The sequence below is a fragment of the Sorex araneus genome, chromosome 2 (genome assembly GCF_027595985.1).
Source record: "Sorex araneus isolate mSorAra2 chromosome 2, mSorAra2.pri, whole genome shotgun sequence".
Taxonomy (NCBI): Eukaryota; Metazoa; Chordata; class Mammalia; order Eulipotyphla; family Soricidae; genus Sorex; species Sorex araneus.
Window position 1 is genome coordinate 300708375 of NC_073303.1, and position 72089 is coordinate 300780463.

The following is a 72089-nucleotide window of genomic DNA, read 5'->3' on the forward strand; positions in this document are numbered from 1 at the left end:
CTTAACTTTCTCTCACTTCTGTCAGGCTTGTCCCCTGCATCCTTATATCATTCCAGGAAAGCTCGCATTACATTGCTGAGTCTAGTGTTCAAACCAGCCTATTTTCTCTCTTCTTTTCTCCACTATGAGAATAATAAATAACTCGGAGATAATAAGCATGATTTTATAATTCATCATTTTATTTCTCAGAACTTGTACAGTTCCCGGTACATTATAATTGGTAAATATTTTGGCAGTGAATTCATACATTCAAACAAAGAAGTGAAAATTAAAACTTCCTGTTAATTATCTACAAATAACTAAAAATTAGATGCCATCCTAGTGTTAGAAAAATCTATAGAAATCTTAAATCACACCATATTATTTTTATAAAGGTTAGGTTGCCATAAAAATCAGTTAGTACTCATAGTTATTCTCAAGTCCATTGATATCTGTGCACTTTAATAAATTAGCTTATTAAAAAAATAAACAAATCCACCTACCTCGTGGTATATAAAATGATATTCAAAAAGCAATTTTATGTATTGCTTTCTTAGAGCACTCAAACTAATTTCAGATTTGCAATCATACCTCTTGCATTTAAAAGAGAAAACTTAAATCACCATCCTTTGACTACCAGTACCGGATTGGAACCCACAGTCTTTCTTGTTAATCTTCAAAGCAAGCTATCTGAGGCATCTCAAGTATGCATTCTTTCTGCTCCAAAAATGTCCCGTATAAATTACTTCATATCACAGTAACATTTTTGTATATATAAGAGAGTTAAACATCTATTCTTATAATATTACAGAATTTTCTGAGGAGAACACATAACAAAGCCATTTTTTCTGCAAGTATTTATATCCCCTGTCTTTTTCTGTATGTGCATAAAGGATTGTATTTGGATCCTAGCCCAAATAAACCTTAATTGATTTTTTAAGGTGTTTCCTACTGCCATGACAACCATAATCAAATATCTTTTCATGAATAGCCTTGTCAATTGCAATATAATATTCTCAGTGAATATGATTTCCAGCTCTTTTTCTGCCAAGCTCTCTGGAGCTTTTTCTTTCTTGACCTAACATTTCTAATGATTTCTAGGTCCCTTGGAAATAATATATTTAAATAGCATGCATGATTTTTAAAAATGAGAACCTTCTATGAGTTCCATCAGTAATGACACACACACACAGACACACGAAAAGATAAAAATAGATCATGCTTTCAAGGGTAATAGATATTTTATTACTGACATTATTTGTCAAATATCTATAATCCCTCTCAAATCACCTTTGACGGTGTTGTTTTATTTTTTCTCTCCCAAGAAAAATCATTATTCATCTTAAGAGAGAACATCTTGTCAAGTGTTGCAGTTCAACAAAATAAGGAAAACATCTCTGCCAAAATGCAGCAAATGTGATTACACAAGGCCAAGGAAAAGCCCATAATTAGATCATTACCATGGAAACAACCTAATTACATGTGTAAAGCAGTAAGGGCTGAGCTGCAGATCTGAATATGTTAATGTCATTGTCTATGTATAATATTTCTGCTACTTAGTCTTCTCCAAATATAACATTATAAACCATATAGATGAATCTAAACTCATTTTAAATGAATGAAAAAAAATTACTGTGCAGTAATGTGAATGGAGCTCAGGGATATGCATTCTCTTTATTGTAAACATATGCCTATACTGTTAAATGGAAAAATATCGCATTGCACATTTAAAATAAATGTGCATTAGCATGTACCAAAAAGCCAAATAGCCTAAGTGTGAAATCTGGAATTGCACAGTGCACACACACACAGGCACACACACACAAATAAATAAATAAAAATTAAAGAAAAGAAAACAAAACACAGATTATGTATAACAGAATTTTTGAAATGCAATTAATGTGGGGGTGTGGTTACACTTAGTATTTTGGGGTTACTCCAGGCTCTACACGATGGAGTTGCTCTCTGGTGATTATACTTAGGGGCTCATTGTATAAGTGCTGGGGACTGAACCAGGTACCTCCACCAGTCATGAGCTCTAGCCCTTTGACCTATTTCTCCTATTTCAGCATTTTTATCCCACCTGTCTTTCAGAGGCGTGTGGGTATTTTAGGGGATTTTTGGTTTTTGGGTTTTTTTTGTTTGGTTGGTTGGTTTTTTTGCCTTTTGGGTCATACCCAACGATGCTCACAGGTTACTCCTGGATCAGCACTCAGGAATTACTCATGACAGTGCCCAGGGAACTCTATGGGATGCCCAAGACCTAAGCCTGGTCAGCAGTGTGCAAGGCAAATGCCTTCCCACTGTTTTATTGCTCTGACCCCTACCATGTATTTTTTTTAATTTATTATAGAAAACAATGTTTTTGGTCTAGTTTTGGTTACTTGGAGACCAATTTTTCTTATGATCTCTCAAAAACTTGATCCCTGAAGACTAAAATGTATCTGTGTATTTCAAATCTAAATGCTTGTTCCTATAGGACTTTAACACTATGTACAAATATTCTTGTGTTTGAGTTCTTAAACATACCCCATTTTCTGTCCTGATTTTTCCTAAATGACTTCTAGTCATTTTGGAAATTGGTTGTGACTTGAACACTGGTTATATATTTTCCCTGTCCTTCTGTAGTTTGAGTAGGTCTTAAAGAAAGCATCATCCCAGTAGTCCCAGATATTACCCCTGACCCCCCCCACCTCTCCTAGAAACAGCATGGCTTTCAGAAGTAAGCAGGGCAAGAATGGAGATACTACACACACATACACGCACGTACACACATTCACACACTCATGCACATATACATATGTGACTGCATGCCAGAGGAGCAGGACCAAAGGATTAAGCTGGGAGTAAGAACATGAGGGATGTTTTTATTTTCAAGGAAATATGCATTTCTCATACCATCTGTGCCTCTGACATTAACAATGCCCCTTTCCTTCTGTCATTACCCACATTTCCACATTTCCCTAAAATCACAAAGAACTATTTCATGCAGGGAAGGATAAAGATATGGAGGAAGATATCATTCTTAGGGTTTGGACATGCACACTTCTCTTGTCTTATGTATATTGTCTTCTGCTTTCTTTTCTCTCTGTATTATATATATAATACACATACATAAACCCCACATCTACCACACTGCACATATGATTCCACACATCTACACTCTCTCTCTCTCTCTCTCTCTCTCTCTCTCTCTCTCTCTCTCTCTCTCTCACACACACACACACACACACACACACACGCACTTAGCAACTCTGTACTCATGGTCTCTTGGTATATAGTCTCGGTCCCACTTCACAAGTCTAGCCATGTTTTTAAGAGATCCAAAGTCTTCAATTAAATCCTGAGTCCCAACATCACTTTATTATTTATGAATCTGATATATGGAAGGTTTTCCAAATTTTTTTTGAATTTGCAACACGCTCTCTTTCTCTCACTATGTAAATATCCTAGTTTTAGGCCTTACCCCATCTGGGAAGAAACTTGCTCTCATCCTTCTAAATTACATACACATGCCTTCCTCTAATCCACAGAATTTATGTAGTAACACATTATTTAGAACTTGTAGCCACGATCTCTTAATAAGAACTAAATGGATGTGGATATTGAATCTTCTCATTATAAGTAAACATTTTGAAGACTAATAGCAAGTCTTCTATTTATTTGTAATTACCATACCACCTAACTACATAGAGAATCTTTGAGAGTTACCTAGGAAACTACAAATGGATAGATGGGAAAGGGTTCTGCACACAGGTCTTCTACCAAGAATGAGTCTTATTTCTATGATGCAATCCCCAGTTGGCAAATTGCTCAGATTTCAAGAACTGAAAGGTCAGATGAATGTGACCATTTTACTGCACTATTAGATTTTCCCCCTTATTTGTGTTTATTAACAATTGCCATGCTTCTATCCTTATTTTTTAATACTTGCCAAATATTTTGTTAGTTCTTGCCAAATAAGCAATGAGTGCTTTTTTTCTTTCAAAAAAAAATAGAGCAAAAGTTTAATTTTGTTTTAACCCTATGCTCAATACAACCTTCATAGTATAATACATGTCTAATAATGTTGATGTTCGGGATAAAACCAGGATCAGCAGCAAGCAAAGCAAACACCTAACCCACTGTACTCTCCTCAGTCCAAGAAAGAACTTTCGATTGTTTGAGATGAAGAGTTTGACTCAAAATTTATAAGTCTTCTAAACAAAGGTACAAGCTCCCGGCAATGGGACTTGTGGGAGATCTCGGGATGGGGGGCGTTACAGGCGTCACTCTCCATCCAGATTTGACCTGAGCGGCTGAACACGTGCGACCTCTCTGTTAATGAACACCCATGATCCTGGAGGCCCACTACTTTCGGCACCAGCAGCTTCTTGCAGAAATGCCTCTAGACTGTGAACTAAGCTACAATACCATGCCACCACAAGAGGGGAAAGGCTTTTCTCGACTTTTTCTTTCCCTGGAGGCAGCATGGCAACCACCAGCTTATAAGGCCCACTGAACAAAGGTACGAGCTTGCAATGATGCAATTTCTGGCAGAAATTTCTCTGGACTTAGTTACTTAAATACCAGAAATCCAAACCTCATATGCTCTTCATACTCAGTAATGGAAAACTAATTATCAAATGCTGCCTTTTTGACAGGTCTGATTGTTGGGGGAAAATTCCAAATAATAATTTTGAGTTTCCTGTTAAAATATCAAATGTAATCAAAGCAAAGAGAAAATAAAGTGAAAATCATCAGCCACATGGGGAGGGTGGTTGGGGGGGACGGTGGGATGGGAGGTATACTGGGATTGTTGGTGGTGGACATGTGCACTGGTGAAAGGGATGGGTGTTCGATCACTGTATGACTGAGACTTAAGCTTGAAAGCTTTGTAACTTTTCACATGGCGATTCAATAAAAATTTTTTAAAAATAAAAAAATAATGATAAAGCGAAAAAAAAATTTATAAGTCTGTTAGAAAAACTCTGTTACATAAAGGATTAGAAAGGAGAATTATTCAAAGTTTTCTAGTATTGTGCCAAATCTTCTCTGTAATTAACTCTAATAGTTCTGAGTTGTCTTGCATTGATACTGTACTCTTTGGCTCCTGAAATTCATATTCAAGAATCATTAAACATTTAAAAGATGCATATTTTAATAAGCAATTGGTATTAGAGTTAAGAGATTACAAAGTATAAAGTACTTGTTATCATATTTTCTCCTAGGTTGATCCATAGATTTCCGTGACACTTAAGTTGTTTCTTTCAACACTTTTATCATTACTATTTACTTTGAATTTAGGATATATTTTGCAAAATATAACAATTTCAGACATCTCTCTGTTCTCTGTAAAACCTAACATCACTGTCTGTTATTGTCATCCCGTTGCTCATCGATTTGTTCGAGCGGACACCAGTAACGTCTCTCATTGAGAGACTTATTGTTACTGTTTTTGGCATATCCAATATGCACGGGTAGCTTGCCAGGCTCTGCCACTCTGGCTTGATACTCTCGGTAGCTTGCCGGGCTCTCCAAGAGGGGCGGAGGAATCGAACTCGGGTTGGCCGCGTGAAAGGCGAAAGCCCAACCGCTGTGCTATTGCTCCAGCCCAAAACCTAACATAATCATTATTATCCAGGAAAGGGTCAAGAAAATTGTTACTAGGCTCTCCGCTGAGATGCAACCTGGGTGGCCACATGTTTGTGTGTCCACTCGGCGGCTGATGGACCATGATCGGGAGGCAAGCTAGACTACTTTTGGTACCAGCAGCTGCTTGCAGAGATGTCTCTAAACTGTGAACTAAGCCATAGCCCCATGCTGCCCCAGGAAGGGAAATGATACAATTTCTAACATAAATCTCCCTGGACTTAGTTACTAAAATACTAAAATACAGAAATCCCAACCTGTGCAGCCGCTATTGCTGCCGTGCAACTTCATACTTCTTCATACTCAGCAGTGGAAAACTAATTATCAAATGCTTCCTTTTCAGCAGGGCTTTGTTTTTTGGGGGGAACTCCAATACAATAGTGAGTTTTGTGTTGAAATATGGAATGTAATCAAGGTAAAGAGAAAGTGAAGTGAAATTTATCAGCTATGCAGGCAGGGGTGGGGGGCGAGGGGGTGGGAAGTATACTGGGGTTTTTGGTAGTGGAATATGTGCATTGGTGAAGGGATGGGTGTTTGAGCATTGTATAGTTGAGACATAAGCCTGAAAGCTTTGTAACTTTTCACAGGGTGATTCAATAAAATAAATAAATTTAAAAAAAAAGAAAAAAAGGAAATTGTTACTGGATGAATCTTCTAATGACCATAGTTTTTGATAAATATTAAAATAAGAAACATGGGGAAAATTACCCTCATCCCAGAATCAATAATTATTGTCCTTTACATAATCATCTTAGTAAAATGCATTTTCATTTCTTCTTTTAAAACAATGAATTACACTTAATCTGAGGAATCAAATTTGGGATCATTGCATACAAGGCTAAAATTTTACCCACTATACTGTGGCATAGACACCTTTAAAGATGATAATTTTGTTCCAGAAAAATAACACAATAGGTAGGGAGCTTTCTTGCCTTGCATATAGCTGTCCCTGATTCAAACTTTAGCACTGCATATGGATATGGTCCCCTAAGCCCACCAGGAGCGACCCTGAAAACAGAGCCAGACATCAGCCTGAGCATTGCCAGGTCTCATCCAAAAGCCCAAAATAAATAAAACTGTTTTTCCTTTACCATGTATCTACTTTCAATAAATACCTACTATAAATTTTTTAAAAACAATGGATTACATTTTCATTTTTATTTCTTTTTTTGAAACAGTCTTCTAAATTGCTGGAGTAGTAGTACAGTAGATAGGGTTCGATCCTTGACAGCACATATGGTATCCTGAGCCTACCAGGAATGATCCCTAACCGCATAGCCAAAAATAAGCCCTGAACACAGCAGGGTGTGGCCCGCAAATAAAAACAAAACAAAAAAAAAAGGTGGGGGGGGTCACTAATGACATCTTAAGAACATCTCAGCAAATCATTTATACCAACACATTTGACACAAGGAAGAATTTTACATAGAATCTGTTTCCTTCTTTACCTACTTTTATATTTTTTTAAATTTTCCCACTCATTTTAACTCAATGGTGACTTTTAATATGCATGCTTAAGTATATTAAATTATTTTAGTCAGTTAGGTATTCCTGAACATAAAACATGTAAAATAAATAATAAAAAATTAATACTATAAAATCAGAGATTTATGTTCATTATAATTATCAAATACATACAATTTCCAGCTTTGCAATTGATAAATTCTCTTAACTCATTACTAAATTATAACTTTAATTATTCTATAGATTATTCATTGTTCTCATCATGCTTAAGATATGCTTTTTTTCAATCTGACATGATTATTATATACTACAACTCAGCTAGTGACATGAAAGGAAAAGAGTGGAAAGGCAAATAATAATTGTTCTTAGGACTATTTTTGTTCTCTGAGATCTGGGATGCAATAATAGCTTATCATTATCTGACTTACCTTGGGCTACAATTTTGCATAAGAACTTTATATCATTTAATAATCACAACACCTTTAAGAGATGCTACAACTATTTTTATTCTATATTTGTCATGAGGATATTGAGGGTCAGAGGTTTTTGCCCAACATCACACCTTGAGTGCATAACAGAATTTGGATTAAAACCCAGACACAGGTTGGAGAGATAGTACAGTGAATCTAGTGCTTGCTTTTCATGTGGTCAACCCAGGTTTAATCCCCAGGACCCCCATCATAGGGCCTAACCACTGGTAGGAATCATCCCTGAGTGTAGAGCTAAGAGTGAGCTCTAGGCACAAGTAGGCATGTATTCAAGACAAACAAAAAAGGCAAAAAAAAAAAAAATTAACCCAGACCAACCAGTCTCTAAGTGTTTACCTCCACTACCTCAACTACCTGTACCTACCAAGCCTTAAATTGTCAGTATAAAACGATTAAAATGTCAATTTCTGGAAACTGACACCCAAAAAATGTTACATATAATAAAAGAAATGACTGATTATGTTACAGCAAGTAAAAGATAATCATTCCTTAAAACTCGGTTGGTTTTCCAAGATAATATCCACAAACCTTAGTCCCCTGTCAGCCACACAAGTATTATTGGATTATAGTTTAACACAAAATGTTTGGATCCCTATCACTATCATCCCATTGACCATCGATTTGCTCAAGCAGACCCAGTAATGTCTCCATTTGTCCTAGCCCTGAGATTTTAGCAGCCTCTCTTTACTCATCCTTCCTAACGGTGCTGCAGTAGAGGTTCTTTCAGGGTCAGGAGAATTAGACCCATCATTGTTACTGTATTTGGCATGTGAATACATCACAGGGAGCTTGCTAGGCTCTTCCGTGAAGGTAGGAAGCTCTCGGTAGCTTGCCAAGTTCTCTGAGAGGAAAAACTGGGCTATAAAATGTCACACGGCTGCAAATGCAGCCATGTGCTTCTAGAGCATTGTTTTATAATCTCTGGATTTTAGCTGTTGATGGGATTACATGGAACCAGGGGCAGTTTGTGGGTGTGACTGCCTAGCTACTGGAAAATGGGGCTAACTCAAATTAAAATTTAATTGATATTTAATTAAATAATACATTTAAATTCTATGTAAATTTCAAGAGTATACCTCCATATCTGTATGAGTCTCATTGTACACGCCACTCAAATTCTAGTGCCATCTCATTATCATATTGACACTCTTAGCCTTTTGTCACAACCTCTTACCTGGAAACTAGCATAATTTTCACAGAATGTAAGTGTTATTGCTGTTTTTAGTTGATTTTCTTTGAGTATTCCACATATGAGAGACAGCATTTGGCATCTATCTTTCATTTACTGGCTCATTTTTCTTAGTATAACCAGCTCAAGTTCTATTCATGTTCTTACAAAAGTCAAGGTTTAATATTTTTACTTCCTGATTAGTATTCTATTAAATACATAAACCACAATTTTTTCATTCTGTCACCATGCCTTGGCAATTTTGAATACTGTTGTTATAAAGGGAGAAACAAATATATTTTCAAATAACTGTTTTCAAGTCCTTCAAATGAAAATTTAAGAGTGGTGATTCTTGGTTGTAGAGTTCTTCTATTTTTAGGATCTTAAGGAATTTTCATCCTTTTTTCCATGTAGGACTGGAGCAATAGCACAGTGGGTAGGGCATTTGCCTTGCATGTGGCTGACCTGGGTTCGATTCCTCCATCCCTCTCGGAGAGCCCGGCAAGCTAGCAAGAGTATCTTGCCCACATGGCAGATCCTGGCAAGCTACCCATGGTGTATTTGATTTGCCAAAAACAGTAACAACAAGTCTTACAATGGAAACATTACTGGTGCCCACTCAAGCAAATCGATGAGCAACAGAATGACAGTGACAGTGACAGTTTCCATGTAGGCTGCATCAGAGTTCCCTTATTTTGCACCTTTAACAATACCTGTTTCTTCTAGTATTTGGATTTGTTGTTGTTGTTGTCACTTTGTATGATAAATTAGTTAATTTAATTTCTAGACTACACTCAGAATTGCTCAGGATCTACTCCATGTACAGTATGTTTAAGTTGCTCCCAGCAGTGCTCAGGTGGTTATCCAGGCTGGGAATCAGTACCCACCCTCCCTCATACAGAGCCTTGACTCAACCCATTGAACTATCTCTCTCATCCCATTTATTTTTTTTTCTTTTTGGGTCACACCCAGCAATGCTCAGGGGTTACTCCTGGCTTTGCACTCAGGAATTACTCCTGGCGGTGCTTGGGGGACCATATGGGATGCCCGGGATCGAACCCGGGTTGGCCGCGTGCAAGGCAAACGCCCTACCCGCTGTGCTATCGCTCCGGCCCCACCCCCCATTTATTCTTTTTGAAACAGGATATATCCCCAAGTGCAAGGCTATATCTCATTATTTTAGTTCGCAATTTCCTAATAACAAGTTGAGCATTTTTTCAAGTACCTGTTGGTTATCAGTATACCTTCTTTGGGGAAATGCCTACTTCAATTTGCTACCCATCGTTTTTTTTTTTATCTTATTGAATATTATGTGTTATTACATAATTTGAAAATAATCCCTTATCTGTTAGTGATGTGTAAACAATTTATCCCAGTCAAGAAGTTGGGAGTTTATTTTTCCTTTTCTTTCTGTGGTGGTGTCTTTTGCTACACAAAAGATTTTTTAATTTGAAGTAGCTCCATTTATTTTTGCTTCTGTTTTATTTGCTCTTGTTTACACAAAGGCATCTCTATGGTCTATGTTCATAAATATATTGCTTACATTTTCTTCACGTATTTTATAGTTTGGGTTCTTATATCTAATAATTTATTAATTTTAAGTTTAATTAATTTGGTGCATATCGTTGAAATTTCATTTTCAAGAAACATGTGTTCCCAACACTATTTTGTGAATTTTTTTGAAATTTTAAGAAATTCAATGGCTTGTAAGTGGAAGGGATTGAGAGATGAGTGAATTTTCTCTCACTCTTGGTAACAAAATTATTCATTGCCTTCTGCTATTATAAGTCATTTGTGGCAGTCAATACTGCCAGAGGCAGGCCTGGGCTTTATTTGCCATCTCTGGGACGGAGCCCTGAAATGAGGTTATCGATTTATGATCAGTGTAACTCCTAGCTGACGCCTAGATGTTATGATAGTCTAATATAGGGTCTCTAGAAAAGCACCTGCTGCCCCTCCAGGAAAGATCTTGTCCATATTCATATCTTTCTAGTAGCTGGCACATATAAACACTCAATAAGTATATGTTTTCAGAATTACCAACTAATTATCTTTGAGTATAGAATCTAAGTGTCTAATAGATAAAGACTATTTGCCACCTTGTATAAAGTGAAAATTGAATAATATAAAAATAAGCAAATTGCTGTTTTTAAGTAGAAGGTAAGAATGTGTTGCTTAAGTTATATGCTAGGAGACACAGAAGAACAAAATCTTTGGCAGTATCAAAGTTATTTTAAAATCTATGTAATTCCTACATATAGAGTCAATTTCTTCATAATTAATTAACTGGAGGTTTGACTTTTTAACTTTTCTATAAACTTAGAATAGGAAGGAAGGAAGGAAGGAAGGAAGGAAGGAAGGAAGGAAGGAAGGAAGGAAGGAAGGAAGGAAGGAAGGAAGGAAGAAGGGAAAAAGGAAGGGAGGAAGGGAGGGAGGGAGAGAAAGAAAAGAAAATTGTCTTCTGTAGAGACAGACGTGGGGTGGGGAAGTGGAAGGACGGAAACTTGGGACATCGGTGTTGGGAAATGTAGACATGATGAAGGAAACCCATGATTGGTTTGTAACTGTTTATCTTATGGTGATTTAATAAAAATATTTTTAAAACATTTTATCAAACCACAATCCCCATGAGGGACCAGATACATACAAAGATACTTAGAAGAGAGAGGCAGGAGCAAGTTTGAGGGGAGGGAGAATAAAGAACAGTTCAGTGCCGGAAGGACTTTGCAGAATCTCGCTACAGAAAAGTTCAGAGAGGAATGTGACAAGCAGGACAAGTTTTGTCATGGGATTGAGGTTGGGAGGGCATGTAGGTACAAAGGCTGTACTAGTGTCACTACCACAGCTCTGTCTCTGGAAACTAGCTTTTTAAACCGTGCCTCTCCTGTACCACAAAGAGACCGTTTGATAGGATATTAACACAAATAAACAAATAAATGGAAAGCAGCTACCACGTCACTTTCCAGATGGCAGAAACCTTATAGAACATGAGCACTGAGGGCTTTGGGGGCTGGTTACTTGACCTGCAAAGTGGACAGATGTCATAGGAAAAATAACAGATATGTGGGAAGCCCTGGGGTTTATCTGTGAGGGACTCAGTGTTACCAATTGTAACACGTAAATACCTGGAATGAACGTGCATGGAGTTACAAGCATGGACTTACACGCTTGTTTAGTGATTGGAATTTAGGACAAGCAAAATAGATCATTCTCTAATAAAAATGTCAAGATTCACTATAAGTGTAAACTTACCTGTACTCACCAGTATCATATCAATATCCTAGTCTCTTTTCAGCCTTACAACAACTCTTTGAGGAAAAGGGCTAGGGGCATTATCTTCAGATGACAGATGAGGTAACTCAGATTCTGTGGCTGTATAGTTCTGTGAATTAGGATTCTTTGTGTGTTATTCATTCACTGAACCAAATGCATTGCATCACTTGTTCTAGAAGGACAAGAGCGCCGATAAACTGCAATATTAATGTTGGGACCTAGGTGAAAGGAAGCATAATTGCCATTCCATCAGGTACCTTGCCAAAATTTATCAGCCCAGTGCACATCAGTCTCCCAGTGTATTTTGTGAATGTGAGTGGGCATGTCTTGTCTTCTTTCTCTTCTTTCTCCTCCTCTTTTTTCCAGACTGTAGCAGCTGAAGCAAGAATCGCAGTGTTAGAGAAAGAAGGAGAATTAGGACAGGGGTCACGCAGTAGGGGAGGATTTGAGAAAAAGTGGAGAACGTAGTGATGCTGGCAGAAGCACCTAACTGGACGCTCTTTAAAAACATCCCGAGAGTTGCTTCCCTTTAAAATCTCTTAGACATGGACTAGAATGACAGTATAATGGGTAGAGCAGACAGCCAACCTGGGTTGATCCATGGCATCTCATATGGACCCCTGAATACACCAGGAGTAATTCCTGAGCACAGAGCCAGGAATAATGCCCGACTATCACCAGGTGTGGCCCAAAACAACAAAACCAACCAACCAAGAAACAAAATAAATAAAATCTCTAAGCCACAGTGTGTAAATACAATGAACCAAACCAGAAATGTACTTACTGAACAAAGAATGCTGTTATGCTGTTGTCACATTTTTTTTCCCTTTAATCAGAAAATAGCATAACCCATCTGCACGGCCATGAAAACACAGGCCAAAGGGTATGAGATCTCATAAAATTTTCAGTATTACATGGACTTTATTTTTATTTCATTCTTTCTCATTTTTATAGTCATTTGCTCTTTCCCAAACCTCTATATTCCTAGGAAAATCAGTCCTCTAGAACAATACAAGCTTGCAGGCAGGAAGTGGGGTAGACTCCAGAGGGGCCCATAGACCCCGGGAAATTACTCAGTCCCTGCTGCCCTTGGTCGTCTCCTCAGGACTGGAAGACACTTCAGAGAAAAGCTGCCTTCCTTCCAATTCATTTATTTTTGTCTTAGAAAGAAACACGGGAAAATGAAGGTTGCCAGGGTAGCTGTATTGACCCAGACAGCCTGGCTCCTAAATACTGACTGGCAAGGTTTACCCTGAGGTCAGCCGGAGTGCTTCTTAATTTCTAAACAAAAGAAAAAGTATCCATCCTGATTCTTCCTGACCTGGTGGAGGCCCCCTATCTCTGCCTCCACAGAGCAGGCAAATGCACCCATCTGGCAACGAAGGTCAGAGGTACTGGTTGCATAAGGCTGATAAAAGAGTCTAGGCGAGCACATGAGCTTTGAGGAGTGAATCAGAGTGAGCCCGCGCTGCAGCGATTTGACAAATCCCATTCCTCAGAGATTTATGGAGTACCTGCTACATGCAAGGCACTGTACCATGAATTAAAATTTTAAAGGAATTCTCACAACCTCTATTACCTTTGATGGATAACCCCTGGGCAGGTAGAGTTCCTCTTGTTATCAAATGATGAGCTGAGGCCCAAAGAGGTTCTGTGACAGTGATGAGGGAAAGAAGTCACTGGGGCTGACTGCCAGCAACCCCCTGTATGAGCTGGGCAAGTCTTTCAACCACTTAGGCCTCAATTCTTTAGCTGTGAAGAGGGGGGTTGACCAGTTGGTCTCTATCAAACACTCCTCATAATTTGTTTTTTATCCTTTGTAGCTAAGTGAATATTGAGTAATGGTTCTTAGAAGAGAGTAGCCATTTTATATACAAAGTTATTTCTAATATGCTATAATTTAAGGTACCATATTCATTTAGCAATCCTGTAAATATTTTTAAAATCCTGTAGATTTTGTATTTAATTATATTTGCATTTAACTTTCATGTATTAATAATGATATTTGTGCGAATGTTCTTTCCTATCATCTGCAGTGTTCCGTTAGGTCCACATTATGTCTGGTGTCATTGCTGTGGGATTGAGTCAGAACATCAAGGTTTACAGAGTAAGTTTTTATTGCTGATATTTTTTGGTTGTAATTCAAAAAAATAGCTACATGGGAAAAACACTTTTTAGTTTATTCTTGCATGCCTCAGAAAGTTACGCAAGCTTTCCACAAGTAGAGACTGAAATTTCACCCTTTTACAAATCCACTGTGAATAATGTTATTATATTTGTATACACACAACACAAACACACACATATACACATTACACACACACATATATATATTTTTTCTGAGCTGTGACTCTAGCTGTTGCCGTTTTCCATTTGTACAAGATTTTATAATTATTTAACTGACTCTTGTGATAACCTTCTAAATTAAAACTCAGCTTCAGTAATGGATGTTTTGACTCCACTTGCCAAGTCCACTAGCAGGAAATGAGCGAAGCCCTCTGATTGGGAAAGAACCTTTCTTCGTGTTTCTAGCAAGTAAACTGTCGTCACATTTAATTGAGATTTGAGAAATGGGGTAGCAAAATAACAGTGAATGATGATACTTGCAAATTACTTGAAGACAAGTGAATTTTTGCCTGAAGTCTTTGGAATGAAAAATAAATATAAGAAGAAACCAATGTTAGTGAAGAGAATCTTTCTTGTTGCTCTGCTGATTTTCTATGAATGATGATGTGCATATTTGATTCAGGTTGGAAGACCCTGTCTTATTTTTTAACCCTTTAGGGGAATCAGAAAAATTTGAAACAACATATTCATGCAAGATAAAATGAAGTAAAAATAACCTTTGAATTGTAAGGATAAAATTGATGGCTCCTCTTGTATCGTTCCATACTGAGTCTTCCACAGCGTAGTAGATTTCATTCCCAGGAAACTATATCAAATATTTTCAATGATAATAGGAGAGTTTTCAATTTTCCTCACTTTCAGCTGTGTTATGGGTCACTGTCACTGTCATCCCGTCATCCCATTGCTTATTAATTTGCTCAAGCTGGCACCAGTAATGTCTCTCATTGTGAGACTTATTGCTATTGTTTTTGGCATATCGAATACGCCACGGGTAGCTTGCCAAGCTCTGCCGTGTGGGCGCAATATTCTCGGTAGCTTGCTGGGCTCTCCAAGAGGGGCGGAAGAATCGAGCATGGGTCGGCCACGTGTAAGGCAAATGCCCTACCGATGTGCTATCTCTCCAGCCCATGTTATGGGTAAAATCATCAATAACTATTTCTGCCGGCAATTGACAGTTACAGTTAACAGTGACCCGATCCAGAGCTCTGGTGTTGGTGCTCTTTACAAAATGTAAGATGAGTGTTAAGATTACAAGCTTTGAAAGAATATTAGAAAGCAAAGGCTTTATTTTGAACATAATGATCAATAATAGATATGTCTAGCAACCTGTTATAGAACACTTCTTTTCTCTTCCTCATGTGTAATATATGTTTAGTTTAAGATTTTAAGAGAAATTGCCACACATTTATCATCAGTCTCTCTCTCTCCTCTCTCTCTCTCTCTCTCTCTCTCTCTCTCTCTCTCTCTCTCTCTCTCTCTCTCTTTTAGAAATAGAAAGGCTTATTGGAAATTAAAGGAGAAAGGGAATGAAACCCCCCAACCAGGGAGGAACTTGGTATTAGACTGAGTTTTATCATCAATCTCTTTTTTAGAAAATATTCCATATTTTCCAGTTCATGCAATATAGGTACAATATAGGTTTAGTATTTACTTATAATTGATTGCAAACTCTACTTTTATGTGGCAATATGATTAAAACCTTTGCCTCCAAAGATAATTAAAAACTTTGCCTCCAGGATATTTATGAAGATATAATAAAATTCCTTTGATTTTACATTTGCATATGTGTAAAGAATATGTAAATAAACATCACACTTTGGTAAAGGTTAATTTTTTTTGATCATTGTATAAAGTTTTTGAGTCATTCTCTATCTCAGTAAGTTTTAGTTAATATTAAGCCATAATAGATAATATATATATATTTTTCCTGTACCTGATTTGTTCTTTACTCCAGTGGTAAATAAGGTATAAAAGAGAAAGCAATCCTTCTCATAAATAAAACTCATGTAATGTTTTCCTTCCTTCATTTCTTCTTTCCCTTTTTTCCTCTTCCCTTCCTTCCCTATTTCCTTTCTTCTCTCCTTGTTCTTTATTTCCTTCTTTTCATTTCTTTCAAAAATATGAGATCATCATGAGAAAACATTATATGGACAGCTTTAAGATAAAAACTTTTACAAGGAATTCAATATTTTTCTCACCTTCCCCAAAGGGTACATACCTTTATAAAATAAAATTATGTTATTATTCAAAAGTAGGTGTTTTTTTCCAATGCTTATTTGAAATGTTTTAAAAATTGTCAATGTACCAGAGAGATAGAGGCGATCAAGATGCTTGTCTGTAGGTGACATATCATGGTTTGATCCCCAGCACCACAAATGGTCCCCTGATCACCTCCAAGATTGAACTCAGCACAGAGCCTGGAGTAAGGCTTGAGCACAGTTCAGTGTGGCCACAAAACAAAACCAAAAAAATTTCAGTGCTATTTTCAGCAACAGAGCTTCAAAAAGTGCTCCTAAGTGTGTGTCCCATATCCAGTATGTGAACAAATCATTTTCCTGAACTTTCATAAAAGTAGAGTAAAAAAAAAAAGAGAGAGAGAGGGGGTGGATTTCAGAAAGAAAATGAATCAGAAATCTCATTTTTGAATGTAAAAAGTAATTTTTAGCTCCTGAAAATGCTTTGCAAATGGTCTAACTTTAAATTGTCATAATTCAAATCTGCCACATATAAGAAAAGGGACACATAAGAGAAATGAATCATAAAAATCTTTATGTAGTATATTCTTATTCTAAGTATTACCTCAATTGTCTCCAGTTTGTGCATGACTTCCCAGCACTTCTGCATTACTTTTATCCTTATTCTTCTCTAATATATTTCACATTGATTTTTTTTCTCTTCTCTGCTGACTGCAAAGTCTAAAAATGCTTTGACCTTAAAGTCAAGGTCAAGTTCACTTCCTGAAGTAAACAAGAAAGAAAGATAGAAAAGAGAAGGACCTAAAACAAAACCATCTAACAAAGAGGAATGAAAATATCTCTTCAAAATAATTAATAAAATATCTGCCTAGTGGGATTTCTCTTTCTAAATTTGATATCCAAGGTGAAAATGTTAATATAAGCTGCCTGTGAAAGGAGTGAAATTTTCCACACATATTTGTATAAAAACTAGTCTGGCATTAAATATTCTTATCACTATGTAGAATAATAGATCAGAAAGAATGACATTTCCAACCATACTGTTTTGCTCGGTACTGTGCTGGAAAAATGAAAACTACACATTATGGCTCTAAGAAAAGCTTAAATAAATTAGTGTTGAGAAAATATGCTAAAAAAGCCATAAGTTTGAATAATCTTACAGAATTGTTAAGGTTTTATAAAGATTGCTTCTCTGTCTCAGGGGTTAACTACAGTAATTTGACAGTTAATCACTTAAAAAAGATAGCATTTCTTGAAATATTCATAACTTCCCATTTTTAACAAAAACGGAAAAAACAACCTCACTCATAAAACTTATTCTCCTTTTCCATAGTATTCTGAAGCAAAGTTTCCACACAAGTAAAAGGAAGCATTTTAATACTTCAATATAATGCATCTACTGTGGACATGGTTGTCCAATGCAGTTAACTCAAATAGTTCTCTGGGCTATCTGCATTTTTCATAGAAGGACCCATCGCTGAAACATTGTCTTCTTATAGAGTTCTTTTCATTGAAAAGTAAGTCTATATAAAACATAAGTCCTTCCCATGATGTGGTAACATCCCGACAACAGTATCAGCAATTGGTTTGCTTCAACATGGACGGCCTCGTCTGGCATTATATAGTGGTATGTATCTCTATCCTTTCAACTGTCTTCTCTTTAAAAAAAAAAAATCTAGTTGCTGAGATTCCAACCAGGATGGTGTCAGAGCAGCCCTGTGGAAGGCAAACACCTTACCCCGTACTACAGCTCCCGTCCAAGTGTCTTTACTTCTGAGACCACTGAGTGATCCCACTACAGCTGTCTCCAAGCTTTGCAGTAGTGCCACACAACGGAAAGCTCTTGGGAGCCACGATCATTTTTGTCTAGGCATCACAAATCACATTTAAAATAAGATAGTAAAAAGAGGAAGGTGAGAGTAATAGCAACTACACTTGTTTTTGCTTTTCTTTTCTTTTTTTGCTTTTTTGGGTCACACCTGGCAATGCTCAGGGGTTACTCCTGGCTTTGCACTCAGGAATTACTCCTGGTAGTGCTCGGGGGACCATATGGAATGCTGGGAATCGAACTGGGTCAGACTCAGAGCAAGGCAAATGCACTACCCCCTGAGCTATCACTCCAGCCCAAACAACAATAGTTGTTATTCAAACCAAATACACCCAGACCACTAGATTAAATGGACATAAAATTAGTAGTGTCCCATTTTCTATCCATCTGTGAAACCTTGCTCTGAAGGACACATTTCAAACCGCCCAAGAAGCTTCTTGCACTTTGCACGACAGCATCTTCCCTGTTAGCAAGTATCTCCTCAGGATATTTTCTTAAGAGATGTTACCTGAAGCACGCTCCTCTGCCTACTCTGAGGACACGTAACCATTACTTTCACACTGCACAGTTTGAATGTAGCACAGCTGGTACTAGAATTTGGGTTTTTTGCAATTTTCTGGGTTAGGGAAAAAATTTTTGTGTTTTTTTTTCTCTTGTTGAAACACTTTCAATTTTCCCATGCTGCTTAAAGTCATTGTAGCAAACAATCACACTTTGAAAACTTTAGTTGGAAAAATATATTTTTATTATCTGTCTGAAATAGTGTACCCTTGCTTCTTCTAAAGTTTAAGTAAAATTTTGCAGACAAATCTAACACATTCTATTAGGATTCAGATACACTTAATTTCATTCATATTACAACTTCCTAATCAATAGCAATTTTCAACTTTCCATTGGTCAATTTAACCTGCTATTATTTTTTGTGTATGTCGGGGCCACCTCTCTCTCTCTATCTATCTATCTATCTATCTATCTATCTATCTATCTATCTATCTATCTATCTATCTAACTATCTCTCATTCTCTCTTCCTCTCATTCCCTCTCTCATTCTCTCATTCTCTCTCTCCCTCTGTCTCTTTCTCTTTATCTCTCTCTCTTTCTCTCTTCTCACTCCCTCTCTCCCTTCTTGTTTTTGGTTTACAGTGCCCAGTGCTTACCCCTCCTTCTGTGCTCAGCCCGACTCACCCTTGGCCAGACTCTGAGAACTCTTTACAGTGTGGAAGATCTCACTGTATAGACTGCATGCAAAGCAAATGCTTTACCCACTGTGCTATCACCCCAGACCAATTTGATTTCTCTTTGGTCTACAGCAGTTCACCATTTAAAGAACCTATGTGGCCCAGAGGGATAGTACAGTAGGCAGGATCTTTGTCTTGCACACAGTTGACCTGGGTTCGATCTCCAGCACCCTACATATTCCTCCTAACTTGTCAGGAGTGATCCCTGAGCAAAGAACCAGGAATAAGCCCAGAGCACTGCTGGGTGTAGCCCCAAACAAAAAACAAAATATATATATATAGTTTATTTTATGAGACAAAGACTGTTTAATTAGTCACTTCAAACTTTCCCACTTCAATCAAATAAAATTGTTATATGTAAAACTGATTTAAAGAAAATGTACAAGTTTTTGTATTAATTTTAATATCCATGATCTTAATATTTAGCAGAAAACATATTTTTTTAAAAAAATCTGCAAATCCCACCATTTTCTAATGCCTTTTTAAGATTTTTGTTGTGGTACTTTGAATAAATTTCTAACTATTAGCAGTTCAAGTCAATCTTAAAAGATGCAGTGATAGTTATTGAGAGAGACAGGTTTCTGACTATTACAAGGACCAACAACAGGACTTTTAAAGGTTCCATAGGTCCTGAAAGTGGCTCAAGGTCCTACATGATAGCTGCCAATTTGTTTATCTTTGGGTTTCATTATACAACAATTTCCATAGATCTTTAATATCAAACTTTGTGGGTTCAAGGCTATGTATGAAAATCAGAGAGAATGATAACTTGGTGAAACAAATAATAATAAAAGATAGAAGTGGGTATATTTTCTAGTTCCATTCATAGATTGAGTTGCCTTATCTATTACTGATTTTCAAGACCCTTTACCATTTTCTAGAGCAACTTTGTACATTTACAAATAGAAATATTATTCTTGGTTTACAGGTAGAAAAAAAAAGAAGCAGAGAGAGATAGCCATAGTAAGTGGCTGAGATAGAAGGAAGGACCACGTGTTTTAGCAGCGAATTCTTTTCTATTCTCCTTTGTTATGACAGGGAGTCTATGTTCATAAAATTCCTTGCCAACTTGAAAAAAACCATCAATGAAAATGAATACTATAAACTAACACTAACCTACTACACACATTTTATAAATTTGTCAAAATTATGTCAAATTTTCTACACAAATTATGGCATTAATAATTATTATAAACAATGCATTAAGTACCAGAAAATGTTTTATAATATTTTTGTCTTTCTACTGTAAGCAATTTACAAATTTCCTTTCAAGAAACACTGTTCATTTGACAAACATTGATATGTGTTGAGATGAGTCATTGTACAGTGAATAGGGCATTTGCCTTGAACGCAGCCAAGCAAGGCTTGATCCCTGGCACTCAATATGGTCCCCTGAGCCCACCGGGAGTAAGCTCTGAGCACTTCCAGGTGTGGTCCCCTGTATAATCTCCGGGTGGCCAGGGAGAGCCCAGGCGGCTCTCCCTCTTGCCACCTGGATTCAGTGGACTCAGGCTGCCTCCTCAGCCAGCGAAGCCCAGGTCATAGCCAGACAAAGGAGGAAATGAGGGCCAAGTGGGTTGATGATAAATTGCTGCTTATTCCATTCTCCCCATGCGCCTATCCCAGTCTTACTAAGCCCCCCATTCTAGTCTCACACTGCCCCTCATTCCCGTCTCCTCCTGTCTCTCCTGCTCATCTCTCTGCGTTCCATCCCGCATCCTGGGCTCTCTCTCTCCATGTGTCTGCTCCTGCATTCTTCCCCTACATCCTTCTCTCTCTCTCCGCCTTGCTAGTCTCTTCATGCTCCATCTTGCTGCCTGCTCTCTCTCTTTCATCTCTCTCTGACTCTCTCATCTCTCCCAACTCCCCAATAATGGGGATAGACACTACAACCAGTCTGATACAAAATCAACAGAAGAAAGCCCTTCCGAGAAGTGGCCAGGCTTTCTGATGAGCAACGCGGCCCGGAAAATGCTCCGGACCCGAATTGGGGCCAACAACACTGGGGAGCCGGAAGGAGGAGGTGCAGCCTGCACACCTTCTCCAGATGGAGCCCTGGCGACACTGAGCAGCAACTAACAAGGCTCCGGGATTCGGGACTGGGACACATCCGAGCAGCGCGGCTGCTAATGTGGCCGCGCGACCTTTTCTAAAACCTGAAAACATACAATCTTTTAATGGAAAACTAATTATCAAATGCTTCCTTAATAGGGTTATCTTGTTTGGGGGCATAACTCCCACAACAATAGTGAATTTTGTGTTGAAATATGGAACGTAATCAAGGGGAAGAGAAAATGAAGTGAAATTCATCAGTTATACAGTTGGGGTGGGGGGCGGGGGATATACCGGGGATTTTGGTGGTGGAATATGGGCACTGGTGAAGGGATGGTGTTTGAATATGGTATAACTGAGACAAACCTGAGAACTTTGTAACTTTCCACATGGTGATAAAATAAAATTTAAAACAAAAAAAAAGAAAGCCCTTCCTGACCTCCCATCAGGCTCAAGGGCAGAAACACCACCTAGGGGTGGTCCTCTTCTCCTTAGTTCAATAACTTAACTAACATCTTAATTAACATCTTCATTCTACTTCTTAATATTAGTTATTTTTATGGACACAGTAAGAGATACATTGAGCTTATAGGGTGGCTCTCCTGGGAACATCTCCTGAAAGACTCAGACTACAGTGCTCAGGCTGGATTAATCTTTCCTAACCCTAGCAGGGTCTGAATCTAGTTATTACATTTTGGATCATGACAGAATTTGTCCATGACCATGCTCTTACCTTATAGTTAAGTATTATGACACTTTGACCAGGCCCATTTTGATACCAGGGTAGCACATAGCTCACAGCTTGCCCTGAGCCCATCCAGTCCCTCATCAGTACCCTGCTTCTAAGGTGCTAGGAAATAAGGGCAGCTGAGGCTTAAGTTGAGAGAACAGATGTTCAGGAGGAAAATATTATTCAGAGTCAATTAACTCCCAAGTTACAAAAGCATAGCATTAACTGTCTTCTTGTGTCCATACAAAAAGGACATTGCTCTGAATTAACTATGCAAAGGACTTAAGGCGAAGAGAAAAATAGTATTTACAAGTCAACAAAGCATGAAGAAAGAAGTTACAAATAAACACAGAGGAATGGGAGCACTGTGATGAGAGTAACCCAATAAACCTAAGCTTTCTGTGACAAGGCAGAAAGGACAAACCAATGTTATCCTACAGTCCCCTAAAACAAAACAAAACAACAACATTGATATATGATGTCTTTTATTCACATCTACTTCAAATGATTTTTTAAATTTCCTTTGCATGTACCTCATTAGTTCACAAGCGACCTGAAAGGGTGTGTTCAACTTCTAAATATGTGAAAGTTTTCTTCATTACACTTAGGTCTGATTTATGATTTCTTTATGCTCATCAGTGAGGATATTCTCTAAGACTTTAGTCATTTTATTTATTTTGGTGGGGGTGGGGGAGTTAGACCTGGCATACTCAGAGCCTACTACCAGCTCAATACTCTGGGTTGCTCCCAGCAGTACTCAGGGACCATTCAGTGCTGGGGACTGCTCTCAGGGTGCAGAGCATACACTCCAGCTCATTGAGCTATCACCCCAGTCCAGTTTTAGTCATTTTAAATTGTGGGGGATTATACTAAGGAAACCAGGTGACCTAGATGAGTATAATCTGAGCTGTGAAAGGAATGTGCTTTCTGTAATTACTGAATGGACTGTTGTATAAATGATAATTAAGTTCAGGTTCTTAATGTTGCTGTTCAGATCTGCCATACCTATATTCTTACAAAATTTCTGACAGCTTGTTCTATCAATAACTGACAGAGATGTGGAAAATACCTACCTGGAATGATATGTTTGTCTATTTTCTCCTATAGCTCTCTCAAGTTTTTCCTGCACATATTTTTAAGTTCTCTGCTTAGGTGCCAATATGTTGAAGATTTTTATTTTTTTACTGATGAATTGGTCCCTTTGTCATTCTAAAATACCCTTCTTCCCTCTGGCAATGCTCCTGATCTGAAAGCCCACTTTGTCAGGTATTACTGTAACCACATGGGCTTTCTTAATGCTTATTTCTGGCATGAATTATCTTTTTCTGTCCTTTAATTTTTTAATCATGTCATTATACTGAAAGAGCATCTAATGATTTTCAGATTCCACAGAAGACGTTGTATACGTCCTAACTATAGCAATATAATCAGCTTCAGGGTCATATTTATTCCTTCCAATGTTGTTTATTCATTAGTATAGATGCAGTATGGTTTACATTTATCTGGAAGATATTCTTTTACCATTTCTTGTGCTTCCTTCAGTTAGTGACAAATTATCATACCTTCTTCTTTATGAATATATCTTTTGATGCAGGTCTGCTCAAGACTAGTTCTATACAACTTTGGCTATATAAAAGTGTGTTTCTTTCACTTTGATTTCTGATGAATGCTGTGTGATATTTGAAGAGCATTATATTGTTGTTGCAAGCAACAATTTACCATAAATTTAATGATTTAAAATAACAAAAATAGGGGCTGAAGGGCTGGAGGAATAGCACAGCGGGTAGGGTGTTTGCCTTGCACGCAGCCAACCCGGGTTTGATTCCAGCATTCCATATGATCCCCTGAACACTGCAGGGGTGATTCCTGAGTGCAGAGCCAGGAGTAACTCCTGTGCATCTCCAGGTGTGACCCAAAAAGCTAAATAAATAAATAAATAAATAAATAAGGGCTGAAGAAATAGTAGAGTTGATAGGGTGTTTGCTTTGCAAATGTCTGACCTGGGTTCAATCCTGGGCACCCCATATGGTCGACAGAGTCTGCCAGGTGTGATCCTTTAGAACAAAGCCAGGAGTAGGTCTTGACGCATAGCTGGGCATGGCACAAAATAAATACATGGATTTCTCCACACTCAAGTCAAAATCAGAGTTGTCTTTCCACTGGAAACTCCAGAATATGGTAACTTCTTTTTCCTTCTTAGTTTCTAAAGATTCCCTGCATTTCTTAATTCACAAAGCAAAGACAGGAAAAGGTCTCTCACTTCAAAGATTCTGTTTATATTATATATGATTATATTTGGTCCACTCAGATATTTTATGACAGCCCCCTCCCCTCACAGACTTGTAACCTCCACCACCAGGTAAAAATCCTTCTGGAAAAGTCAGCTAATATCATTCACATATTCTGAGGATTAGGGTGTGGGCATCTTGAGGAAAAGAATTATTATCCAATTATTATTTTTATATTATTCTGCCCATTAAAATTTTAAAAATAATTATAGAATTACAGAATCAGAAAATTTCCCTCTGTTAATATTTTTAAACATTATTTCATTATCCTCTATACATTCCTATTCTAATAAAAATATATCATTTGCACCATTGCTACCAGTATTAATATTTTTTCTTTAAATTTTTTTTCAACTGCTTAAATATGTTACATACAGATATAGAGTCATGTTTAGAACCATTATATTAGAATTACTTAACCCTCAACAACATAGGGGTGGTAGGAATTTTCTTCAAGAGAGTAATGGCCATCTATAACAAACAAATATACTATTAGAAGTCTTAGCAATGGCAACCAGGCAAGATTAAAATTTAAAGAGATACAAATTTGAAAGGAGGAAATAAAAATATCACAATTTTCAGGTTACTTAATGTTCATAAAAGACCATAAAAGGCCATCAAATGATGCCTAGAAACAGTAAACCAATACAGTAATGTAGTCAGCAACAAAATCAACAGACAAAAATATGTCACACTACTATATTCAAATAATAAATTGGAAGGGAGTGAGATCAAAACATTTACTCCATTCAAAATAGTTTTCGAAAACATTAAGTACTTGGGAATCAACATGACACAAGGTGTTAGTGATCTATTTCTTGAAAACTATAAATTACATAGAAAAGTTATAAATGATCTTAGATAGTGAAAGAATATTCCAAGGTCATGAATTAGAAGAATTGATATAGTCAAAATAAAGTGTGTATGAAATCATAAAACGGCTTAAATAATCAAAGCATGGCTGGAGAGATAGTACAGCAGATAGTACAGCCTTGCATGCTGCCAACCCCAGTTTGATCCAAAGCATCCTATATGGTTCCCTGAGTACCGAAGGAGTAGTTCCTAAGCTCATAACCAGAAGTAAGCCCTGAGCATTGCTGGGTTTTACCAGCACACACACACACACACACACACACACACACACACACACACACACACAGCCAAAGCCATACTGAAAGACAAGAAGACGGGAGGTATCTTACTACCCGGTTGGAAACCATATGATAAAGCTATAGTGATCAAAAGAGCATGTAATGCAATGAGAAAAAATGAGCTTACCAGTGGGTTAGAATTTAGTACCCAAGGACAAATCCCACAAGATCCAAGCGACAACTAAATGATAGCCAACATAATGGGATAAAATTTTGCACTCAGCACATTAGATAAGAGTTTAATATCCAAGGTATATAAAGAACTCACATAGATTTTTTAGAAACCTACATCCAAAAATCCTATCAAAAACTGGGAAGTCTCCAGAGACCCATCAGTCATGCCCATAAGCCACCTCTGGCTGGCACCGGGTTATCTCATCATCAGCCACCATCCAGAGAGCATGTTCTTCTCATCCTGGAACATGATGATTGCCATAGCCATGCCACTGGACCCCTTGCCAGGCTGTTTTACTTGGGATGTCCCAGAGGTGGGTGGGTGAGAGTCCTCCTCGCCCCAAGGGACCCAGCCCCAAGGTTACTCTCCACACACTCAAGCCAAGCTTCACCCACAAGTGAACCTATTCATATGAGCAAAACAAGAAGAGGAACAAAACATATCATTTAACTCACTTATCTGTAGTTTGGAGAAAACAGGATAAGTGAAAGTGAGGCATTAAAGGGTGGATACCTAGATTACCCTAGAATCTGGACTATAGAACTAAGGATATTGAAGGAAAGAAATTGTAGGGGAGAAACTGGAGACACTCAGGGGCAGGGGACAGAACAGTGGCCTTAAACACAGATTATGAAGAGGTGCTGTGAATCACAGGAGCAACTAAACTGAGAGCATGAATTTCAGATTATAATAATCAAACTTAAAAATGTGCCTGTCAAGGAGGCATCCAGCAGGGTGGGAAGGAAAATGAGGCATTGGTGTAGGGAAGTTGGCTCTAGTGATGGGATAAGTTTTGGAAAAATAGTATACCTGAAACTCAACTATGAATAACTTTGTAAATCATAAATAAATTATGAAATAATTAACTTTTGACAGTTTAAATATGATATGCCTAGGTAGTTTTGTCCATCAGTATGTTATTAAGATTCCTTACGTTTCTTTGATTTGTCTGTTGATGTATCCCTTGCATATTTTGGTCATGATTTCTTCAAATGATTATTCCACTAAATTCTCTCACTTCTTTTTCTGGAACTCCAATTCCACTTATGTATGTATGTATGTATGTATGTATGTATGTATGTATGTATGTATTTATTTATAATGGAATCACTGTGAGCTAGACCCTTACAAAGCTGTTTGTGATTAGGTCATACAGTCATATAGTGTTCCAACACCCATCCCTCCACCAGCGTACGTTCCAATTCCATTTATATTAGAACAGCCAATATTGAGACCAATTATTGAGATGCCTCTAGGTTACAGGACTGAGACAGTTCCACTTCTCTGTAGAGGGGCAAGAGAGTACACCTGGGCAAAAGGAGAACCAAAGATGAGGCTAACTTGTCTGGGCTTGCTCTTACTTCTCCATGGCCTAATTTGCAGTGCCTCAGGGAAAGACATGTCTCATGCATTTTGTTTATTTTTATAGTTGCTTTGAAGGATATCTGGTTTGGTACAAGTTATTCTAACATGGATGGAAATAGAAGTCACCAAGATTAATTTTTGTTTGTTTGTTTTTGGAACAGACCCATCAATACCCAGGGGTTATTTCTGACTCTGCACTCAGGAATTACTCTTGGCAGTCCTCAGGGGACCATACAGGATGCTGCAGATCAAACCCAAGTCAGTCATGTGTAAGGCAAGCATCCTACCTGCTCTACTGTCTCTCCAGCCCCTCTAAAATTAATTTTAATGAATAATTTACACCCTAATTTTAAGGTTAGATAGAAATCTTTCCTGTGAAACTATTACCTTTGTTCAGAATACCCAAGCAAATTCTCCTATGATAGGACATGCTACAAATAAATATAGGTTGAGTATTAACCTAAATATAGCAATTTCGTGGCTGTAATACATGGAATTTTGCATGTGATTTATCTAATTTTACCATAAAAGTTATTGCTCTTTGCAATAGATATTTTTACTGAAAAAAATTTTTACTGAAAATTAAAAGACAAAAGATATTTTTACTTAAAATCTCTTATAAGTAAATTTAAATATATTTAAATGATTGGCTCATCTGTGATTCGAATTTTATGCTGCTAATCAAGAAAACTGCCTTTTACTTCTTTATTTAACAAGAAACAAACGCAATGCCCATTTTTCGATAGTCTGTGTATTCAGAGTTATGAAAAGAAATATACAACACAAGGAATTTATCCAAATTACCAAACATGCTAAGAAATGTGACCATTAACCCAAAAATGTAAGTCATTAGAATCTATTTTCTTGGAGATAGTATAGGGGGTATGCCTGTGCAAGCATGCATGGGTGGCAAAGACTGTCAAAGAACAATCTTTGAAAAAAAAAAGCAATCATTTAAATAGTTTATCTAGATACATAATCATTTTTATTTTGCATTTGGGGCCATATCTGGCAGTGCTCTCAGCTTACTCTTGGCTCTGAGCTCAGTGATCACACCTGGCTCTTAGTTCAGGGATCATTTGAAAGGCAAATGCATACCCACTATACAATCTTGCTGGCCCCAGTTTGTAACTTCATTAAGGGTCCATATTCAAGTGTGGGGGAGGTGAGGGGTTTAAGCCACACCCAGCTATGCTCTGGGGTTACTCTGCACTCAGAAATTAGTCATGCTGGGGCTCGGGAGACTGTAAGGGATACCGTTGATTGAACCTGGGTAGATCGTGTACTCTCACTGTATAATTTATACGCCGGTTTCTTAAATGGTGGGTCACAAGGTCAAAGAGGCTTATGCAACTTTTAATAAGTTTGTTTGAACTAATTTGGGAGGGGGGATTGAAAAGGATGGACTTTTAGGATCATTGGGGGATGGAGGTGTGTACACTGCTGATAGGTACGGTGTTGAAATATGTATGTGGAAAACCATTATTAACAATATTTAAATCACAGTATAATATATAGGTAAAAATACATATATTATCATCAGTAAGTGCTTGGTTTTTAAGCCTGTTTTCAATACCTACAAACCCGGAGTTGTGTAAAAACCTCTCAGATGAAACGAGGTCACAAGAGAAAAACTTAAGAGACTCTGATTTCAAGAAAATTCTATAGCATGTTTAGCAATGAAGGTACTCTTAGAGCATATTAGCTTGTAATCGGATATTCTGTCTGCTTCATTTCCTCTTCCTAGTCACAATCTCCTAGAAAACATGACTAAGATAATAAATTTAATCTTTTTTTTTTGCTGGTTAGTCTTAATAATTCTCTTAATATCAGTTGCAAGGCCACTAGCATAGAGAAATGGCAAAGAGGAGAGTTGCCTTCTAAATAATCTATTTTATACTTTGTTGGTTATTTTAAAATTTTCTTTCACATTATAAGATTCTAGACTTAGTTTTGAAGTGTATAAATGCTTGAGACTTGAGGGTCAGATAGTAGGTAGGGTTCATTGCCTTACATAGCCACAACAAATCTTACATTTAAATTCTTATTTAAATTTTTGAGTACTTCCCATTGTATTTTTTGATACTTCTCTTGAGCAATTTTCCTTTTTTTCTGCATGTGACTGATAAGTGTCTTTAAAGAATAAATAAATAGACAAAATCCTAATTTAACAAAACAAGTGAAGGATAAAATGCATGTTCTTAAAAATAACAAACCACAAAGAAAATTCTACTTAGAGATTACACATAGACTATAAGGAAATGATTTTTTGGCAGAAAGAGGTATAATTGAAATTATCTAATATCAGATAGGGTACATAACTAAAGTTTTCCTTCACGCTTATTTTTCAGTTTGATATCTTTTAATTAATTTCAAGTTTACAGTTTTGAATCATCAGGAAAAATATTGCAAAATAATCTGTTTAGAGCCAAGACTTGCTGCTGACACATTCAAAAAGTCCTGAACCTTTTTAAATAAACACTGCCAGTGTTTATTTCAAAACATCTGAGAACAAGGGAAATACAGTGACTCTCTGAATGTTTCAATTTGGAAATGTTTGTGCTGATTCATCATTATCTGTGGATCCCTTCTGAGATACAATGGACTGAGTTTAGTACCTGCCAAAAACACAGATATGAATAACTCTGTAAGAAAAATTACATTATAAAACTTATTTTTCTCTACCTGAAATATTGCCCCAAAATCTGAGAAAATAATTTTCTCTATAACTAAGTTTAGAGAATTTACTCTCAGTGCTCATACAAATAGCTGTTTCAAAGGGAAAAGTTATTTAAATTGAATCTGGAATCTTGCTTCATTTCTTACATTTATATAGAGGGGATTATAAAAAGAAACACCTTTCCAAGGCTTTAAAAGTTGAATTTATAAAACTATTCCTCTATACTTCATAGGAATAGATTTAGTGGTTTTAATCAATTAAATGCGGGTTATTTTTGTTTGTTTCATTAGGAAAATGATTGGACATATGTAAACTGAGTTAAATGGAAAAGAATCATTTATGTTAATTATGTGATATTTGAAGGGATTTTTTTTCTGGTTTTTTTTCCTTGGCCACACCTAGCGGTGCTCAGGGACCACTCCTTGTGGGCCCAGGCACCATCTGCAGTGCATGGAATCAAACCCGAGTTGGCCACATAGATAGACCTTATCCACTGTACCATGGCTCCAGCCTTTGAAGGGACTTTTTTTTTTTTAATTGAATCATCATGAGATACACAGTTAAAGAGCCCTACATGGCTAGATTTCAGATACAATGTCCAAACACTCATCCCCCACCAGGAGACAGTTCCCATCACCAATGTCCCCAGTATCCCTCCCACCACCCCCGTCCCACCCCTGCCCCACCTGTCTCTGTGGAAGACACTTTTCTTCTCTCTCTTCTCTCAGGTTTGCAATACGGATACTGAGAGGTTATCATGTTAATTCATTTACCTAATTTCAGCACGCAGTTCTTATTCAGAATGATCATTTCCAACTGTCATTGTCGTTGTAGTGATCCCTTCTCTAGCCCAAGTGCCTTCTCTCTCACCCAGCACTTGAAGCAGACTCCCAATGTTGGACCACTCCTCCTGACCCTTGTTTCTATTGTCCTTGGGTATTAATCTCATATTGTGTTTTTTTAATACCCCACAAATAAGTGCAATCATTCCATGTCTGTGAAGGGACAGATTTTAAAGTATAAATTCAGTCCATCTATAACAAGTCACTTAAAATGTCTCAGCATCTGAATATTTGTGTCAGTCTCACAAGTTATCTCATAAGGCTTAATAAAAAAAAAAAGAAACTATAGCCATGTCCAGGACTAAACAAAACAACCCTCACAGGCCCTCAACTTTTTCTTCATAACTCTCCCAAATTATATGCACTTTTCTTTCTGTTTGAGACATGAAATCAACTTGTGCATCTATATGTGTTTGCATGTACATGCGTGCATAATTTTATTCATTTTATTCAGCCTTTCCACAAACATGTATTATCTGTTAATATGATAGCTACTATACTAGAGCCTGGGGATGAAGAATAGAACATAATCACTAACATCAGGATTGTCATTATCAAGCATACAGAGTCAGACACATAAAAAAAATAAGGTAAATGTGCTTGATAAATGCATAAGGCACAGTGGGAATCCAAAAGGGAGGCATTTTTGGAATGTGTTTGTACAATCATTGACTCTAAATATAGCAGGTTCAATTTTTTTTATTTACTAAAACGTACTCCACTGAATTCTCAAAAAGATAGTTAAAATAATTTTAAAACATGGCCAACTATTAAAAACTTACATTAAAATTTTAGTGCCAACCCATAACCCAAAATCAGATCATTTATTACAGCCTTTTTAAAAATAACCCACTTCCTAGAAAAGATAGCTTTGTAAGCCATTTGTTTTTATTCTTATAGGGCCACCTTGCTTGTGGCCAATCTCACAATTTAGAAAATTTTCCCACAAGAAATAAAGCATGGACTATGTCCAAAACTTTGGGACAGTGAAAAAGCCTGTAATGTCATTCCAGCAAAAGTAACAGTGATAAAAATCAAAGTATGGGAAAAAGGAAGAAGCAGTTAACTAACGTAATTTGAATTTTCTTTTTTTGCTAGGTGTTTTTCACAACAGATATTAACATTCTGTGCAAAGACCTACATTGCTCTTCTTCCAATTTCCTTTGTTTTATTCATAGCAAAGAGGGGAAATAAAAATAAAATCCATATTATATACTGATACTTCAAAATGTTAATTTTAAATTAATAGATGTAAAAAATTCTTTCTGTCCATACACACAAATATTTACTTTGAGGGCTTCATCATTAATGTTTAGCTCATCTTTTGAAATTTTCAGTAGTAAGTACATTAAAGATAAACATTTTTCCCACTAGAATAACTGAAATTAAAGTAACTTACAACACCAAATTTTAGCAAGGGTAAAGTACAACTGGAGCACTTGAAACATGTGAAAATGTAAAATAGTACAAACACTTGAGAAAAATTTAAAGCTTTCCTTAAAAAGTTAAACATTCCCCATGTCTCAGAAATTTCACTGTTAGGTATACAACCAAGAGAAATAAATGTTTATATTCACTTTTTGAAAGGACATATTAAGAATGTTTAAAGGATCTTTATTTATAGCCTAAAGCTAAAAGTTCAAATCACGTTCATCAACTGTAAAATGGATAAATAAATCCCATTTACTGACACAATTTATTATCTGCTTCATTTCTGAACAAATGTAAAGAACAGGTTTAGCTACTAAACCATCAAGCTGCGAAACTGTCCTAGGCCAATTGATCTAGGAACTGGAAACTGTTTTTTTCAAAATGGGGAGGCAGACTCTTCTCCCTCTGCTCAGGCCCATCAGCTCCCACACACAACCTCTCCCACCATTTAAATTTCACAGCTCCTAAAACACACAGTCACATGCATGACTACCTGATACCTCTACCAAAGTTCACAGTACTCAAAGAAGCACAGTAAAGTTAAAGAAGTGAAGAAGCAAAGTTTTTGCTTCACAGTAAAGATGCAAAGTTCACAGTAGAAGCACAAAAAGTTTGATGGAAAAAAACATCTAGAAGCCCACCAAGCCAATGAGTGAAAACAACACTGAAGTCTCAACCAGCACCAAAGAGCTCAATAAATCTGTAGACAAGGACTTTAGAAACCCCATTGTGACCTGTAACAGTCAATCATCACACATTGACTCATTGGTCTATTTTTCTGATAATTCCGGTTGCCACTTTTCTGTAGCAAACAATGTAAAGTACATTTATTGTGTAGCTGCTAAGGGGGCAAGCTTGGATAGGTGGGTGGGAGGCAAACTGGGGACATTGGCAAACATAAGGTCACACCTTGGTGAGATTGGAGCTGAACACTAAATGCCTGAACCAGCTATATTATGAACAACTTTGTAAATCATGGTGCTATAATATTTTTTAATCTAATCACACATCCTAGGAGGGAAAAAATGATAAATTACCAGTTGACTAACAAAGATAAACCTATAAAAAATGTTAGGCTTAATGAATAGTAGGTGTGCATGTATCTTTTCTAATTAGTCCTTTTTGTGTTCTGGGAATACTACCTGGGAGCTGAATTTCAGGTGGTTCAGGTGGTTCTTTATACATGCATTCATATATATACATATATATATGTACATATATATGTGTATGCATATACACATATATACATTTTTATATGCACATGTGTTTGTTTGTGTATTGAGTGAGTTGAGTTATTCCAGTGGTGCTCAGAACTTACTTCTGACTCTGTGATCAGGGATCACTCCTGGTGGTTCTCAGGGGACCATATGGGATACCTGAGATTGGACCTAGTGTGCCATGTGTAAAGCAAATATCCTTCACTTATACTATTTGCTCTGGTCTGGATCATTCTGTTCTTATTTATTTTTTATTCAATAAATATTTATTGAGAATGTTTATTGAAGGCATCATTCTAGATGCTAGGGATATAGTACTAGACCAGACAATATTGTTATTCTTGTGAAATTTACTTTCTTTTTTAATTTTTTTTGAATCACAGTGAGATACACAATTACAAAGTTTCTCATGGTTGAGTTTCAGTCATATATTGTTCCAAACCTGTCCCTTCACCAGTGTACATTTCCCACCACCAATACCAATGTCCCTAGTTTCCATCCCACCCACCCCTACCACCTGCCTCTATGACAGACACTTTCTCTGTCTCTTTCTGTCTCTCTATTTCTCTCTCTCTTATTCTCTCCTTTTCTATATATCTTTATTTTTGGACATTATGGTTTGCAATGGACTGGAGCGATAGCACAGTGGGTAGGGTGTTTGCCTTGCACACGGCCAACCCAGGTTTGATTCCTCCCACTTTCTTGGAATAGCCCAGCAAGCTACCAAGAGTATCTTGCCCACAGGGCAGAGCTTTGCAAGCTACATGTGGCGTATTCAATATGCCAAAAACAGTAACAATAAGTCTCACAATGGAAACGTTACTGGTGTCCGCTTGAGCGAATTGATGAATAATGGGATAACAGTGACAGTGATGGTTTGCAATATGGATCTGAAAGATTATAAAGTATATATCACTTTACTTACTTTCAACACTAAATTCTTGTCCAGAATACTCATTTCTACTATTATTGTCATGTGGGTCCCTTCTTTATCCTAACTGCCTTCACCCTACATACATTTGTGCCAAACTTCCAATATTGACTATTCCTTCTTTCTGATGTTTTTTTTCTAGATTTGAATATTAGTCTTATACTAATTTGTTATATTCCACAAATAAGTGCAGTCATTCTATATCTGTCCCACTCTTTCTGACTCAACTCAGCATGATACTCTCCCTGTGCATCTATTTAAAAGCTAATTTTATGACTTCATTTTTTTCTAACAGCTGCCTGGTATTCCAATGTGCAGATGCATCATAGTTTATTTATCCAGTCATCTGTTCTCAAGTGCTAGACTTGTTTCCAGATTCTGGCTATTGTGCATAGTGCTGCGATGAACATAGAAGTGCAGATGGAGTTTCTGCTGTGTGTTTATGGGCCCCCAGGGTATATTCTCAGAAGTGATATTGCAGAATCAAATAGGAACTCAATTTCTAGTCCAAGAAATAAAAGAGGACATGAGGAAATGGAAACACTTCCCCTGCTCATGGATTGTAAGAGATAACATTGTCAAAATGACAACACTCCCCAAAGCGTTATACATATTCAGTGCATAAGAATACCCCCATAAGAATTCCCATAACATTTTCCAAAGAAATAGATCAAACATTCCTGAAATTCATATGGAATTTGTATAAACCCCCCATGAATAGCTAAAGCAATCCTTAGGAAAAAAGAAGATGGAAAACATCACAGTAGCCAACTTCAAACTGTACTACAAGTGGTAGTAATTAAATTACATGGTATTGTAAAAAAGACAGACCCACAGATCAATGAAACAGCATTGAATATCCTGACAGTAATCCTCAAATATTTGATCACCTAATATTTCATAAAGAAACAAGAACTATGAAGTGGGACATAGAAAGCCTCTTCGACCAGTGGTGCTGGGAAAACTGGCAGCTACATTAAAGGAAAAAAGAAAAGAACTCAGACTCTATCTGAAGTCATGCAGGAAAGTCAGATCAAATTGGACTTAGTACCTCAGCATCAGACTTGAATCCATAAGGCGTGTGGAGGAAAACGTAGTAAAACCTTCGATGACATTGACACTAAAGACATCTTCAAACACCACTGACCAAGCAAGTGAAGACAAAGATAAACAAATGGGACTACATGAAACTAAGAATTTTCTGCATCTCAAAAGAAATGGTGACCAAAATACAGCCCAAGGAATGGAAAAATTTATTTACTCACTATCCATCTGATAAGTGTTTAATATCCAAGATATATATATATATATATATATATATTACTGGTAGACCTTTTTAACAAGAAAAAATAATCCAAACCCAGGGCTGGAGCAATAGCACAGTGGGTAGGGCGTTTGCCTTGCACAAGGCCAACCCAGGTTTGATTCCCTGATTCCCAGCATCCCACATGGTCCCCCAAGCACCTCCAGGAGTAATTTCTGAGTGCAAAGTCAGGAGTAACCCTTGTGCAATGCCCAGTGTGACCCAAAAAGAAAAAAAAAATCCAAACCCATCAAAAATGGGAAGAAGAAATGAATGGAAACTTCCTCAAAGAAGAAATTTAAGTGGCCAAAGGCACATATAAAAATGTCCTTCATCCTTAATTATTAAGGAAATACTAATCAAAACAATATATCATCTCATACCACAGAGACTGTCACATATCCAAAAGAACAAGAACGACCAGTGCTGGCTTAGATGGGGAGAGAAAGGGACTCATTCAATATTCGTAAGAATGCTGACTGGTCCAGCATTTTGTAAAAAATATGGACATTTTTATTAAACAATATGGGCATTCCTCAAAAACACTTAACTTTTTAAAATTTTTTATTATTTTTTAACTAATTTATTCTTTTATTGAATCACCATGTGGAAAGTTACAAAGCTTTCAGGTTTAAGTCTCAGTCATACAATGCTCAAACACCCATCCCTTCACCAGTGCACATATTCCACCACCAAGAACCACAGAAAACCTCCACCCCATCCCCCCACCCCCCAGCCCCCCACCCCGCTTGTGTAACTGATAAATTTCACTTTACTTTCACTTTACTTTGATTACATTCAATATTTCAACAAAAAAACTCACTATTATTAAAAAACACTTAACTTTTTTAAAGAAGATCCTATACTGCTCCCCACCCCCACCCCATCAATGTTGTTCCAGTTTATATTGCCACCAAAAGTGAATGAGGGTTTTTGGTTTTTTTCTGCACACCCTCTATCAGCACTTCTTATTTCTGGTCCTTTTTTTTTTTAATTTCAAATCGATGATTCTCACTACTAGAGGTGCTATTTCATTGTCATTTTGATTTGCATTTCCCTGATAATGAGTGACAATGAGGAATTTTTGATTTGCCTATTAATATATCTTCTTTGAAAACTCTCCTGTTCACTTCCTTTCCCAATTTTTGATGGGCTGATTGTCTTTGGGGGAGGTTTGCTTCTGATTTTATTGAATTTGGTGAATTTTTTATATATCTTGGATATCAATCTTTTGTCACATATATGGTATAAAAAATATTTTCTCCCAGTCTATAGGGTATCCTTTACTTTTAGTGATAGCTTTTATTGCAGCAAGAAACTTTTCATTTTGATTTCATCCTATTTGTTTACTTTTGCTTTTGCCTTCTTTGCCAATATATCCAAATCACTGCAGACACTACTGGAGTGTTTTGTCTGTTTGCATTTAATGTACTGTATGGATTTGAGTCTGTTACTCACTATATTATATGAATTTGAGTATTTCCTTCTATTTTAATTTAACTTTTGGGCATGATGTAAGATAATGGTCCAATTACATTTGTTTTTATATGACTAATCTGTTTTCCAAGCACCGTTTTGGAGGAGGTCTTCCTTCCTCTATTTTATACTCTTGTCTCTTGTCATAAATTAACTATTTGTATATGTATGGGGTGGTTATCTCTGGCTCTTAATTCTTTTCCAAGATCTGCGCATCTGTTTTTATTCTAACACCTTACAGTTTTGATTACTATTGCTTTATAATGTCACTCCGACATGCAGAGGTCACTGGCCATGGAACTGGCAGCCCACCTCACTCAGCCTGTTGAGCACCATAGCAGGAAGGGCAACGGTCCTTTGATGGTGAGTGGGTACGTAGAGCTGTAAGAAAAGATACACACACTCCAGGAGCCTCAGCAGGGAGAAGACTCAATTTATTGCAAGCAGAGTCAGGTTTATATACCTCAACAAAAAGGAACAAACTTTTCATGAGGGTATCCAGAAGATGCTTGCAAAATGGCTTAGTAGGATGTCATTCCTTCTTGGTGCCCTGTTTGTTCAATCTCCCCTGGCGCCACCAAAATGAATGGATGTTAAGACTGGCGGCCAGAGGGGAGAAGTGGGAGGGAGAGGAGAGGGGTCACTACCAGGAAATCAAAAGGGGAAGCTGTGGAGGAGGAACCTCTCCATTCTGTTCAGGTTCTCCATCCTCAACCCATTTGCTCCTCAATTGTTCCTTGAAAGATCCCAGATTATAATATGATATCGGGGAATGTTATACTAGAAGTATTATCTTAATATTTTGTTTGTTTGTTTGGGGCCACTCCTGGTGGTGTTCAGAGTTTACTGCTGGCTCTGTACTCAAAGTTCCCTCGTGTCAGGCTCAGCGAGGACGACGGTATAGGATGCTGGGATCAAATCTGGGTCCGTCATTTGCAATGATGATGCTTTACCTGGTGTACTATCACTCAGCCTCAGATCATTATCTCAATCTTAAAGATGAAGGCATTAGTGATGAGATGCCTTAACAACTGTGCAACATTCTAGAGATAATGAAAACCAAGATTATCCTGAGCACAGTGGGGAGTGGCCCAAAAAAAAAGAAAAAGAAGAAAAAGAAAATGGGGATTCAAAGTTAGAATCCTTCAGACTGCCCCTAAAATGAAGGCGCCTTTATGCATGAAGCATATTTGACTCCTGAACAATGTTTTCTCCATCACCATGGATATATTGATATAGGAGAAATTACAGTGCTAACAGACTTTATCCCCTTGTTCTAAATCATAACAGTATTCAGACCCTCAGAAAGTCTCATATAAAGCTGTTGCTATTCTCAAAGACTAAGAAACATAAGGATTAAATTAAGAATTTGGACAAGGATGTCTAACTCTATGTTGCAATTCAAGAAAAACTTCCTAGAAGATAGAGAGAAGGAAGTATTCAAAAGACATCAGATATGTGGAAGAAAAACATATCACCCAAACCAGAAAAATATACCGATGCCCATGTTATTAAAATGTACTGAACCCAATATTGAATTTAACTGAAGTGCTACTTTTGTACTACTATATATCAATTTATTTATACACTAACATAATTTCTGTGTACAACACATTGTTCTGAAAATTCAATGAAATAGTGAGAAAATTTCTTCCTTTTTTTTCAGTTTCCACAAAGAGGGTATATTAGGTGAATTACAGTCATTTTTGCTGGGATTAATAGTAAGTAGTAAAAGAAAGACAGGAAGACAGGAAGCCAGGTTCACAATCTAGACAGTTGTAATTTAACTGTGTACTATTTTAATAGTATTTGAGGCTATCAAATAAATTGATACATTCGGGGCAAAATTGCCAGATTTTTGTAGAACAATTCAACCTTGAGCTCTGTTTTGCTGCACAGGTGTTTTATTTTTTTCATTCTTAAATCGAAACTGGCAGTTCAACAGGGTTACGTGCTATATCTCTGTGCTTTCAGCTCTCCTCTGATTGCTCTGAGCCAAGAGCAATTGCAAAGCTCTAGCCAATTTCCAGACTGGTGAGAATCTTGAAAAAAGAGATTTTTTAAAATATTATGTTCCATAGATTCCCCAAAGTTTGTAAGAAAATATATATATAAATAAACAAAATAGTATCTTATTAGGCCAGTCTGACTTCCAGCCTAACCACAAAGTCATTGGGGCTCCAGAAGGCAGGCCTGGATCGGGTAAGAGAGAAAAGATGTGAAGTAACATGCATTTCACGGACAAAAAGCCTCATCATACTTGATAGGTCATTTTCAGAGACTCACACAATTCAAAGACAGGAGGAATATAGTAGCAGCTGCCCTAAGACTGCAGGAAAAAAAAAAAATCACAGCATCTTGTATAGGACTTAAAATTACTTAGGAGCTTAATAAAAATTGACATCTATATGGACACTCTCTCATGGTTGAGAGGCCAGCTGAAAGATTGAAATGCCTCTAAACAAATGAAAATAAATGACTTTGCAATTCATACTGGGAGGAGTTCTTGGGGTTGGCATTTGAAGAACTTTTATTTTGCCTGAGCACTCGATGACTAAGTCATTATATTGGGATAAATAGATCTGGAATGAAATGTGCAAATGAACTGAACTGGCAGGAGTCATTGGAAAGGTAGGCAACTTTAAACCAGGGAGTTGTTTATAGTCAGATTTGGAAAAAAAGCTGCTTCTGAACATCTGTTTTTAGAATACAAAGTGGTGTCATGTGGACTCGGAAGCAGAGAAAAGGCTATAGTAATCATTGGTTCAAGAAGAGCTGGTGCAGAGAAGGCCTTTGCAAAGATGTGCTTAGCAAAATGATGAATAAGAGTAAAACACTCTGCAAAAGTTTGAAAAATATAAATACCAGTAAGAGTACAAAATTACTTAACCTGATACCTGAGGACCGAGTGATAGAATAGGACAGCATTTGAGAAAGAATCATTACAGCCAAATTCTTATAAAAACCATATACAGCCAGTCAGTCATGTAGACTAAGAAATGATTTTGTTTTTCTTCATATTTCTATTTCAAGCCCCCTACTGAAGTGTTACTATTTTTTTTTGTGACTTTCTTGGAGTCCTCTTTCATCTTCAAGGCAAAATTAATCACTCCCTAAATTATCTTTCCATGGCATTTAAGAAATGTATTTTTTGCATATCTAAAATGCCATTTAACATCATGTTGTATTTTAATTATAGTTTATCTCTACTAGGAGAATGCTAGTTTCCTTAAGACTAAGTTATTGTACGCTATACCGCCAACCAGATATAGGAAACATTTAGTGAATTGATTACATTGAATTGCTTACATGTTTATTTGGGATTCAATATTTAGGTACTGAAGTAATCATTTGCTATCTTTGTGTTTTTTTTGTTTTTTTTAAATTCTTTTATTAATTCACCATGTGGAAAGTTACAAAGCGTTCAGGTTATGCTTTATTTAAAAAATGAGAAAGCATTTTATATGCCAATATGAAAATGTCACCAATATATTCTTCTTAAGTTAAAAAGGCAGTTGCTAAACAATATACATGGTTTGCTACTTTGTTGTTTTGTTAACAAAAAGCTGTAAAAAGCTAATTACTGGATATTTCAGGGGAGGGAGAAGAGAGCATGACTGAACAGTGAAAAAAGCAACATGGGGCTGGAGTGATAGCACAGCTGGTAGGGTGTTTCCCTTGCACACTGCCGACCTGGGTTCGATTCCCAGCATCCCATATGGTCCCCCAACACTGAGTGCAGAGCCAGGAGTAACCCCTATGCACTGCTGGGTGGTACCCAAAAAGAAAAAAAAAAGAAAAGAAAAAAGCAACATTTTCCCACTGTACGTAGTTTTCATGGGCTGGAGTGATAGCGCAGCAGGTAGGGCATTCGCCTTTCACAAGGCCGACACCTGGGTTCCATTCCTCGTCCCCTCTCAGAGAGCCCAGCAAGCTACCAAGAGTATCTCGCCCGCACAGCAGAGCCTGGCAAGCTATCCATGGCATATTCGCTATGCCAAAAACAGTAACAAGTCTCACAATGGAGACATTACTGGTTCCCACTTGAGCAAATCGATGAGCAACAGGATGACAGTGACAATGATATAGTTTTCATAGAGTTTCCAATTTGAAAACATTCACTTACTAGGCATCATCTACTCAAAGAATTTTACCAGAATTTTTAAACTAATCTCCTGAAAAGTATCAACCACTATAACAATAACAAAAAGACTACAAAGTACTGCAGAATTAATTCCTTTAAAGAGAAAGGCACTACTAGGTATTTGTTTGATTTTAAAAAATGAACTCATTCCAATTTGATCCAGTTATGAATCAAATGGTTGCTGAATAAATTAAAAAACTTTTTGTTTTTTCATGCTAGTCATGGTAATCAAAATTCTTTTGCAAAGCTCCCTGGATAAAGGTGACTTCGTCCCTCTGTTTCTGCTAATGGCACTACTAAAGGTAACATGCCTAAAAGAGCCTCCATCTGTCACAATGGACCCAAAACAATTCCTCAGCATATTGTTAGAAAATCAATAGTTTAAATAATGAGATTTGATCTGTCCTTGAAGTAGGGCTGAGTATTAAAATAGATTAATATGAAGTTTTCATTTGTCTCAACTAACTAGTGGTCACTTCCCTAATTATTATTAAGCAAAAAGTATCACATTTTTAAAAAGAATTACACACATCTTGAGTGGCACATATAAAAGTACAGCTTTCTAGAATTTATAAAAACATAATTCATATAAATATAACATAAGCATGTGTTAAAGATTTAATCAACTCATTAATGAGAGACCCAGCTGGACAGCAAAGATGGTTCAAAGGAGAAATAAAGAACAGGCAGTATAGCCCTGAAGAAAAAATATGTTTGAATAAAAGAGTATTCAATAAAGAACTAGTTAATATGTCCTATAGAGCAATAAAACCATGACCTTTGGGGTTACTTTTTCTCCCATGAAAATATCATTTGAATTCCTACCAGATAAAAAAGTCCATCAACAAACATGCGAATTCTCCAAAATTGATCCTTAGATCAATAATTCAGTATCATCTGATAAAACTATATTCTCCTAAATAATAAAATAAGCTTTTTGTGGCCTGTTAAACAATGATATAATCTGATATTGGAAGACTGTTCTCTCTTTATCTTTCTTCCAACTTGGGCAATGTTTCTTAATACAATTTAGTGAAAGCAAAGGTTAGTTAAGAGAATGGTGTGAGGGACTGGAGCAATAGCACAGCAGGGAAGCACACGGCTGGCCTATGTTCGATCCCCGGAATCCCATATGGTCCAAGCACCACCAGAAGTAATTCCTGAGTGCGGAACCGGAAGTAACCCCTGAGCATCACTGGGTGTGACAAAATTTTTTTTTAAAGAGAATGGTGTGAGTTAAAGCTCGGCAAGCTACCTAGAGTATCTCGTCCACACGGCAGAGCCTGGCAAGCTGCCTGTGGTGTATTCAATATGCCAAAAGCAATAACAACAAGTCTCACGATGGAGACATTACTGGTGGCCCCCGCTCAAGCAAATCGATGAGCAATGGGATGATAGTGACAGTGAATTAAAGATCTGATATTTGCCACCAGGCCTGATATGAAGAAGCAATTCAGAGACAGGAAACCATTGAGTCTGACATATTTTAAATTGTGCGCCACTTCTGTATGGCTCTTGCCATATATTGAGCTGAAGAAAAATGATTAATGAATGTATTTTAAACAAAAATAAGAATGTGGATAATGTTTATCATCACAATGAAAGTGATAACATTTGTGGTAACATTTCAGTGGTTAAATATATCAAAAGACTTTCTTGAGTTGGGAGCTATCCTACCTCACATAATAAGCATGAATAGTACAAGAGCTTTTTTGTTTATGCAAACTGCAGATGCAGCTGTCTTACATGAAAATTTCGCAACAAAGCAAACTTGTCTTCTCGTCTTAATTGGGAGACAGAATGACAAAGTTTATAGCTTTGTTGTTCCAGAGTAAATCACCAGAAGACATATTTCTTAATGCTTTCAACCTAACCATTCAGTTCTCTAAACTGTAAGTATAATGCCAAAATATGGTAAGTGGCAAAGATCAGCCATGTTTCTTTAGAATATTATGAGGAACCATTGCAAAACCAGAAATATAGTATTCATGTTGACAAAAAAAACTTCAAAGAAAAATGCCACCTATATTTTTACAGAAACAAATCCAAAGAGACATAATCTCAGAGATTATCTAGTGAAACTGTCAAATTTTTATAACAACATATTCAAGGAAAAAAATCTTAGAAATGATAAACAAATAAACAGATAATTCGAAAACAATTTTGTCACCTTACTAACCCATGACAAAGCCCAGAATAAAAACAGTCTTATTTATATCTGTCCAAAGTACTATTGAGTTTTCTCTATCACTTTCTCTTTGCTTTGAATGATATCCCATGGAATTTTTAAGCTGAAAAGTTTACAGGTGGTACAAACTTATTTTATACTGCTCAATAAGAATCTCCATTTGTTCTGCTTATACATGAAACTGGTCTTTAAAAAATAAAAGGAAAAAAAGGCCATTGGTTATTCAAATATTTTATATAATGGCTGGATGATTTGGACAGCAGAAACCCTGTGAAGAGAAGCACATACCATGTGAATTATTTGAAAGCCCTAAAGCTACTAGAAGAAAGAAATCTGGTCCAAATAGAAGGATCTCTGATATTACTCATTATTTTCTTAGTCATTAAAAGCTGATGTACTGTTTGGGAAAAATAAGAACTGGAAAAAAAAGACCACTTAACATCTTCAAAGTAATGTCATCATCCTTTATATTTCTCTGTGCCTGAGGCATATTTTTCTTTGTTCTTCTCTCAATTGGTCTCTTAATAAAGTCTGAGCAGAAGAGGCTTGCTTCTCCATGAAGATAAGACTGTTAATTAACTAGATTTGCCAAATAAGACTGGGAAAGTATTAAGAAGCAGTCAAACTCAAGAGCTGCAAAGCCAATGCTGTGACAATGGCACAGAGAACCTAAGTGTTAGAACTGTGTCAGTAGTGTTGGGAGCTATCTTATTTCATATAGCAAGCAGGAATAGTACAAGAGCATTTTTGCTTATGCAAACTGCAGATTTGGGTGAAGCTCTGAGACTCGATGCCAGAGAGCTCCTGAGGGGTATGGTAGAAAGGTACTTTCTTTGCTTCATTATTTTTAATTCTGAAAAAAAAAAGTCTCAATATCCGATGTTGATTTATTTTGTTTTATTTTTATTTTTTTAAATTATTTCTTTAATGACCATGGCATTACAACATTATTCATGCTTAGGTTTCAATCATACAACTTTACAAAACTGATCCGTTCACCAGTGTCTACTTCCTACCCCATTTGCCTCCCTCCCATGATCTGCTTCTATGAGAAGCTTCAATATATGCTTCTGAACCTGTATGAAGAGAGTCTGCAAAGGACTTAGGGAGGATCCTTAATAATTTTGCGGAGAGAGATTTACCCTCTCTTGATGATGTGACTGGTTATAGAATGGCTTAGGTGTCCTAAATAATAATTGGGGATAAGACAGAAACAGATTAACAAAATTGTCCCACAAAACTTGTATTTAAAGAAGCAGATGGGATTAAGGACTATCTTTGAAAAATGTCCATTCTCTAAGGCGTAGCCAAAAACTCACCATGCTAATGAGAAAGTCAATAAAGAATCAGAAAAGGCAAATATTAAGGCACAAGAGATGGCACAGGATATTCTTTGCTTTGCACTTGGCAAACAGGGTTCCATTCCTTGCACCTCATACTTGCACCTCCCCTGAGTCCACCAGTATTGATCCCTGAGTATCAGAGCCAAGATTAAGGCCCTGAGAAGAGCCAGGTGTAAATAAATAAATAAAATCAGGAAAATCTTTGTGTGGTGCTGGGGAGTGGAAAATGTAGACTCTAATCAGGAAGAAAAATAAGAAAACATAGTTCTCTTTTAGCTGTGTAGAATTATTGCAGAAAAATATATTTATTACAGGAAAACAGAATCAAATCAAGAGGTGATATTCCAGGGCAGCCACGTATAGGGTAAAGGTTGCTTCCCCTCCCCCCCTTGGTCATGCAAATGAAGGCTTAAGAGTTGGCTTTTGACCTTGAACATGATGAATTGAAAATGTCCCAGTTTAAAGTTACATTATGGGGTAACCAAACCCTAGGAGACAAAAGGCCCCAATTATATTGGAACCCAAAGGTTCTTAGTATCCCAGAGAAAGAATTTGGTATACTCTTTGAACTCCCTGACATGGTAATTTTATCATTCTTATGGTAGCATTTGCCTGTAAATTTTATCCCTTTATCCGATTTAATGATCCAACACACTACAGTGTTTAGTTACAGGCAATATGGTTTGGTTGTCAAGTCAAAGAAACAAAGATGAGGGATCAGATTTTTGTTCTAACTCTACCTTTCAAAGTAAATCTCAGGAAACCAATTCTTAAGAGCTTACACTCTTTTCCAAATACTAATCTCCTATTTCCATAAACAGTCTGTGTTTTAAACAAGAATTCTGAATCCTCAAGTTGAAATATATTAATCAAAAGGAGAGATTAAAATTTGTTTTTGGAATCATGAAGATTTACTAGAGGAAAATATGACCAATGCATGGGGAAAAGAATCTGAAACAAAATCAGATTAAGGTCTTTTGCGTATTGAGACACAAATCTTGGAAAAACTAAGATTTCATAGTTTAAATAAAAACAATGATCTTGGTTCCTTTAGCACAAATTCTATTTACACTTTTTAAGGAGAAAAAATATATACCACAATATTGGCTTCTCATACTTAAGTCTTCTTATATCTAAAAGAAGCCTTTTGAGAGAACTGTTACTATGTACAGAAGGTTGGAATGCTCTGAGGAACTGCATGAGAGTGGACATATTTTGTGAATGAAAAAGAAATACATCCCTAAGTATATGAAAATCAGTTTATTTTTCCATCCCCACATTGCTTTTGGACAGAAGAGAAATATTTTTGTTTCTCTTAGATTGTAGCTGTAAGCCAGATGATGTCAATGTTCTATCTAAACGTAAACATGAAAAAAGTATAAACAAAAGAAGGGAGAGGAGTATAATAGGGAAATGGGGGGGAAGAAAGCAGGAATAAAATGAAAACTATGGAGGAGGAGGGATAGAAGGAAAATGTGCATAGAGGAATAAAAGAAGCAAAAGTGGAGAAGCAAAGGTATGAGGGCAGGAAATGGAAGAACAGAAGACACTAACCAGAGGGGGTCCAAAGATGTTTAGTTTCAAAACAGATTGTGTGATTGATTCAATTTTCCTTTCTTAAACTGTTTTTCATTGACATATACATATAGATAGCTAGAAGTTGAGAAAACTAATTTATACATTGTAAATGCAGTGTGTTTCTGCATCTTCTTTTCATAAATCATGCATGATTGACCAGGAAGAATATGACGTGTTTATATCTAAATGCCTACAAATTTGGGTATATGTGAAGGGGAACGGAAACCACTCAGAAAATGAAGCACTTATTCAGGCATGATCTTCTACCCAGGAGACAGCACTTACACTGATCTAAAGAGGTAGGAGTTTTGCCCTTTATTTGAAAAAGATGCACAAGTTCAGAAATAATGATTCCTCTGAGATTCCCTAGCCAAGAAAAGAAAGACCCACAACTGAAACCCCAAAACCAGTTCTGCCTGACCTCTAACTGTCAATCTGTGACCTAGGTGAGTCTGATATTTCTGGTAAGCATGAGATTTATGCAAGGTTTGGTCAGATAGATTTCCCTCACCAGCCAGGAGACCAAAATAAAATAAAAATTGTGTAGATAAAATACTGAAGATTAAATTGGGGACCTAGACCAATGGGCTAATGTACACTCTCACAAGTTTATATTATGGTAAACTAAGCTTGTTCACTAGCACTTCCAGAAATAACCCTGAGCAAACCACCAGGAGTGGGCCCAGACCAAATATTTAAAAAATAATTTGGGGGCTGCAGAAATAATACAGTAGTCAGGGAGTTTGCCTTGTAGAGGGCACATCCAAGTTCAGTCCCCACCATCCTATAAGGTCCCCCAAGCCGCAAGGAATAATACGTGAGCAGAGAGCCAGGTGTAAGACCAGAGCACCCACCTCCTGGTATGACCCCAAAGCCAAATAAATTAAAATACCAATGCTTGTTATAAGTTTATAAAAATGCACACCGTTCACATGAAAAGATCTCATGAGGGTTCTTATGGTCAGCTTCATAAGTAGAAATGCCAACCTACGAGGATACTTCTTCCTAATTCAGACATACGTAAAGTCGGGGCTGGAGTGATAGCACAGCGGGTAGGGTGTTTGCCTTGCACATAGCCAACCCAGGTTCGATTCCCAGCATCCCATATGGTCCCCTGAGCACTGCCAGGAGTAATTCCTGAGTACAAAGCCAGGAGTAACCCCTGAGCATCGCCAGGTGTGATGCAAAAAGAAAAAAAAACAGACATACATAAAGTCTTTGTTATAACAAAGGTGAACAAAAGTACCACCAGTCCTGTAAACCATATAGTACAGTTTATTATGTTAGCATTACTCCAAGTACTCTAATGGGTACTTTGTAACCCTTATCAGTCCTCTATCAAACTGCCAATCAAATGACTCTGTAAAATTTCGGTAAGTGACTTTTCCTGTCCTCCTCATAATATTGCTCTATTTTTTGTTTTAATTTTTCTTCCAATTAATTCAATCCACTTATACTTCTTAGGAGTATGGCAAATCATAAATCATTATTTTGCTAATTGAAAATCAAATGTAAAACCAGTGCAGTTTATCAGAAATAATCTGATAGCACAGCAGGTAGGGTGTTTGCCTTGCATGCGCCCAACCTGGGTTTGATTCCTCCGTCCCTCTCAAAGAGCCCAGCAAGCTACTGAGAGTATCTTGCCCGCACGGCAGAACCTGGCAAGTGCCCTGTGGGTATTTGACATGCCAAAAACAGTAACAACAAGTCTTACAATGGAGATGTTACTGGTGTCCGCTGGAGCAAAAAGATGAACAACGGGATGACAGTGCTACAGTGCTAAAGTCTGATATGAAAGGCAAAAATATAGCAAAACAGATATTTTTGAGAAGAACAAGACTAAATGTTAGTTCCACTAATATACAAGACTCATAAAGTAAAAGTGAAAAAATAAAATAAGGACGCACAGCAGTGTTCATTAGATTGCTGCCTCTCAAGTGCCTCCACCACAGACCGGCTAAGACACAGTCTACATATTTCCTCCCACTGAGTGATTCATGTACTCACTCAGACACATTGTTCTCCTGAACCTCCACATAAAAGAGAAATATTCCTCTCTTCCTGGAGATTATAATAAAAATGGTAACAGTAAAAATAATGACAGAATAATAACAATATAAATAATAACTTCACTACAATAATTCTACTGCTTTCTATGCAAAAACTAATATTTTGTAAAAAAAAAAAAACAACTGAAGTTGATTTGAAACTTATTTTCAAAATAAACTGCATGGTAAACTCCAAATTTTTTTCTGAAACCATTTTGTTGGCTTTGATACAACCAAAGCTTTAATAAATACATTTTTCAGGTATAAATAGGAAAAATAATGCCTACCATGCAGGATTGTGGTGAGAATTAGATAATGTGTGAATGTGTCTGACATATGGCAGACAGTCAAAATAGAGTAGGCACTATTAGGAACCCCTATTAATAATTTTGTACCAGAGCCAAAGTTAACTGGCCAATTTAACTAGCCTTATAACCAATATTATTTTATACTCATTGGTTTGAGAAGTCAGGCTCTATAACTATAGATAACTTGATTTTATATTTTTTAAATTTTTAGATTTATAAATAGAGACTAGCAGCGCTGCACTATAGCACTGTTGTTCCATTGTTCATCAATTTGCTCGAGTGGGTGCCAGTAATGTCTCCATTGTGAGACTTGTTGTTACTATTTTTGGAATATATAATATGCCACAGGGAGCTTGCCAGGATCTGCCGCATGGGCAGGATACTCTTGGTAGCTTGCTGGGCTCTGTGAGAGGGACAGAGGAATCGAGCCCAGGTCGGCCACATGCAAGGCAAACTTTGCTCTACCTACTGTGTTATCGCTGCAATCCAAATAAAGTCTAGATATTAAAAATTTGCCAGATACAGGAGATATTCAAATACTGATTCTGTAATGCTGGAAAGATAGCATAAAGGGGTCAAGCAGATGCCTGGCATTCAAGAGGCCTGAAGTTTCATCCCTAGCACCCAGTCTTTCAAGAACCTCTGGGCGAAACCGTGCAAGTATGCCAGACCTAAGCAATACTGCATCACCAGGCCCTAAACTGAATCTATGTAGCATGCCCAAATATTTCCCCATGGAGCCCCTCATGGTGCCCCTAAGGCCCTGAGCACTGCTAGGAAGACCCCCATTTTAAAAGCAAATCTTTGAAAATCAATACTGATTCTACATACTCCTAAAACTCAAAATAAAACCACAATATTCACCAGCGCAATTTTAATTATAATAGAAATGCTTCTCTTACACTTTTTCACATGCTAGGCAAAATTTATCATCACTCTCTAACATCCACTCTCATGACAAACCCACCATCATCTATATCCTTTGACACGTTGCCATTTCAATCCTAGCCTTAGAACTGTGAGCCATATAATTATCGCTATGCCATATTAACATTTGTGGGTTCCCTCGATACTAATGGGATGCAAAAGGTGACATGTGTATGGATTGTGTCATGTTGTCACACTGCACGAAAACATGGTCCCAATCCCACAGGCTGTAATATCCACCTAATGATACACTCTTGTCACAGAAGTACATAAATAGCATTCTGCTGCCCGTAAAGGCTTTCTTGCAGTAGGATGAGCTCAGGGGGATGTATGTGAATGAGTGATCACATGTCAGACGAGATGATTAAAAATGAGTGGGTCCCTTTTAGAGATTAGTGGTTGTTAAATTATTTCATTCACTTGCTATACATGATGAATAATAAATCACTCTCCGTGTCTGCTATCCTATTCATTTATTACATGAGCATGTTTAGAAGCTAATTACTCTGAAATGGCCTCCCCAGCAAGAAGGGAATGAGGGAGTGAGGAATTCTAGCTCTAAATGCACTGGTTCTTAAATGGAGTCTTATCAATTAGCCACATTTTTTCAGGGTTACCTACAGTTGTATGTACCTCCAAGGTTTCTTTCAGTCTTCTACATAGAACACCCTAGTATTTGGAGAAAGTCTGAAGATCAAAAATTTTATTTATCTGAACTAGTACTTCTAAATGACATAATTTCAGGCTTTCTTCAGCAAATGTCTGGAGTGCTCATTTCCTTATTAAGCACTGAATGTACCATTTTATCAACCCTTTTTCTTTAAGAATACAATTAATCTTTAGTGTTTATTGAGACCCTCCTATATACTCAACGCTGACAGCAATTTGGGGAAGAAAAGAAAAGTCAAGCCATGTTCTTGAAGGAGCCTAAAGACAAATCTGAAACACATTTGAAATACATAAAATGATCTGACATCCAATATATATCTAATGTATATGGACTTTGAGCCAAGCACTGTGTTCTGCTCTTTTGCAAACATTATGCCACCTAGTTTAAAGATTGCAATACTTTAGGGTAAGACTTCTAACCATTTTACAGATGAAGTCACTGAAACTAAAGAAGATGCAACTTGCTGAGGATCAGACAGCTGCTCTGTGGAAGAATGAAAACTCAAACTCCTCTGAACGCCAAGCCAGTACTCCTTCCAAATCCCATCTGTTCCCAGCACAATATGTGAGATAATTAAGTGCTCGTTTTTGTGGCAAGAAGTCTGAGTTTTGTAGTACAGAGATAATGGCCTGGACTTATCACTGCAGTCATAGGTTCTCATTTCACAGAGTGAGGCTTTGGAAGGTGAAAAAGATGAAGACTAAGGAAAAAAGAAAAGCACAATACTAAAATATGAGTGAGATATAGTAAAGGCTATTTCAAATTACACTTGAGTATAACATGTAAATTGGAGAGGACTAATTGACCAGATTTCCCAAGTAGATAGGACCAGATTTTGAAAGGTCTAGAAAATGAACAAGTGTTAGTTAGAGCAAAGAGAGCTGTTAGAGGGTTGTTTTTCTTGGTCCATGTTTTGTCAAGACCCTCTGAGCTATCTTTTCTAGTAGATTCTCAGAATAAACTATGTTGCTAGCCTCATACCCTTAGAAACTTAGATTTAAGCCTGACTTTGGTCATCTTAAGACAAGGTTTAGAATGACCCCAATCCTTCATATGTCTGCCTTAGCTCAACATTGCCAGATTAATTTACTCTTTATTCCAGTCAAACTATGAGTATATATACTTGACCTCTGCTTATCGCATTAATTTTAGGGAAAAATGCAATTGTAAAATTCACATCTTCTCTTTTGAAGTGTTTCTTCTGCAGCCCAAGTATATCTCACTTTCTCAAGAAGACATCCCTGAGGCTGGAACAATAGCACAGCGGGTAGGGCGTTTGCCTTGCACGCGGTTGACTGGGGTTCAATGTTTGATTCCCAGCATCCTGTATTACCACACCGCCAGGGGTAATTCCTGAGTGCAGAACCAGGAGTGACCCGTGTGCATCGATGGGTGTGACACAAAAAGAAAAAAAAAGAAGACATTCCTTTGAAATTTTGCCATAATAAAGGTAGAACTTTTGCTATTCCATCTTTGTGAAAGAGTAGGTGGGGATCAGAATAAATACTGCTTAGCAAACACAGTCTCAGTCGATGCTAACAACAACCTTCAGTACCTTTATTTTTACATCTCAACATTTGAAAACCTTACTACTTGGGGCCAGAGCAGTAGTAACATAGACAAGTCACTTACCTTGCAGGTAGTCAACACTGATTTGATCCCTGATATTCCATATGGTTCCCCAAGCCCAACAAGAGTAATACTTGAGTGCAAAGTCAGATGTAAGCCCTAAGTATTTCATTGTGTGGCCTAATAACAAACAAGAAAAATTAGAAAGAAACAATTAAGGAAAGAAAATTCTTCCTTTCCTCCCAAATTTTATTTTATAAAAGCACCATGATTTACAAGGTTATTCACAGTTGAGTTTTAGATATACAATGTTGCATCACTGACCCCACAATCGGTGTCAACTTCCCTCCACCAGTGTTCCCAGGTTACCTCTCCTATCCCACCTTCACCACACCCTACGCTTGCCATCTTGATAGGAACCATTTCAAGTTTCAAGTTTGGTTATTAAAGTTTGGGTCTCATGATTTCTCAGAGTTTTGTTAACTCTGGGGTTTGGGTATTTAGCGCTATCCTTCCTTAACACAGTGTAATAATATTTTCTTGTAAGGAACGATAAAATCATGCAATGTGCTGCAACATGGGTAGAACTGGAAGGTGCGTTAAATGAAGTATGCCAGAAATAAAGGATAAACACAGGATGATACCATTTAAGTGCAGTGGTTTAATCTTCCTGCTTTTTGTCTCAGTGAGTTGAATTCTATTTAAATTAGTATCTCTTTCCCTACAATGACTATTGGCTTGATGTTAAAACCCAGAGAATTGAACTGAGCATCACACACACACACACACACACACACACACACACACACACACACACACAAGATCCATCTGGGTTTCTCCTACCTTGTCTTTCACCATTTCCTAAAAGACATTCAATGCTAGCTATAGTATAGGTCTGCCTTTCCTGAAACATTGCATACTTGTTTCTCACCTTCATAACTTTCCAAAATCCATTCCCTTTTATTCAACTAGTTAAAAAGAAACAATAACTAGTATTTACTAAGAATTTAAGCTTAGTAAATTTAGGCTTAAACCTAAGGAGTTTGCATTCATTAACTCCATTAATCCACAGAACTATATAAAGTAGATGGTCCCCTTTTGAACATAAAGGCAATTAAGGCTCAGTACATTTAGGTAATTGCACCAGGTGACTTAAAAAGTTATAAAGCAGAATCAAACCCAGAAGTTGTAATAACTCATGTCTCAAATTTTATGTAAGTCAAAATATGCCATACTATTTTTCCTTTCCCATGGCTTGCATTAGTTAGGAGCTACTCTGGCTTTTCTCTGAGGGGTCACTTATAACAGTGTTTGGGGAACCATATGAGGTGTTGAGTATGAAAACAGTGTCAGTCACATACAAGGCAAGTGACTTGAACCCTGTATTATCTGTCACAACTTCAACCTAGAATACTTTCCTTCCTTATTTCTATAACAAATTTCCGGGCAAACTTTGAGAATTTTTACCACTTGAGGTAGTTCCAACCCTTCTTATCTTTGCTTTTGTAGTGATATTAATATACTAAGCTTTGTTACAACCCCTACCATTACTAAGGGATATTTTTATCTCTATGGATATATTCTTACCTTGAAAATAGAATACCTGACTTACTTTCACCCCAAGCCCAGAATATGCTACAAAATACAGTCAGTTAAAGTCTATTGTGCAAATTCCTGAAAAACAACTATGAGACAAGTAGCTGGACACCTCAGAATAGGGCTATATTTGTACAATGAAAAGAAAACAAAAACATTGTGAGTGGAAAAAAAACTCTAGACTTCCTGATGTGGCACTTGGGATTATATGCCTAGAACTATAGTGAGCATGCAGATGACACTGAAGCTTCTAGCGCTCAGTGGGGCAACCTAAGACACTCACTAGTATAGGGAAATCTTATACTTATAAAGTATACTTATAAATCTTAATCTTATAAACCAGAGAGGTGATTTGGTAGGAGATCTGTATTGGAAAAGAATTAGTTGTTCAAACTTACAGTTTACAAAGTCTTCAATATAAAGACATTTTTTCTATTTGAGTTTTTTATTTCTTTACAAAAAGAGGGGCCAGATAAATAGTATATTGGGTAGGGAGCTTGCATTGCATGCACCAGGGTTTGATCCCTGGCACCATCTACACTCCACACTCCATTGAACCGTTCCAACCAGGAGTGATCCCTGAGCACAGAGTCAGGAGTAATCCCAGAGCTCTGCTGGGTATAGAACAATCCACCTCCCCAAATAGGAAAAAAAGAGTGAAAAGAGAAAGAGAGAGAGAGAGAAAGAGAGAGAGAGAGAGAGAGAGAGAGAGAGAGAGAGAGAGAGAGAGAGAGAGAGAGATGTGTGTTGTGAATCATGGAAAGAAAGCTCATTTCAGCAGGGTAGATTTCCCATAGGTGAAATCTCCTACATTGGAGAGTGATTTTGAATGAGCATTGAATGGTGGCTGCATCATTGTGATTACAGTGTTATTAGTGTTCAGGTCCTCACCATAAAACTCAAATTGTTTGCTCTTTTGCATGAATTTACATGCCAAATTAAGGGAGTTTTAATCCTCGTATGTGGGAGGAGGGGAAGAGAAATTAATATAGTCTGTATAATTATATTCAAGCTCAAATTAAGAGGCTGTTATGCATATCATATGCAGAATAGTTTAGTAAATCCATCAACTTAATCAAGCCCCAGGTGAAGGATGAAGAACAACTGTGGGTGGCGTGCTGGTAACTGTTTAACACTAGCTCCTGGGAGAAAAACGGTTATGATTTGTAGAGCTTGCTGGTTTCAATTTTAAGTTGCCAATCTGACGATCCTGAGCACTGAGTTTGGAAAGTTGCATACATTTGGCTCTCAAGAGTCAGCATACACCAACTCCAGATTATCACTGAGCTAATTAGAGATTCTTTCCACAACTCACTTATTTAGTTTCCCAACATAAGGGTCTCTTCCAAGAGGTGGACATGCTGACTCACAACAGAAATACAAAAGCCCATGAGAAGAGGCATTGCTGAATAGAGAGCCACATGTCTTGAGTTTCTGAGACTTGTGGTCTCTTTAGAACAAGAATCAAAGTAAAAGGATGCAGAAAAGCAATTTTTTTTCTCCTCATGGAAATTGTTGTATATGGTAGGGGGTAAAGTGCCGTGAGGAAAAGACATTTGTTGATACAATAAAGTGAATAATTACACTCTGAGCAATTCCTTGTGGCTCGCCTCACCTGTGTAGTTCTAGATATGGACTAGGTGACACAGGGCACTCTGGGGAAAACACACAAGAACTTGACAGACCTGGTAATTGTAACCACCCAATGGCATGTTTGCCTCTCCTAGATCTGAGCACCCCAGCACATTAACCATGTCTCCTTGAGTGCAGGATGCCTGGATTTCCCTGAAAAACACAGGTCTCTGGATTCCATACATACCAAACAAGGAAAAGTGTGAATTTGCACTGAAAACAGTACTTTGAGAATCCTTGTATGGCTTATTTTACTGGTACCTTGTGAGGATAGCATGACAGATGGAAAGCATTTTGAAAAATGAAAGAATTAAGCAAATGCTAGGTATTATTATTACTATTATATATCAAAAGAATGTGCTATAAACTAATCATAGTGGTACAGGAATTTTCAGTCAGGTTTATTGACAATAATCTCTTATAGAGATAGAAGTCTCCCAGTCATGTGATAAATGCCCTGAAGTACTGCCTCCTAAATTATTGTCAAAACATGATCGATTACCAGTTTCACAAACTCTTGAGTAAAGAACCCAGGTCCCTGGGAAAATAAAAAAAAAACTTTTTGATGGTGTTTCTAAGATCCATAGTCTAACAGCAATTCTATCGGAATGGATTTCTTATTAAATGTTTCTGCTTACATTTTTTAGTTATTTCTTTAAATTGTCGATTGAATATACAGTTAAATTCTACAGCTTTTAATTCTATTATCATTTTCATGTGTCTGAGTACCAAACCTATGGCCTTATATAAGTGAATTGTGCGCTCAACTACTGACCTACATCAATAGTCTGACTACATTTATTTTAAAAAGCCAGGATTGACCATGGTTAGTTGTCTGCTGCTATGTGCCATTGCAAGGATTTTCAAAAGTGCATATCAAGTGGGTAAGAATAATTTGGAAAAAATTTTCCCACTCCATATTACCCAGAAATTATAATAGGTGCATACCTAATATCTCTTTTTCCTTCCAAGATGTTGCAAAGTATAGTATTTCTAAGGACTATGTCTAGTAGTCCTTAAATACAATGGTATTGATAAAGTGAAAGACTGGCAATCTCAGATATGATATAATTTGTACTAAAAAAGAGAGCAGCTACAGAAGAAAGTTATATTATAGTTGTGGCCTAGGCAGTTAATTAAAACATTTTTAACTAATTTAATTAACAAAATTACTTTCTGGGGCCAGAGAGATAGTTCAGTGAGGAAGGTGCTTGCCTTGTGTATAGATAACCCTGGTTGGATATGGCACCATATATGGCCCCCAGAGCCTGCCAAGAGTGTCAAGCCAGAACTGAGACCTGAGCACAGACAGTTGTGGCCAGAAAAACCAAAAGAAAAAAATAATAAAATTACTTTATTAAAAAAAAAAAACATAGAGGAGGCCAGATCAATCACACAAGAGATACAGGGCTTGCCTTGCAAATGTCCCACATAGGTTTGGTCCCCCACACTCCATGTGGTTCCCTGAGCACCATCAGGAGGGTCCCTGAGTGCAGAGCCAAGAGTAAGCCTGGATCAAAAAGAAAAAAACAAGAAAACAAAAGAAACCAATTTTAAAAAACAGAAAAATGAAGATATAAAATCCTTACCTTACCAATGGAGCGATACCACAGCGGTTGGCTGACCCGAGTTTGATCCCTCCGCCCCTCTCAGAGAGCCCGGCAAGCTACCGAGAGTATCGAGCTTGCGAGACAGAGCCTGGCAAGCTACCTGTGGGTATTGGATATGCCAAAAACAGTAACAATAAGTCTCTCACTGAGAGACGTTACTGGTGCCCGCTCGAACAAATTGATGAGCAACGGGGTGACAGTGACAGTGACCTTACCAATGAGACCCAGAGGTGTCAGGCATTTGCCCAGAATTCTGATTTTGTTTGCACGACTGGTGAGTGTCCCAGACTCAACACTATGGTTCTCTTCTCACTAGTGGTTTAGTCATGATGAGCACCGCAGTGTGAACTGGTAGGATAGGATATTCAAAATCTTTTCCCTTTTGTTTTCTTATTGAAAGTATTGAGAAGAGTGAATGTTGATGCTACCTGATAGATTTACTTGATAAAAATGTATTTTATTTTATTTTGCTATTTATTTATTTTTTTGCTTTTGGGGTCACACCCAGCAATGTTCAGGGGTCACTCCTGGCTCTGCACGCCAGGAATTACCCCTGGCTATGCTCAGGGGACCATATGGGACACTGGGAATCGAACCTGGGTCGGCCGCGTGCAAGGCAAACGCCCTATCTGCTGTGCTATCACACTAGCCCAAAAATGTATTTTAATATTACGCTATGAGAGATCATTAGCTAATCCACCATTATGCCCCCATAACTTATGGAGAGGGGTAAAATATGTGTTTAGCTGAGACCACTGTATCTTACTTTTCTGTAAATAAATGTCACTGGTGATATTATTTACTATGATATGGTAAAAATGAAAATAACTTTTAAAAATGAACTTTGCCCTATGTACAATGATGAAATCTCTTTTGATTTCATTATATATATTATACATGAATGAGAAAAAATTTCCTAATGTGGTATCATCTTAGTTGGTAAACAGTCTGTTTGCTTGTATGTCAGATTAATACTTATGTTATAATGTGGTGGTAATTTTATGGCCTTTCTTTATGATACTCATCTCAGTCCAACTTTCTACTTCCACAACAATGTTTCTGCTACATATTTTGATAAAATCCCAATTTATCATTATTCAGTGAGTGTCAGAATATTTTATGTAGCAATGCAGTGTTGTTTTCCGGAGATCTAGTAGCATACTAGATAAACTACTTTCACAGAACTTACCATCAAATAACCAGATAATTACAGAACACAGTGTTAAGTGTTATGATGGAAGAACTATAGATTTATATGGTAACTCATATAAAATACTGTGCTAGTCACATGTGTCGTATAACAAATATCCCAAACTTAATAGTTCAAAACAACATTTGTTATCTCGTGCATTGTGTAGATCAAGTATCCAGGCAGGACTTTCACTATGGAGTGTGAGTCTGCATGTGTGTGTATGTGTGTATGTGTGTCTGTGTCTGTGTGTGTGTGTGAGAGAGAGAGACAGAGACAGAGACAGAGAGAATTAGAAAAAATTCATAGTCCTTTTGTAGCCTAACCTTAAAAGTGATATCATAAGTAAGAAAGGCAAAATCGATTTATTACAGGTAAGTCACAGGACTGCTCACATCAAAGAAAATAGATTACATAAAGTTATTACTATCAGAAACAGGAGATTATTGTGAATAATTTACAGCCCCTGTCATGGGCATACAACATGGGTAGGGATGGGGATACAGTCCAAGGAATCTCTTGTTCCCCATCCTAAAGAAATACCATTGGAGGCCAAAGAGGTAATACAGAAAGTAAAGCTCTTGTTTTGTTTACAGCCAAGCCCGATTCAGTCCCTAGTATCACATGGGGTCCTTCAAGCATCTCAAGGGGTCACTCCTAAGCATAGATCCATACATACAATAACACTGTAGGATGTGATGGAAGGAAGGAAAAAAGGAAGGAAGGAAGGAAGGAAGGAAGGAAGGAAGGAAGGAAGGAAGGAAGGAAGGAAGGAAGGAAGGAAGGAAGGGAGGAAGGGAGGGAGGGAGGGAGGGAGGGAGGGAGGGAGGGAGGGAGGGAGGGAGGGAGGGAGGGAGGGACAGATGGACGGACGGACGGAGGAAGGGACGGAGGAAAGGAGAGAGGAAAGGAGGGAGGAAGGGAGGAAGGGGGAAGGAGGGAAGGAGGGAAAGGAGACAATTAAGGAGGGAGGAATAGAATAACCTGATTATAAACTTGATCAGAAGTTGCCGAGAGAGAGAGAGAGAGAGAGAGAGAGAGAGAGAGAGAGAGAGAGAGAGAGAGAGTGAGAGAGAGAGAAGGGAACTGGTTTGGAGTAGGGCTAGGCAATGTGAAACAATGATCAAAACATATAGAAAGCAAGTTTAGCTTATTCCTAGAACACAGAAGTACAGCAGAAGGTCAAAAGTGATAAAAAATGAAGGCATGGACTATAGAGGCAAGCAAAAGCATGGGGTACAACCTTACCCACTTGCTGAGATTTTTTTTTGTCCCTTATATAATGGTGTCCTTTGTTTTATCATTGGGTAAAGATATAATTCTCAAAGACATGTCAGTCAAAATGGTTTTGATGCAAAGGAAAACTATCTCCACTCAAATTTAACCAATAAGGGAATACATTAGCTTGTGTAGGATTAGATTTCCAAGGTTGACTGATTTAATAGCTTTAGATGAGTTTCATCTCTCCACTCTCATTCTTAGTATTGGCTTCATTCCCACAGAGTCACATCAAGTAAAGTAAAATTCCCAACAACAACAACAACAAAAATAGATTCTTCCTGCCTGAATTTCCTCCTTGAGATATAAAAGACCTTTCCCAGAAGTTTCCTGGATTTTTATCCCCTAACTTTTCTGTGGCCAGGATTAGGTCAAAGTATGATTCCTGTGCAAGTCACCGGTCACTGTATCACTGGTATCAATGGCATCCAGGGTTTTTTTTATCCATTTACTTGAGCAGGCACCAGTAATGTCTCCATTCATCCCAGCCCTGAGATTTTAGAAGCCTCTCTTTACTCGGCTTTCCCAACGATTGGAGGCTCTTTCAAGGGTCAGGGGAATGAGACGTGTTCTTGTTACTGTTTTTGGCATATCAAATACGCCACGGGGAGCTTGCCAGGTTCTGCCGTGCGGAAGTCACTGGTCAGAAAAAAGAAATTCCTTTGATTGGCTTAGGCTAATCAACTGAGGGGGATATCAGCCACAAATATCCACCAGAGACAACTTTAAACTTCAAGTAGATTAGTTTAGTCTCTCTAATAATACAAGTCACTGCTTGTGCTTTAGTTTTCATGCCCTGGACTTTAATCAAGGGCAGTTCAGGGATTAACCACATAAAATCTGCTTCTACATTGGCTGTAAGACTGTTTTGGAAAACATTTTTCAACTTATGTCACTTGAGGTCTTTTGTGGAAAGACTTGTATGAGAAATTTCTTCCAGAATTAAAGTAAAAAGAAAAAACTCTCTTGAGGATAGTGTACGTCTTCCTTTCTGAGAATGAAAAATAAAGAGCTGACCATGCTTCCCTTTCTACAATGTTGCCAGGAAACTCTAAACCAGAGTTGGAAGTAAATCACAGACCTCTATGAGCCATTTTACATTATTGGGAAATTATTTTCCTGACTGTTTTTTTGGACTTTATTTTGTGACTATGTATCTATAGCCCAGACTTCAAGTGATGCTTCCAAGTCTCTCTGGTTCAACAGCCTCCTTCCCCTGGTGGCCATAAAGGTTCATTTTCATTGGGTTGCCACCAGAAGCCAGTAATGTTTGGCATTTTTATTGCTACAGATTGCTAGAGGGTAAGCCCAGACAAGGCACATCATTTGGGAAGCCCAGACAAGGCACATCATTTGGGATTAGACTGTCCAGTGTCATCAACTCTTCCCTTGTTGCCCCACCTTATTCCGGTTTCTTCAGCAGCCACATGAGTCTCATTGGTGAGTACAAAGAAGTTTAAGAAACATCTTTGAGGGGCTGGAATGATAGTGCAGTGGGTAGGGTGTTTGTCTTGTATTCGGCCAACCTGGGTTTCATTCTCAGCATCCCATATGGTCCTCCAAGCACCACCTGGAGTAATTTCTGAGTGCAAAGCCAGAAGTAACCTCTGTGCAACCCAAAAAGCCAAAAATAAAAAAAAATCATCTTTGGTTACTTAAATATGCCTTTGGGACTTCTCTTTCTACCTTGGGCAGGTTATCAATGTACTCCAAACAAGTTTTCTCCTAAGAGAAAGTCTGACAGATAAAAATGTCTCTATATTGAGGGCTAGAAATAGTATATGGATTAAGGCTTATACCACACATGTGGCTGATCCTGGTTCTTTCTGGAGCAACAACTGGTCTCTCAAGAATCACCAGGTGCCACACTGCATTTTCAAGCTTACACTGAACATAGTTGGGCAAGAATCAGCAGAAGGGATCCCAAGGCTCCTGAGCACCCCTTAAGACCAATTCCCAAAATGTCTCCATCTTCACATATATGTACATAACTTGTGCCTTATTAACTTATTATACATGACTTGTTTCATACCACTATAAATCCTTTTTGGAAAATTGCATATGACATCTTTTATGCCACCATAAACCCAGGCTATAAATTAGTTTAGTAAGGCTTTCTAAATAATGTCATAAAGAACATCATAGGCTAGCAACAAAAATAAAATCTTGGGGGAAAAGGCAGTTGAGACATAGAAGAGAACACAAGTAGAGGATGTTGGGAGGACCCGTTAGGGTTGAAAGATGTGTGCCAAAAGGAGATCATAGACCAAACATGAAGACCACTCAATACCTCTACTGCAAACTACAACATCCAAAAGGAGAGAGAACAAAAGGGAATGCCCTGTCACAGAGGCAGGGTGGGGTGGTGGGGGATGGGGTGGGGGTGGTGGGAGGGATACTGGGAACATTGGTGGAGGAGAATAGGCACTGGTGGAGGTATGGGTAAATGATCACTGTATGGCTGAAATGCAAACACAAAAGTTCATAAGTTTGTAACTATACCTCATGGTGATTCACTAATAAAATTTTTTAAATAAAATGTGTTAAGCAAATTAAAATGTTCGCAGGGGCCAGAGTGAAGGTAAAGCACTTGCCTTGCATGTGGCCATCAAAAGTTGAATCCCTAGCACCACATGTTGTCCCCTGAGCCATACCATGAAAATCCCTGAGCACAGCTCTAGGAGTAATCCTAAAGCACTTCTGGGTATAGCCTCCAAACCAAACTAAAATGTTTTCAGATGATCCAGTGAGTTGCTCTTTTGCAAATGGGATGTGATTTCCCTATCTTTATCCTAATGCTTAAATTCGTGATGGAAAATCAAGCAAATAAAATGCCAGGCATTTCTGAGTACAGAACACAACTCTTGGGTCTTTAGAGATCATAACTGTAATAACTACTTTGATGCAAGGAATATGTCCTAATCTTTTTGAAACACTCGTACTTTATTCTGCTATCATAGAGCACTACAGTGAAGAAATATCCTCTGCTTATTATTGAAGAGCAAGCAGTCCCACCATAGCAGATGGAGAGGTTTTGAAAGATGCTGAAAAGGATACCAAACCCAAAACAATAACCTTCAATTATTCATTTCGCCGCAATGAAATTGGAAACCGACCCTCCTCCCCCACCATGTCTCTTTTCCACTGTGCTTCAAGCACCCTTCATTGTATCTTTGCTGAGGTCAGCTCAAGTCCTTGCTATTCACAAACCTTTGGAACCCAGCATGAGTATGCAAAGTCATAAATAATTTATTTTTTTTCCACTTTGGGTGGTGATAATGTTTCTGGTGCAACACAAAAATGACCTCAGTGAATAATACTGACAATACCGGGGCTAACTTAGATGTCCTGCGCACATTTTTCCCCTGGAGTGCAAAATGTTCTCCTCTATTGCTTTATCTGTCCTTTCAAAAGCGGTAGCTCCTGTTGAATTATTGTTTGTAGTGTGATATAAAACTTTAATCCATAGTCACTGCATTAAGAAAGTAAGGCCTAATAAGAAAGTGAATAGAGTATAACTTAAAAGTTGCCATATCTGACTGAAAGTAGAAATCATATTTTCTTCTGTGTTTGTTGTTCAATGAGACATAAATAAAAAAGAATGAAAACTCATTAGACTCACCCTGGCATGCACTTTACAACCTACCAGTTCTCTTTCTACACTGCTGTTTTTATTCTAGAATTATGCTGAGTAAGGATACGTTATCTCCATTTTCAGATAAAATTAAGGCTCAGTGAAGTGACTTCACCTTCCTGAGATTGGGACTAGTACGTGGTGAAACCAAGCTCAAATTAAGATCTGACTCTTAATCAAGTTCTGTTGCTACACTTTGAAGCATAATTAAGAGGGAATTTCACTCACCTTGCAAATTAGACAGAAACTTACAATGCTTTGTATTGTTTTTTAGGATAAGGAAATGGGAAATAATTCATTCAAATCTTTAAAGCTTTATGCTCAACTAGAAACATGAGAACAACTACCACAATGTGATATGATTTATTGAACTAGATAGATAGGTAGATAGATACATAGATACATAGATACATAGATCACAGCATCAAATTTATTAAACCCCGAAAATATCCGTGGATTTTTCTCTACGTTTCTTTTTAGGAGTGGTCAGTCTGAGGTCAAAAGGACAGAGAATATTTGGAAGGCTAGAAAGAAATGTGAATCAGGTGTACACGTAATTTAGATCATTTTATCATTGAAATGCCAACTATTGCTCATGCTAGGAATGAGCAGATTCAGCTTGATTTGATATTTCAGAGTGCTAAGGACCACTGTAGCCATAAAGATCAGAAGCCAGGATGTGTCTTGCTGATCAGCCTTTCAGGATAAACTTCTAATTGCAGAGCTGTTCAAAGCCTAGAGACATGGAATTAGAAAGGTCAGCCCTGCACTCCCATGCAAACATGAATGCCCCCAATAGTCATAATTGGCCATTCTCGGGATCGTGCATGGATTCTAGACACAAATCCTACTTCCTCTCATTGCCCCCCCCCCCCAACTCTGAAGGAATTATCCTTGTTTTGCAAAAAAAGAAAAAATGGAGCTTTAAAGTTATCAACCAGGCAGAATCTCCTGACCCTGAACCAGGCTGTCTTCACTGGGGCACCTCAGAGGGCAGTGAGGGGGGCAGATTGAGTTTCCCTCCCTGCTCCGAGCAGAGCTCTGACAGCCAAAAACCTCCAGAGCCCAGCCGCCAGAACCCAGTGGCCATGCTCAAGGCCACTCTCCACACACTTGGATGAGCCTCACCCAGGAACTGGCAGAGGAACCCAGGTATGTGGGACCCATGGCTGAGATCTCCAAGCCTGTTTGGATCAGGACTGAGCCTCCTCCACCCAGATCTCCAGTTTTTTTCCAGTAGCTTGGCAGCCACACCCACAAACTGCCCCCAGCTCCATGTAATCTCATCAATGACCAAGATCCAGAGACTATAAAATAAAACTCCCAGAGGAGAGCGATGCAATATTTCCTGGAACGTGCAGCTGCATTTGCAGTCACGCATCCTCTTATACTCCAGCCCACTAATGTACCTAAAGTAGCACACATTTGTTTTTTTTGTTTTTTGTTTTTTTTTTTTTTTGGTTTTTGGGTCACACCTGGTGATGCACAGGGGTTACTCCTGGCTCTGCACTCAGGAATCACCCCTGGCGGTGCTCAGGGGACCATATGGGATGCTGGGATTTGAACCCGGGTTCAAACACCCTACCCGCTATGCTATCACTCCAGCCCCCACATTTGTTTGGTTTTAACATACTTGCTAGTATTCTCTTACATAAGGGCTTAAATGGCTGCAGAATGAAATAAAACAACCTTCACCACTTCCCTCTTATTGTAGTGGGATGATGTTCACCGGTGGGGTGGGTGTTTGAATATTACCTGTAATGAACTATTGTGAACTACACAGTGTATAAAAATCGCAAAAAAAAAAGTTATTAACCAATTCTTCAGGAATTTGAGGTGGGCAGGTGCAGTGCCAGGGAACTGCATTTAAAGAACTGGCCTCTTCCTCTATGGCCTCGGCAGGCCCTGAAGGCATGTTCTGCTGTGCAGTGAAACGTACCAGCAGCGAGAGGCGGAGGTGAGGCACGTTGGAAGGAAGAAGAAGGAGACACCAAGTCTCTCTGCTGCCAGATTCCCCTCCAGTAAAAAATCAACCCTGCCTCCATTCTCCATTGCCTTTCGGCCCTCGCACACAGCCCTGGAGGAAGACAAGCCCAGAAATAACATGAGGATTGAGTGAGGTTTGCCAAGCCCCTGCCTGACCCCAGGTGTGTGTGTGTAAGGGCTAGGGGGGAGTGGGACTTGATCCAGGGTCACTGTATTGTGGTTCTGCAGGGGGCCACCTTGGCAGTTGTACTAAAAATGCTGAAATTGGGCCTTTTGGGGCTTCCAAGCACATGTGGAATGCGTTATGTTTCTAATCATAACACTGCCAGGGCTGTCTTCAAATAAGGAGCTTGTGAGAGAAACTACCCAAATTAGGAAACTAACGTGGGCACAACAGTAAAAGCCTTCAACCTCTCCGGCGCTCCGCCAGCCGTTCTCTCCTTTTGCCTGATACTGTCATTTCAGCATCCCCGTTAACTGGCAGACGTTTCCACAAGGCAACCTTTGTTCTGGGAGAACTTAGACCGGGTTTATTTATAATTGTCCTATTTCCAAGCATTGAATTTGTTATTTTTTCCCCCGACTTCTTTTTTTGTTGTTGGGCATGATCCAGCCCCCCACCGAACACTAGTCCTCTTGCACTTTATTTTCTAGAAAAGATTGCCGGGGCTGAACCTAGGAATCTCTGAAGAGCTCGTTAGCAAAATCACTACCACTTCTTCTGGTTTCAGGATGACTACTTACGTAGGTGCCTGCGTCACAGCTACCTCCACAGGAACCCCAGGTCCCTGAAATTGGAATGTGTATCATCCCCAAGGGCTCCTCTGGCGGAGAGCAGTCTCGTAAACCTCCAGCTTAAATTCAGCACTAGGCCAGTCCCTCCAGGCCTTCCTTCATGCCTCAAGCCCGGGGTTCATTCTGGTTCCCAATTTTTAGATTTATTTTGTTTGAAGGCCAGATGTGGAAGTGCTCAGGGCTTACTCCTGGTTCTGCACTCAGGTAATACTCCTGGTGGGTCTCACAGAACCATATGGGGTGCCAGGATTGCGTCCTGGTCAAGCATGTTCAAGACAAGCACCTTACCTGTTGCATTATAGCTCCAGCCCCTACTTCCAGATTTATTTCCCAAAGCTAGGACACCTGAATTAAATCCCAAATCAATAGCAATAACACACACTTTCGATCCCAGCTCCTGTGTATAGTTTCTCTTCTTCATGGAACTTTCTCTTTTTCTGTCTCTCTCTCTCTCCTATAACATTTCCCAAATAAAACTATTTCACTTAAAAACAACAACGATTTTTAGTATCCACTTTATTTCTCACGAAACTCTGTGGTACTGTGGAAAATTTAAGGGACCTTTGAAGACACTGTTGTTTCGATCTAATGAAACTGAGACACAGTTATTACATAATTTGCTTAAGATAATATGTAATGATGGAGACACATTTATTACATAACTTACTTAAGATAACATAGTAAACAGCCCAAATTGGAAGTACAACAGTCACTTGAAGCTTTAGAATTTTCTCCCTCAATTTTCTACCTATAAATAATTTCAAGTTTACTCAGTTATATAGAAATACTACAAAGAAGAATGACATATTCTTTACTCAGAGTCACCAACTATTAATAGTAACCCTATTTGCTTTCTCTGGACTGTTTCTCATCTTTGTACTAAATCATATCTATATTAAATATTAAGTACAAACGATGCAATATAAGAGATTTTTCTTGAACCATTTGGAACTATATTAACTATATCTATCATGCCCCTTTGCTCTTAGATAATTCAGTGTGCATTTCCTAAGAAGAGGGATATTCTCTTACATAAGCATAGCACAGTTATCCAACTCAGTAAATCTAAAATTGACGTACACTTGCAATCTGAACCAGAGAGATGGTTCAGCAGGTAATATGCCTTTCAATGCAGATAACCCAGTCCTCAGTCTAGTGGCCAGTACTGCATAGGTCCATCAAGCAATATGGGGTCACTCCTGAACACAGTCAGGAATAGCCCTTGAGCACCTCCAGTGCAGTACAAAGCAACCAATCTCCTCCACCCCAAAACACACAAATTGAAAATCTTTTTTTTCCAATTGTCAAAATATAATTTTTTTTTCATTTTTTCCTACTACAGAACTCATCTAGAATTTGACACTGTCTAGTTACTATTTCTGGATTTTCCTTCAATTTTTTTAATACTGATATTATTATAGTTTGGGTTTTGTCATTTTGGTATTTTCATGCCAACAGTGTTCAGAGTTTACTACTGGCTCCTTAAGGGTGCTTGAAGGATCATGTTGTACTGAAGCTCAAATCTGGGTCTCTGGCATCTGAAGTATGCATGCTAGCCCTTTAAGCTATTTGCCTGCCCCTCCTTAAATTTTAATATTTGATGATACTGTTTTTAAAAGTATAAGTTATTTCTTCATTTTTTTCTATTATAAGTTTAGGTTTGTCTAATGTTTCACCAGAGTTACACTTATTTCATATGTTTCCAGCCAGAATATCTCTAAATTATATTGCATTCTCTTATAAAATCACATTCTGGAAGTATAGAGTGTATATTTGCTCTTCCTGGTGATTTCATTTTGTTTACTTTTCATCAAGGTGTTGTCTGATTTCTACAAAGCATAGTTAGAATGATTTTCCTTGAAACTAATAAGCAAACCATTAGGAGCCAGTTTAAGAACATGAAAGTATTCTTCTCCTTACCAAAATCTTCTGGATTTGGTATCCATTAAAATTTTTTGTCTTAATTCCTTATTAAGATATCTCTTTACTAAGATATTTCAAAAATGATCATTTTCTAACTCTTACAATCCCACCAAATTTATCAATCAGTTCTTGTAAGGCATTCTACAGTAAGAGGAGTCCTTCCTTTCCCTCCATTTACTCATTCATTTATTATTAGTTCAGTTCCGTGGGTTTCTAGTTTCATCAGCAGATATTTTAAGCATCAAAATAAATAAGACAGTTTATATTACTGTATCATTTATTTTGGTTATTCAACCTGTTCCATATTTAGGCAGTGGGAACCTCTTAAAATTTCTGCATATTCTTTTGTCATTACCTCATCATTTAAAAATATATATTTCTTTATTTTCACACATGATAAGATGCTCCAGGATCCTATAGAATATTCCCTGCCTCAGTCCTAGATTCATTCATTTTTGAGAAATCTTGCATTTTTTAAAACTAGAATGGTATTAGGAGCCAAATCTCAGTATTCAATGTGTTTATTGCTACCACTACCTCCACTATCCAGCCATCACCATGATCCAGGCCGCTTTCCAGACACTCAGGTCAAGCCCCACACATGAGTAAAGCCCCTCGGAACCAGGTAAAGCAGAACTTTGTGACCTTGGACTCCAGGCTCAATGGGACCTGGAAACAGAGATCCTCTGCCTGCTTCCCCCCATCTCTAGCACCCCAGGGATTACACCCAAATGACCCACGCTACCAGCGCCAGATAATTACCTCATCGGCTGACCTCCACCTCCACTACCGCCACTACTCAGCCACCGCAATGCTCCAGGATACTTTCTGGACAGTGCAGCTGCAAAGTGGCCTCATGACACATCATAAGACACTTAATACCCATTTTCCATAATTACTGCACCAAATATGATGGGGTTCACATATGGTGTGAACCATGGGAACACATGTAAGGGCTCAGCTTTTACTTTATCCATATCTGAACATCTATGCTTACAAGACCAGATTAGGGCCTTGACTGATTCCTAAAATTTTAAATGTGGATAGTTTTAATTTATTTACATGGAATGCATCCTAACCTGCGATAAGTTAGTCTGTTCACCACAGCCAACCCATCTTTTGTGATGTGAAGACTAACTGGAGAGGTAGTACAGCAGTAAGGTGCTTGTTTTGCATGTTTCTGACCTGGGATCAATCCCCCACACCACATAGGGTCCCAGAGACATCTCCAGGAGTATTCCCTGAACATTACTCGGTGTGGCACATCACTTGTATCACTTGTATCACTAGTCATCCGTTGCTCATTGATTTGCTCAAGCGGGCGCCAGTAACATTTCCATTTGTTCCTGTCGAGTGCTAGTGTAGCCCAGTGGTGTCTGCTTGCTCCAGGAATATGAAGAGCCTCAAACCATTCATTCAGGGTCTTGACAAAGAAGTCTGACTATCTTGTAGATGGGCGGTCAGGTGTTCATTTGATGTCCAGTGGAACCCAGTCAGTAACAGCTCTAGTCCAGCAGTTGTCTCCAAATTGCATTACCTGTCTGGCCCATCTGATTTTTGATGCCTTGACAAATGAGGCAGCGTCCCTGATTCTCCATTGTTGACAGAGGTCGGAACTCTGGACTCCTTCTCTCACTTGAGTGAAACATGATACTCCAAGTATAGCTCTTTTGATTCCTCTTTGGGTGACCCGGGTTCAATCCCCCACACCCCATAGGGTTCCACAAACATCTCCAGGAGTATTTCCTGAACATTACCAGATGTGGCACATAAAAAAAATAAAAGAAAAGTAAGAGACGTGAAGACATGCAGACAAAGCTTTCTCTAGGTAGGAACTCATTAATTAAACGGGGTTTCCAAAGGAGAGTTCAGCAAATAGGGTGCTTGCTTTGAAAGCAGCTGAGCGAAATTTGATCTACACATCCCATACGGCCCCTCAAACCTGCCAGAAATGGTCCCAAGTACAAAGCCAGGAGTAAGCCCTAGGAACTGCTGGATGTAGCTCCATTGTAAAACAATGAGATAGTGGGTCCTTTAGATATTGTATGTAGTTTCCAGAGACAGAGTGGCTTAGTAACCTTGTTCCCTGATACTATATATATCCCCAGATGGATAAGAGTAACTGTTCAATAACAGGCAGTAACTAAACATTACAGAAGTCCACAACAGAACTTTGAAATAAATACTCTGAAGGAGCCTTAATGTGATAACCTGAGTTCCTTGGTTTCCACCAAGGTATAATTTAGGCTAGCAGAGGATTCCTCTTACTGATATTTAGCGGCTTTGGCTTTCCATAATGGAAGTTGTGTTGATGCAGCAACATATGATGCTTAGGAACCAGACTGGAATCTGAGTTCTAGTCATTGGTTTATTGTTACTAGTAAGTGTTCATCTCAAGTTGTAAGAAGTCTCAGATTCTTCATGCATAAAATGCAAAGGCTTCAAGAGTATTATGAGAATTTGAAGTAATAAGTTTAAAACCTGGCTTGTAGGCAGGTGTTTCATATATATATATTTTTTTCTTTAAAACAATAACAGATACCTTATTGTGTAATCACAGTGGGGCAGTGAGGCTCTATCTCTCCCACCACCTGTGTTCGGTAGTCTTGGACCACTTTCCCCACCCCAGGGAGGTTGATGGTGATGGGCCAGTGAATGAAGAAACGAGAGCCAGGCTGGTTGGTCTCAATTGCCATTTATTCTAATCTTCTTTTCATTTGCTTCTCTGTCTCCTCTTGCTTCATCCCCCAGTACCCACCTTCTCACTTAGTTAAATACCCCTCATGAGGGGTTGGGGTAAAAATCACACATAGGTATCATCATACAATCAGCAGATGTATGTCCTTCTCTCAGGGGAACCTACTTCCAGGACAGATTCTTATCCAACAAGACGACTGGCCTAAAGACAAGTATGGGTTTGTTTCTCCTCTCCTTAATCCAACAAGCATATAAACATTCATAATATTAATATTAATCATTTTATATGGACACAGTAAGAGGTACTTATAGAATTGCTCTCCTGGAGCCATTTTGATCTCAGAATACAGTGCTCAGGCAAAATTAGTCTTTCTTAACCCTAGCAGGGTCCTAATCTCATCATTACCTTTGGATCATGACAGCATTTGTCCATGACTATGCTCTCAACTTATAGTTGAGTATTGTGGCACTTTGGCCTGGCCCATTTCAATGGCAGGGTAGCTCACAGCTTTTTCTGTGTCCATTCAGTCCTTCATCAGGACTCTGCTTTTGGGGTGCTAGGAACTAAGGGCACCTGAGGCTTACATCAAGAAAGCAGATACCCGGGATGGAATATTATTCGGAGGCTTAACACTCAAGTTGCAAAATCATTGTATTGACTGTCTTTCTGTGTCTATACAAAAAGGATATTGTTTTTAAGTAAACTATTCAAAAGAGAAGAGAAAGGTGATATTTCACTCATACATATAAGATCATAGGTTTCTGAGGAATCTGACCTTGCAAGTTAACAGAGTCTGATTAAGGGGAAAAGCTGATTAACTGGTTGGGGAAGAGAGCATAGAGAAGAGGTTACAGATAAACAAAGAAATGGGAGTGACTCGGGAGCACTATGATAAACTTGAGCTCCCTGTGGCAAGGGGAACAGGACATACCAATGTAATCCTAAAATGTTTAGAGCTACATTCCAATAAACACAGAGGAATGGAGGTAATTCAGGAGCAGTGTGATGGGTATCACCCGAAAAACCTAAGCTCTCTGTAGCAAGGGAGAAAGAACAAACCAATGTTATCCTTCACCTTATATCTGCTAAATCCTTAGCTTTGTCCCAATCAAATTTGTCCAAGGTCCCTAGCAAAACCACTTGGAACTGGAGATCATTAGAGAACTGAGCATGGACAATTCTTTTTAGGATATCTCCCAGAGAGGATAGCCTAAGAGCTAACAGGACAGTTTCCCGTTTGTATCAGTCAGAATTTTGCAGCAGTAGAATCGTTTGGATTCATGTCCTTTTGTTATTGAATGTTTAGCTACCTTCATAACTGAAAACATAACAGTTCTTGCGCCATTATTATCCTGAGAGCACCAGCAATATTACATATTTGGGGAACTTGAGTGGCCAGAAATGTGATAGCCAATGCTGAAACTAATTACAAGGAACCCCTGTCACAGATTTCCGTGATGATGTCTGCTGCCCTCACAGGCAGTGCTCTTCCTCAAAGAGTCCATATTCATCCAGCCTTCCTTTCCCAGGATTATATTTGTGCCAAGCACTAACAAGACTGACTCCCTGAGGGTGAATGACAGAGAAGATGTGTCTGTTATGTTTTTCCTACCCAGCAAGTCAGTTACTGGGGGTGCTATGCTATTGTGTGCTATTGTAGCATGCCCCCCCCAATGCCACCCACCCATAAAGAGAGTGCTTTAAGCCTGAGGCCTCAAAACCTCTGGTCTGATGTGGGGGGAGGGTAAAGATAGTACAGAGGGGAGGGTGCTTGCCTTCTATGTGGTCAGTCCAGATTAGATCCTGGGTATCACATATCGTTCCCTGAGCAATGACAGAAATGATCCCTGAATACAGATTTATTCAGGAGTAAAGGCTGAGCACTTCCAAGAATGGCCCCCAATGCCAGCCCAGTTTCCAATTCACCCTGGCCGCCAGAAG